The 64,409-nt window shown below is 43.1% G+C and overlaps 1 protein-coding gene across 1 annotated transcript; it reads left to right on the top strand.

Moving 5' to 3' along the window:
* Window positions 1-6,954: 6,954 nt before the first annotated feature.
* Window positions 6,955-39,639, top strand: GCLC (glutamate-cysteine ligase catalytic subunit). Its single transcript, XM_083832448.1, has 16 exons — window positions 6,955-7,242; window positions 19,580-19,692; window positions 21,031-21,213; window positions 23,316-23,429; window positions 24,205-24,263; window positions 24,358-24,494; window positions 27,145-27,219; window positions 28,117-28,233; window positions 29,018-29,156; window positions 29,684-29,796; window positions 30,497-30,589; window positions 31,320-31,424; window positions 33,910-33,991; window positions 34,087-34,190; window positions 34,286-34,406; window positions 37,888-39,639. Exons 1-16 carry the CDS (start codon window positions 7,093-7,095, stop codon window positions 38,091-38,093), a joined length of 1,911 nt encoding a protein of 636 aa, XP_083688574.1. The 5' UTR covers window positions 6,955-7,092; the 3' UTR covers window positions 38,094-39,639.
* The last annotated feature ends 24,770 nt before the right edge of the window (window positions 39,640-64,409 follow it).

The following is a 64,409-nucleotide window of genomic DNA, read 5'->3' as shown; positions in this document are numbered from 1 at the left end:
GTCCCCCCTCAGCCTCCTCTTCTCCAGGCTGAACAGGCCCAGTGACCTCAGCCGCTCCTCATACGTCTTCCCCTCTAGGCCCTTCACCATCTCCGTCGCCCTCCTCTGGACACTCTCCAACAGTTTCATGTCGTTTTTGTACTGTGGTGCCCAGAACTACACACAGGACTCGAGGTGAGGCCGCACCAGCGCAGAGCAGAGCGGGACAATTACTTCCCTCGACCGACTAGCAATGCCGTGCTTGATGCACCCCAGGATACGGTTGGCCCTCCTGGCTGCCAGGGCACACTGCTGGCTCATATTCAACTTGCTGTCTACCACAACCCCCAGATCCCTCTCTGCGGGGCTGCTCTCCAGCGTCTCGTCGCCCAGTCTGTATGTATAGCCAGGGTTGCCCCGTCCCAGGTGCAGGACCCAGCACTTGCTTTTGTTAAACTTCATGTGGTTGGTGATCGCCCAGCTCTCCAGTCTGTCCAAATCTCTCTGCAAAGCCTTTCCACCCTCATCCGAGCCCACAACTCCTCCAAGTTTGGTGTCGTTGGCAAATTTGCTCAAAACACCTTCTAGTCCTACATCCAAATCATTTATAAAAACATTGAAGAGGACTGGCCCTAAAATGGAGCCTTGAGGGACCCCACTAGTGACCACCCGCCAGCCAGATGTGGCCCCATTTACCACAACCCTTTGAGCCCTGCCCATCAGCCAATTGCTCACCCATCGTGTGATGTTTTTGTTAAGTTGTATGCTGGACTTTTGTCCAGTAGGATCCTATGGGAAACTGTGTCAAAAGCCTTGCTGAAGTCCAAAAAGATTACATCAGCTGGTTTCCCTTGATCGACTAGATGGGTGGTCTTATCATAAAAGGAAATCAAATTTGTTAGGCAGGACCTACCCCTCATGAACCCATGTTGGCTGGGACCAATGACTGCGTTGTCCCCCAGGTGCGCTTCAATAACTTCAAGGATCATCTTCTCCATAATTTTACCAGGCATTGACATGAGACTGACAGGCCTGTAATTGCTACGGTCTTCAGACAGTGGCAGGAGGAAAGGTGCAACAGGGCTAAAAGATGAACAAGACGCAACAGGCATCGCTAGACTAGAGTGTTCTGAGAGGTAGCATTTGAGCAGTTTGCACACAGAATAACTCACACACAATACAGTATCTGCTACAACCCCTACCAGCACTCACGACCAGATTAGATATGCCAGATTCAATAGACACCGTAATCATATTGTGCATAGTCACAGCAAAAGAACATGTGAGCTAGCAAGAAACTAGAAATTCAAGTTCTTTGCAAGAAGAACAAGCTTGCTATGAAAAAAAAATGATGATTTTCACATAAATGCATGAAACTTTACAGACTGAAAGGCACGATTAATTCCCATTGAAGTGTGTAAGTAAAAAACTCCAACCCTCAAAGCCAACTGTATGAATGAGAAATCCTACAAAAAAGTAGAAGCCCACCACTCAGGCTCATGACCGAATTTAATCCTAGTGCAATAGTTTCCTTACATCAAGCAAGGAACAACAGGCTGAGAGCAAGAAAAAAGAAGAGTTTTAAAGCAATACTTGAGAAGTCGCAACAGTGTCTTTCATACACTAATTGAGAAATTAGCTTGGAGAGGAATCAGCATTAAAATTTTGACTGGAATTGGTCTTTGTTAGTCGTCTTCCTCACTGCAGAACAGGAAGACCTTCATTTGAAGATCCTTCACTTGAAGCTTTTCAGTGTTGTGACTCTCCTCTTAACAGACACAGATTATTTAGTTCAAGTTACTAGTTGGAAGACTTTCTGCATTGAGAAATAATTGCTTGAGCACAGGTCTCTCCAGTGCCTTATGCCTGGAGGTCTTCTAGCTCAAAAGAAGGCAACTACCATATCTGCTGCTCACCTGAGTCAATGCTGGACACAGGTGCACATCATAAATTATAGACCTGAAAGCATAAATTTGGATCAAAAAAGACAATAATTTTTTTTCCCCTACCAAAGATACTATTCTAAAACTTTGAAAGTGGATTTTTCCTGCTGAACCCTTCAATGCATTCACAGAATAACACAAGATTCAGCAATGTCAACTCGATAATCGCTTTGAACAATGCTACTCTAAAAATTTTCTCTGAGGATTCATGAAGAAAACCATGTGTTTCTTTATTCCCTTCAATATCAGCCTCATCCCAAGACATCTACTTTCTTACTTGTTATGTCTAGTGACAGCTGGTAAAAGGAAGCATTCTGAGGGATGGTTCTTTGAGCAACGTGGTCCAGTGGGTGGCATCCCTGCCCATGGCAGGGGGTTGGAACTCGATGGTCTTTAAGGCTCCTTCCAGCCCAAACCAGTCTGTGATTCTATGACTGGTCTCACCCATGAGCATTTCACATCTCCCTGTAGGTATATTCTTGAAGCGCCAAGCTACTTTATTTAGATTACGTGGCAGCTGATTTAACAACTTAGCAGATACCCAAAAGATGAAATGGGTTGTACTCTAGGGAGTTTCTACGAAGACAGGAACATATAATCACTAAGGCCAACTCCTCGCCATTGCAGGTACCAGGCCATACATCCCCTTCCAACAACCTTATCATCTCCAACTTAAAAATTCATGGGCTGTTCTCCATAACTACTTTAACTGGAAAGCTCTTCCATATCTCTGTTGATCTTCATCTAAATTCTAGTAGAATTTAGACAGCTTTAGAATGCTTTTCTAATGGTTTTCAAGGCAAGGATAAGTAAGATCACCCATGATTTTGTAACTTCAGCATATCTTTATTTCTTAAAATATTTTTTTTTCCTAGCACAGGCCTTTCTGGGTGTTATGCTGCATCAATGTTATCATAAAAAAAAAAAAAAAACCAAAACAGCTGAATCTCACCTGGAAGTGAATTTTCCACCTCTGGAAAAAAGATAGATATTTCCTTTTTACAACTGTATGCAAACAATTTGTGTTCCTTTTCATACACAGCAAGGCTCCTCCATCAAGTTCCTGTTCTAAATCAGAGCAAGGAGAACAAAAAGAAAAAGCTGATATTTATTTAACTGGACACGTAATCTGATTAGAGCAATTCTAATTGCTTCATCTGAGCCCAAAGTAAAACAAACAAAAAATTAAATATAAATAAATAAATAAATAACATTGAAAATGCACTAAAGCCACACTCCCTGGTCACATTTGCCAAATAAATGGTAATTTGCTGTTTGATAAGTAGATACAGTTTCAGGAATTGGGAATAATCCCTAGCTGGGGCTGAAAAGCAGCTACTCAGGAGACAAGGAACTAATAAAGTGGTTTGGCCCAGTTATAAAACAGATCTTCTCGGAGCAAAGGGAAGGCTTAAGTGGAATTTGGACTGAGTCTGCCTTATAAAAATTCCATGTTGCTAAGTTTAGGTAAAGGATGTTTTTCAGGAGGAAGTATTTCTTCTCCATGAAATACTTTTCTAGTAAACAATTTGTTTCAAAGATGAATCCAGAAGATTTTCCTTTGGTCTGTCCAGAGTCATGTCTCAGAATATTGGTTCCGAGCTGAACTCATCACATCATCTACAGCCCTATACGGATGGCTGGAGAAGCTTTATTTTTTCATATTATGTGCTCTGAAAGCAATTATACATCACTCTAAGTGTACTGGAAATAATTATACAACATTATGCACATATGCAGATATTACACAATAATTGTGTGTCTTGAAGTCATATTTTATGCTATGCATAAATGAATACTTCTGCATGTGATGCTGTCAGCATTAGAATAGCTTATACTCCTCCTCCATGCCACAGTCCCCTACAAAGAAAAAAGGCTGCATACACCCCGGCACTGCCAGAACACATACTTTTAGAACTGAAGGAAAAAAATAGCTTCAGCTGAAGACAGTAAACACCTCATAAACAAAGCAGATTTGTCACACTGTTAGGCCAAAGATTACGATGTGAGAAAGCAGTTTACATTCTTATCAATTTTACTGGTGCAGAAGAAAAGTATCTTGGTTTTCTGTTATAAACAGTGTACTAGCTTGATAGTTGATAAGGCACACAAGAATGAGGGGGAAAAAGTGGATAATCACCCTGAAATAACTCAAGAATTAGCATAATATAAATAACTGTGAAGAGACAGCCACTGAAAATGTGCTCTTGAATTTCAGGACGCAGAGTAGCATTAGCGGCCAGCTGAAGAGATGAAGATACTGCTTAATAGCACCCTGTATTATCATAAGGCTGACTGTAGTTTGGAAAATTTGTGTATGTTGCTGGAAACGTACAGAACAATTACAGTCAATTATACACGGCGGCATACTCAAAGCACCTTGGGATCATAACAAAATACCCAATTCTTTCACAGACTTCTCTCTCAGCAGCACAGCCCGCAAACAGCAAAGTGAACTAACTGTGAGCATAAATCCTAAGTAATAAGGACAGGTTTGCCCAGATTCATAAGACAACAATCAGAGTTTGCTCTGATACAGTAATATTTGCTCCAAAACTGGGCCTGACTGCCCCAACAAAAGGAAAGTGGCCACTAGTAGACTCATTTCACACTACTTGGGTGCATTTGGGTGCATGGGGCTCCTCAGGTGCTCAGTTTGAACCTTAAAGTTATGGGAAAACTAAGATTAGGTGGCAGCGTGGTGGCACTGGTGTGTAAATCTTCATCCTTTGGTGGCCTCAAACACACAGGTCAGCACATAAAGTCTCTTTGTCCTCTCAGACCAAAAATAAAGTAGAAGTTGCCTTTCACATGAGGGATACACCTCACCAGACTTTTGCTGTCAATAGTAAGAATTTTCGACTTCCTAATTCTTCAGAAATGAGAAATTTGTGGGATTTTTTTAACTGAAGGAAAAGATTGTTTTCTTTTCCTTCAAACTCAACAGGCCTTCTCCAGATCTACAACTGTACCAGCAACAGAATTGTTTTCAAGTTAGAGATCCGCAATGAAAACCTTAGCCAAAACCATGAGTTTTAAAAAAGTCATAAAACCAGTGCATTAGAAATGAAACCTGTAATTGTAATTATAATGGTCACAGCTGTTCTTTTTGTAATGGTTTTGCCAATGCTGCCCTTTTTATGCAAACTTTAGTCATTAAAAAATAACCCAAGATACAAAACATTTTAAATTCAAATGGGTTTACTTTACTATTTTCTACTTTCCACTAACGCATTTTAGATTTATTATTTTAATGTGTTGGGAGCCTGTACTATCCTTGAGGTACCTCATATCCTGGAATAAAGACAATTAGGCAATTTTTGTCAATAGTCATTCAGTTAATGAAATATCTAATAATATAATTAATCCATTAGTAGACCGTACCACATTTTAAATATTCTACTAATCCTCAAACCCTTAACTATGCAATCCTATTGCATACCAGCCATGATTTTCCCTAACGCCTACGACGAAATAGCTGTGTATATAGAATGAAAAACTAGGGCTCAGGCAGAATGAATTTCCTTTTGCAGACTTGCTTATATCCCTCACTATTTAATGGTATCCATAAAGGACACTCTTCTCAGAAGCGAGTCTTTCTCTTCATGTAACATTCAGTTCCTTTTTTTTTCTGTCTCTTCATTTAGAAAACACTTCCAATAACACTGATATAGCATTTCTTCTATTTTGTATCAAATCTAAGATATCCAGCATGACATGTCCCTCCTTCCTCTTTTCTGAGATGAATATTGTTGAGGTTCCCTTTGAGGCAGCTTTCAGATAATGAATTTATTTTTAGCCTCTTCATAGTCGGGCCTCTTCTTGGCACAAGAGGGTGCAGTCACAGCTCACTTGGGCGCTGCAGCCCGCCCAGAAATGGCTTGGGAAGGCGAGGTATCTTTCTGAGTCTTATTCCATCCATTCAAAACATCTGTATGCACTTTTTTTTCTTTTCAGAGGTATGCTCTGATCTCTAAAAAACATGTAACAGCTGTCTGTACACCGTCCACGTTTTAGGAGCTCTTAGCTGGGACCCTTAGCTAGGACCGTTGGTAGGCCCTTTACCACAGAAGCATCCTTTTTCATCAGGAACATCAGCCTGGTCAAGGTGACACCCAGCAGATAGGGTGTCTCCTGCCTACACACGGATCTACATTCCTGGCTGACCCCTCTTGCTCACATACCCAGGTTCACGGCGCTGGCTGGATTTGGGACTGAGGAGGAAATTTTCCCCATGCCTAGCTGTGCCGAACCCGTTGCTTTGCAGCCTGAGAAAAGCCCGTTAACTGGAAGATCACCTGAGTACACCATTATTTAGCGTGTTCTCTGATACTGCAGGCAGTGGGAGCACAGAATATCCCGAGCTGGAAGGGACCCACAAGGATCATCGAGTCCAACTCCCAACTCCACACAGCACCACACAAAAATCAGACCCTGAGTCTGAGAGTGTTGAACATGTACCACGTTGGAATCCCATTCTAAATCTGAAATATGGATGTATGTATGTCTCAAGAGGACTGAAGTGCTCATCTCACTGAAGCCAGTTGGCTGTAGCGTTAGGGGTTATACTGATGAAGTGTGTCAGTGCAGAAGCTCATCCGTGCAGGAGGGGGTGACCGTTCACCCATTTCTTGTCTTTTCGGGTGCCATTCGTGCCAGGCCCAGCCCGGCTGCTCTCCTTTCCCTCTGTCCCCAGCCAGCCAGCCCCTTCATCCCCCTCACACCCCCGCCGGCCACCCTCCTAGCAGAGACCACACACACACAAGCTTCACTTCCAAACACCTTTATTCCCCCCTCCTTCAACACCAGACCAAACAACCGCGCTCACCCACCCCGCACCCCCCCGGTTCGCCCATCCCCGGTCCCCAACGGGACCCCCGCCCCTCCGGCGGCGGCGGCCGGGCCGGGGGAAGAAGCCGGGCCGGGGGAAGCCGGGCCGGGGGAAGCCGGGCCCAGGCCGCGGCTCTCGGGCACCACCACGGCGAGCGGCGGCGCGGCGCGGGGCGGAGCGTGCGGCGCAAAGTGCTGAGTCACGGCCCGACGCCGCCATCACGTGTGGCGCCGGGCACGGGCTGCAGGCGGCCGCTTGCGCCGCTGCTTCTGCCGCCGCTTCTGCCGCTGCCGGTCGCGGCTCGCCCCGCAGCCCCGCTCCCGTCCCCTCCGGCCCGGCATGGGGCTGCTGTCGCAGGGCTCGCCGCTGAGCTGGGAGGAGACGCGGCGGCACGCCGAGCACGTGCGGAAGCACGGCATCCTCCAGTTCCTGCACATCTACCGCGCCCTGCGCGACCGCCACAAGGACGTCCTCAAGTGGGGCGACGAGGTGAGCGGCACCCCGTCCTGCCTGCCTGCCTGCCCTCCTTCATCCCCTCCTTCCTCTTCCTCCCTTCCTCTTCCTCCGGCCCCCCGGCACGGCGCAGGTGCCGCGGGAGGGCCTCGGGGCTTTAAAACGCCGAAATAATTCGGGGGGGGAGGAAGGAGAGAGCCCCAAGTAACGTTGTTATTGTTATTATCGGCCCCGGGGGTGCCTGGCCTGTCGCGATACAGCCTCGGGGGGAAAGCTGAGGCCTCGCTCTGTCCCCGACATGCCCCGTCCCCGACGCTTTTTCCTTCCAAGCAGCCAGCGGCAGGCTCCGGGACATCCGCGAGGCAAGCATCCGAGCAAGGGAACCGCTTTCCAGGGGATAAGTCGGGTTTTGGGGGCTTTGTGCCATAAGAAGCTGCCCCGTGGAGGGAATTGTGTGGCAGGGTGGCCGCTCTGCGCTGTAGGGTTTCGCAGCCGGAGCGGCGTGGATTGGGATACTGCATCCACAGCTGTCTGTCCCTGCCTGCTGTCCGTGTTCCTGCATCTGGTGTGGCTGAGGTTGGGCTGACAGCCTCGCACACAGGCTCGGGCTCAGGAGTAAAACTGGGGCAGACGGTGTCCCTGTGGCTCAGACTCGAGGTTTTCCTCGTGAATCTTTAATGCGGGGCACTCGTTTTTCAGTGTGACTTACTAGTTGGCCTTGCTTTCCCAGGGTGAGGTTTCATCATGCAGCCCAGGTTGATCTGCAAGCGAGCTGGCTCAGCTCAGCTCCCCTCCCCTGGTGTTCCTGCTCCCAGGAGCCAAACCAGCAGAAAGCTGTTCCCCCATTCAGCTTTTTAGGCTGCCTTGTTTCCTTGGCACAGCTTCTTGCTGTTTCCCTGAGATCCAGCAAATTCTGGTTAACGTGGGGAAAGTAACAGGGACTTGTGGAGGAAAGGGGTGAGCAGAAGCGCCCCTTGCAGCAGCAGCTCGTTGTTGGTAAGCCTGGCTGTACGGCGGGACTGCACCCTGCGAACCTCGTCCCTGCTGTGGCAGAGTTTACTGAAGCATTTGTGCATGGTAAAGGGTGATGCTCTTTAATGAGACTCACATCTTGTCCTGTCCAGAGTGATAAGGCGAAATTTTAAGGGCAATATGATTTATTGCCGCGCTTCTGACGAGGAGCTTGGAGCCACGTTTGAAGTGCCTGTGAATACTCAGAAGTTCGAGTAACTGGGCTCATAATCTGCGTATTGCTTTAGCAAATGATACTAATCTTAGGTGTGGCAATTTATCTTTATTCTGCTGTATTGTGCAATTTTTTATGTAACAGCATTTAGGAGTGTATTAGCATGCCAGAGACTTGTTGCCAGTCTGCTGCTCTGTGAGCACAGAAACGTACCCGTCTCTACAACTTGCTCAGCTGTGCTGTAGGTAGTGGGGAAAACAGTAAACTCATTTTCCATTTTTCTTTCAAATATCTAGTTATTAGATAGCCACACATATGCAGCTTAGATGATTCAGCTGACTAGCTGGACAATTTTCATTAAAAAGCCTTTTGTGCCCTTCGACCTTCTTGTGTGAAGTCGTAGCCTGAGGGTTTGCTATTGTCTTAAAAACTCTTGAAGATAGAAATCAAGAATGAAGATGACAGGCCTCGCATAATGGTAGCGATGAAATCTGAGTAAAGAAAATTACTTTTGTATTCCCAAGATGTTACTGAGACCAGGTTTGGCAAAAGGTACCTTGTTTTACTTCATTTTTAATGACTGCTAGGAGGAAAACCCAACTTTCATCGTGCATGCCGAGTTTGTCTTCTACTGCAGACAATGTGGATATTTTAAAGATTGTCCCTATCTAGCCTTGTAATGCCTTGTAGTAGGAGAACCAAGGGATTTACCAAATCAATCTTATTTTTTAGGGGATCTGTTTTTTGGACTGTTTTCTACAACCACAAAGTTTTTGCAACAGTTTAAGAAAAAAAAAAGGCCACAAGTGTAGCACAGAAATAAGACTTTGCTTAAAAAGTCTTTCTAAAGGTCTCTTTGAACCTGCGTTTGCAGGTGAAGGTCCTTTGCCTCTTAATCATCCTTCTGCCTCATTTAGTTTCAGACTGATCGTTGGCCTCCCTGTTTATGCTTGGCTTCTCCCGGCTGTGGGAAATACGAAACACCGGACTATTTTATTATCCCTCGTCAAACCCCTCCTTGCTATCCTTGCCTTAATGTCCACAAAAGTTGGGCAGCAAATAGATCTGGTGAGGAAACCGTCACGCTAGCCAGAACTGTCTCACATTCTCCTTGTGTTTCCATCCTTCTCTCCCACCCAGGAGTGTATGCTTATCTGTGGGTTTCCAGAGTAAGGAGTCATTAGATTGTTTTTTAATACTTTTTTTTTTTTTTCCACGTGCAGCAAATGCAAAAAGCTGCACCTTTTCAGGGCTGTGTTTTACAACTCCAGCAGAGGTAGCAGGTACTACATGAAACAATTAGTTTGGGATGCTTGGCAGATGTTAGTGGTACCTCTTTTGGTACCAAACTCTTGTTCGGAGCTTTTGAGAGTAAGGCAAAGCCTATTCTGTTGCTTCCCGGCTTTTTTTTTCTGAAAAGCTGGCCTGTGTGCTAGTGCACAGCAAATCTCCTGCGCTGTGCAGCGCCTTGTGGCTGCCGATTGCATTCCTCTAGCTGACGGCTGTTGCTTAAATTTCCCTTTGCAGCTTAACATGGATGCTGGGATCAGACAAGTGGAATGGCAGGCTCTTGGCTAACCCAGCTCCATCCCTTTGTGCTGTGTGTGCGCGTCAGTGTGCAAGGACATCAACGTGCACACGTGCAGGCACATACACGAGTGCGTATATGGGATACTTTATGTTTTTCTACTGTGTTTTTCACTGCTAAAAGGGGCAGATGGACTGCTCTGCAGGCTGAATCCCTGTCTGGACTGGGAAGAAGAGTTGGAAAAGAGAATTTGAAGGGGGCAAGTACTGTAGAGAGGAAGGGAGAGCTGCTTCGGTGTGTGAAGGTGTTGAGAAAAGTATGCTAGAGGGAGATCCCCTCAGAAGGAAGGTTGTAGAAAGCAAGCATGGGCAGAACTTGACTTTATTTGAAAGTACATGTGAATTAAGCGGCAATCTGACTTGCCTGGCCTTGTTCAGTGCAATTGGACATAATGACCCTTCTGTTGCACGGGGGCCTGGCTACTGTCAGCACTGGGGCACAGAACTTAACAGGCATCTCCAGCTTGTAGAAAGCTGTTGTCTTCATGGAAACGTAATGTGAAATTTGGCCGTCTTTAGAATGGGTCTGATGCTGAATTCCGTGAGGCATCGTGAAAAATGTGCCACCACTGCTTGCAAGTTGAAATCTTCCTGACTTTTTTCTTTTTTTTTCTTTCTACATTTGTCTCTTTCTCAATCCTTTCATGTTCTTTTGATCTGTATTCTTTCCTTATCTTTCTTCTTACTTTTGATTTACTCTGCTCCTTGTTCATTAGTTTTTTTTAATTATACCGTGCCAATGGATTAGAAAAAAATGTACACTTGCTGCTCAGCACTTCCAGTTGCAAGCAGCAAAGCAGCCTTTCTCAGAGGCTGCAAGAAGAGAAACCAACGGGCTTCTTACCACAGTAAGCCACGGGTGTTACTCCTGGTGAGACAATCTTTAAGGTTTTCTCCTTTTTCCTAAGGAAAGCCTGGGCCGTGAGAAGAACTCCTTTTCCTTTTGAACGATTTTTTCCCAGGGACCTAGCTACAGTATTAACGTCTTGCTGTTGTTTGCAGCCTGTATGTTTTTTTTCAGGGCAGCAGCAGCAGCACGATGTTCAGTGACACTGCATCACAGCCCGTGGATTTTCAGACTGGTGAAATACTTGCTGCAACTGAAGGATAGGGTTTGGGGTTCAGACACGCACACACTGAGGCTCCTGTTTGATGTCTGATACTCCTGTAAATCCAGAAAGAGTCTAGGGTGTTTTTAACAGTGATGAATCTAGCTCACCTACTGCATGAAATAAGTACAGTTCCTGTCCCTAGAACGCACAGATGAAGTTTTGGTCACCACTCCTCTAAAAGCCAATAAAGAGGCCTAGTGAGAGAGACAAACACACGTGCACAAAAGTGAATGCAAAGAGGAATTCAGGTGGAAACAAGAAAAGACAGTGACTGTTCAAAGAAGCAGGTTCAGAGAGCATCGCGGTGTGCAGGAAGAACATTCAGCTTTTCTCATTTTACAAGAAATTTGGGTAAGATAATGGAGCAGAAAAGCAGCAGATGTCCTTTTAAGACAATTACTTCACAAAGTCTAGATGTCCTGTGGAATAGGGTGCCACATGATAGCTTTAAAGCTAAGATGGACACTTAGGTGGATGACAAGTATACAGTTTATTATGGTTTTTATTCAATATGTGTTTTTAAAATCCACACAGTGCAAGATATATGTCCATCTATCCAAGCCACTTAGATAATCTTCAAGTGGCTCATGGGGCTTCTTTAATGTTCTTCTGAAACTTTCCAACTAGGTTTTAACTGTGTATGTTACAAAGAAAACAGAAAAGCAATAAATATTTTTTGTATTTTCCTGGCTGTCAATAAGAGATGCTCTTTAAAAAAAAAAAAGTCATTATACAGACTCACCATCAATATTATACTCTGATCATGGGGAATTTATTTTAGGAGAGGTAGCTAGCTTTAGGAGCTGGAAGTTTTTTCTTCTCAATATGGAGAGTAAAGAGGAAAGATCTCAAGTTCTCGCTTTGTCCAAACTGCTGCTAAGTAGTGGTCTGCAGAAATTCCCTTTTTTTTTTTTTTTTGAAGAATTTTCATGGGAACCTTGTGCTTGTAATACCACTAATGTATCCTCATATCTCTTTAAAAAAAATTTTTTTATTTTTTTTTTTTTACATTTGAGCCCTTGTCACTTTAAGGCAATGGCTTCTGGCCTCCCCCTTCCCCCAGCAAAATTCCCCCCACAGAATGCATTTTTCAATTTCTTTCATGCAGAAATTCCCCGCGATGGCCCCCTGCCAGATGCAGCGTGTCTGGATGCCTCTGAATGGTGGCTGCCTTAATCGATGTGCCCGCCTGCCCGCCACGTGAGGAAGGGCAGCACTCGCGAGCGATTTGGTTATCCGTCACGTGTCTGCTTGATCATACTTTGAGCTTTGACTAGATAAGGGGACGGTGACGTTGTTTGTTTACAAATAACTTGTGCTTCCTTTATTTTAGAACAAACAGCAGGGGCGGCTGCAATGGATGCGTCGGCTGATAGTTGTTGAACTGCATCTCTGCCCTGCTTTAATCCTCCTGTGGGAAATGTAAGGGAATGCCTAAAGGGAACTGAACCTAAAGCCTCCAGCTATCAAAACATGCATGAAGTGATAACCTCCTTGATAGCCTCTATCTAGTGGTTGCATCTATGGAATTTCCGGATTTCTTAGCATGTGTTTCTATGAAGTTTCTTTATAGCCGGTATTGCTGCAGTGGCCTGTCCTGAGCTTAAAACTGCCCAGGCTGCAGAAGAGGGGTGAAAACAGGAAGAAAACTGCAAAATACTTAATATCCACAAGTCTACAGCCGTTATGCTGAAGAAAATGCTTAGATTTAGAGAGAAAACATCTGAGAAGTTTAGCTCCAGAGCACCAGGAAGGGGCTGGGATTTGGGAGGCTGTCCCTGACTACTGGAGGGGAAAAAAAAAAAAAAAAAAAGAGAGAGTTGTACATCATGGTATTTTCTTTACCCCAAAGTGATATAGGAAAGCAAAAGCAATTCTCAACTCTTCCAATCCTAGCAAGTGAAAATGCAGATATAGGTCCTTTGCCTTACCTCTTTTCCAGTCCTTGCTTCTGCTCACATTATGCTTCTACTTTTACTTTTCGTATATAAACTGCTCTCTATTTGTTTGGAATTGCTTTCATAAAGTTTATTAGTCTAATCCTACTGGTATTCGGCTGAACTAGACTGAGTGTTGCAGCAAATAGTTTATAGTGGGATGCTTTTTTTAAAAGCTAACTTTGCAATTCATGGAAAACGTTTTGGAAGGTTTTTTTAATTGCTTATTTTCCGTAAACAAGCTGTAATTTGTCATAAATAGTGACCAAGCCCCATGATATGCATTGATTTCCTCCTCTGCAATCGCAGATCTCAATAAGAGGAATTTCAATTATCTGCTGTTTGTATTTCAGATAGAGAAATATTCTGTTCACAGTGAACTTCCTGCCTTTTGTGGATGTCAAATGAGTTGTTATAATCTTGTCATGGAGTTACTGTCTATTGCTTCAGCATAATTCCTCTTTTGCCACGGGACTTCCTCTTCTTGCTGTGCAGATGCATTGTTTTAGTTAATAGTGTTAGAAAAGCTGAGTAGGAAGGATGAATACAGGAAGGATTTTTTAATTGCTCTTATTTTTTTCTCTCTTTGTGATGCAAGAGGCGACTTGGAAGCTTGCAACGTCTTGCTTCACAGTTGAAGAAATGGTCTGTTATTAGTCTGTTAAAACATCTAGCTTGTGTGGATTAGAAAATAGTTGTGCCAAAAACACTCGTGCCTTTTTGTCTTAAATCTAAAAATCCGTGAGTGCCATAAATTTGCTTTTGCTACAGAAATCTAAACGTTATCCTAATCTTTTACAGTCTTACCTCAGACGTGACGCAGTGCAGCGATCAAAGAGGAGGCACCTTGTTCCCTAATGTGCCACATCTTGTTCTGGAGAAGCATGCAAAGAGTTATGACCTCTAGATTTAGCTTTCAGTAACCCAGCTTCCTGGTTTGCGGTATGTGCAACACAGGACATCCTCTAGTCACGTCGTATCATGCAAAAGAAGAAAATCTGCAGCCCTGATGTCGGCAAGTGGGAGGGCAGCGGGCAGCAGCACTTCACGGGGGCTGGTTGGGTTGCCTGAAATGGGAAACGCTACATCCTCTTCTGTATCTATGATCATCTTAGCGTGGTATAAAAGTACTTCAGTTTTGTACAAACTGTCAATGTAATGAACATCAGTTAAGCTGCTTTTTTTTGTTATTGGTTTTTAGAGCACGATTTCTGTAGGTTAGTTTCATGCAGAGCTGCAGACTGCTTTGGTTATTGCATTAGCCACTTTGAGTCTGCTCGATCAAAATTAAGCGTTTTGGGAAATACATTTGAGTAGCAGATTTAAAAAAAAAAAATTTACAACAGAAAGTAGCCATTGTAATCCCATGAGCGTGGGAGTGCTTTGCGTTGTGCCAGTGAGCAGCTTGGAGGCTTGCTGATGAGAAATGGGGAAAAAGGCTTCTGCTGCGATTCCAGAGTTGTTTGCCTCCTAAGTTCACTCCCTCAGGGGTTAGGCTGTCCTTTGTGGGCCAGTAAACCTTTCATTAAAGGTGCATCATGATCTGGTTATTACTGTGGCTCCACATTTTATGACAGCGGTGGTGAGAAGATAGCTGTGTTTAAAAAACTCTACATATATTGCAAGTACACGTGCTTACAGAAGAATCTCCTTTCTGCATGTTAGCACTGAAGACTTGAGGTAGAGTTTTTTTGATGAGCAGTCAGATTATTAAAACTTTGTTCTTCTGTAGGCTGTTATTTTAATGATACGTGGCATGTTAATGATGCATTAACTGACCAATAAACGTATCGGGGAATTAAGTTTTTTGCTATGATGTAGCTTAATAACTAGTGAAATGAGTTTTTGTTTTGTTTGTTTTGTTTGAGGCTCTTGAGGAGAAAGGTTGCCTTGTTTTGTTATTTATTGTGTGCATAAACATATGAGGCGTACTACGTGGAAAGATATGTATTAAATGTTGTAGTGGCTTCTGGGAACAGTCAGCAAAAGCCATGTGTTAGGAAAAACCTCTGATTTTTCTTAAAGCTCCAGGCCAAGGGGAAAGCATGCATGAAGAGATTGCTGTGGAACTGGCATTATAAAGTGCCTCCAAAAATTGCTCCAAATACTTGTGGCAGTGGCTGCCCGGTGAAGGCACTGCTAGGGAAGAAAGCATCACAAAGATTGTCTTCTAGGGTCGTCTGTGAGTCATCCAGGACTCTTCTGTGTCTCCAGTGACTCAACTGTGATCAGGTTTAGCCTGAGGCAGACGATCAGAAGCCCAGGTAAAAGGCGAGTGCAGAGGGCTGATTTTCCGAGGAGGATGGACAAGGCAGAGAGCATGTAAACTTGCCTGCTTTCCTCTCAAAAGCAGCTCCTTTTCAGATAATTCTTTCTGACTTATTTTCCTCCCTTGTAGAATCTCAGCCTGCTCAGCACCGTATTTCTGACCTTACCGAGCTGCAAGACGAAATGCTTACTTGAGTATTTACGTACAGGCATGCCTCGTGGAAAATAGTTGGTATGTTAAAAGCACCTGGGTAACGCTCTGGAGCAAAGGCTTTCGCCCGAATGTTAGCCAGGCTTTGTTCCTAGTGTACTTAGCATAACGGTGGTAGTTGTGTGCTGGGAGGGGAGCTGATACTGGGAAGCTGGCCACTGCCAAGGTGCGTATTTGGACAATGATACCCTGTTGGGCTTGCATCAGCTTAAGTCCTCTTAAGCTGCTAGCATTGCCGCTGAAGAGTTGCTTGGCCGATTTTTCTTGTTTTAAGTAGCGTGTTCTCTGCAGGAAGAATACATGCAATTATGGTCAAATAAAACTCTGTGAACTCTAGCATTCAAACACAGTTTTAGACATGCTCGCCCAATTTCAGAGAACTATTAGCTTTCATGTTGCTGCCGGGCAAGTCCAGTAACAACTATTTGGCTTCGTGTGGAGTGAGTGGTTTGGCTCTTCCCCAGTTGAGGGTGATTCAAGGTCTTGTTTGCAGTTGTATTTACAGAAGCAACATTAAGAATTTTGAAAGCCTGACATTTCTCCAGTAGCCAGCTATGAGAAGTAATCCTGACAAATGAAGCAAGGCTATTCTAGGTACTGTCCTGACAGCAAGCTGATGGTGAAGGCCTCCCTCGTAGAAGACACGGCCGTGGAGTGAAACTGATGTGGAAATGCTCTGTAGTTGCAGTATGCTGCAGGTTAGTAGTTGAAGGAAGCTGGTAAAGAATAGGGTTTTTTTGGCTCAGAGGTAGATGTGTTGCACTTGAATATTATTTATTTTGTGTGGAGAATTTATTTGTCATTTGAATGCATTTAACTTCTGACCTTTTTCTAGATTTGCTGTACGCGTGGAGGGATTTACAGCTTTCACTTCACAACCTTTCTGGCCAAGTTCTTGTTCCCTCTCCTGGTGAGGTGTCCACCACATTTTTGCAAGCTGGACAAACCCTTGCTGGTCGGAGGGTTTAGTCCACTGAAACCGTGTTGTACACCCCTCTGTGTAGGGGGGAGCCGAGTGGCAGGCTTTTGTGCCTCCTCATACTGTGCACACTGGCTGGAGAAGAGAGACATCTAGGATTTGGTTTGGTTTGCTTTGGGACAAGAGCCCCAGGTGGACACACAGGTCTGTGGCGTCTGCCTTTCTTACAGTGGCAGGGTGCGCTTCCCTTACAGGTAGACTAGTTAAAAACGGGAAAAAGTGAACTATAAAGGAGTTTGGCAAAACAATGTATTACAAAGGCTGGGTGAAGCCCCACATGCTTCGCTTTCAGAGTCAAAGCTCTCATGGGCATACTGATGCTTTCAGCTAGGCCGCAACTCTCTGAACTTCACTGTGGATAAAAAACATGTGCAAAGTCTGTAAATGAAGAGCTGAAGTTAAATGTAAAAATGTGTGAACTGTGAATTTGTTTCCCTTTTTCTAGCTGTAGGCTAAATCTTTTGAAGAGCTTAAGTTAAATTCTTTAAGGATGCCCATTCAGTCGGTCCCTCTGTTGGCAAGATACTCTGTGGGTTACTTGGAATCGTTGGCAGCTGTCTGAAGCTTTCTTCTTTTCTCATTAAAATTAATGGCAGATCTTCTGTGTGTGAAGACAATTTTGAAGGTTTAGTCAATCTTTCCAGAGGCAAGAGTAGCAGAAGAGTAGCAGTTGTTTCTAAAGCTGTTTGCATAAATGTATTCACTACAGCACTCAGATCATGAAACGTTTCGGTTTCTTTCATGTTGCCTTCTTGGCTTAATGCTTCTTTACATTCTTTTGGCTAATTTTCTTTTGTGAAACTTTTAAGCTGTATATAATACGGCTTATAGAGAAGTACAGTGTACACACTACCAGCTTGTTGTAATTAGATTTGGAGAGGGATTACTAAGATAGGAGGCTAATCGCGGGAACATATAAATTAGAATAGTGGACAAATGTTGGTCTTTGGCGTCTCTCAAATGCAGCTGCAACTCCTCTGCCCTTTTTCTGCTTTCAGTCCCTGCTGAAGGCACCATGAGGACAGCGTGGTGGGAGGCCAGGAGCACAGCGGGCTCAATACCCCGTCACACGTCTGTCTTGGTAACTTGGAGAACTGCAGTTATGTACCTTCTCTAGTTTGGGCTGGGTCTGAGCAAGGATAAGTTGGCTGAAGCTTTCCCAAAGCAGGAGGAGATGGTGTTGGCTGTGGTAGGAAACCAGAAGGTGTGAAAGAAATCCTTTTATATCACCACTAATCACGGGTCAAGTGTCACTTGAGAGTGAGAGACTGACTGGTACTCGATAATAACTAAATCAGTTCTCGAGTGAGTTCTGGTTGACTGTTATGTGTAGTTATCTCGAGTAGATTGTTGTGGCATAATACACACAAACCACAAAACATGCTGCGCAAAGAAATAGCGTCTTGCACGGAAACTAGAAATCATTTTTCTTTAGGGGATTAAGATTTGATCTTAAAAAATATTGAGAACATGCATAATTGCTCAATGAGTCCCTGCAGGATTTGTCTAATCAGATTCTGTAGAATTACAAACATTCTCGGATAATGCTGTTTCAGATTTAATCACAAATCCCAACAGAGGATTACATTCATTGTCACTGCAGCTAGCAACAACTCTTCTGTGAATGCCAAAGTAACCAAAGACTGGGAAGCCCACAAATCCACTTAGAGTGTGCTGGAAAACACCGCACAAGCTTTCCTGTGCTTTGGCAGGCTGTTTTCCTATACTCACAGACTTCTGTACAGAAAGGGGTTGCTGCCAGCTTGGACCCAGCATCTCCAAAATCAGCGTCTTGGTGAGTCTGAGCCTCTGGCATCGAAGTAGCGGAGTTCAGTAAGTACTGCTGGATGCCGTCGTAGGCAAAGTGAGAAAACATAACTGAGTAGCACAGCACAAAGACTGATAAATTCTAGCAGTGGAATTACAGTTTACATTTACAACTTGAGCTTGATGTTTGCATTAGATTAGTGGTGAAAGTCGTGGAAGCAGGGGCTTGAGAGCCGCAAACAGAAAGCATTGTGTATCGCTGCTGGGCCAGCCAGGAGTTTTCACAGCCATTGCCCTTGTGATGCATTTCCATGTATGATTTCTGATTTTACTTGGCAGGCAAAGCATCCCCCTCCAAATATGTGTCAGGAAATAGTTATATCAGTAAGTATCGAAGGGTTATAATGTCCAGGCGGCTGTCAGGTGGTGCTCTAAAAGGCCTTAAGGGAGTTTTGATAGCACGTATGCGTCGAGATTAGGAGGTTTGAAATGGGGGTGTTCCCAGTCCGATGGCTTTCAGATAATCTCTGTTTGGCAAACCATTTCCTTCGGATCTGGGGCACAGCACTGGCACCGCTTTCTTTAGCGGCTGGTTGGGTTGAGTTCTCCACCGGTGTGGAGCCAGGAGCGGGTGGAGGTGACAGCCCCGGGGACATGGAGGAGCAGAGGCCTGGAGCAAGGTGCTGTGGGGACAGGAGGGCAGGCCGCGGGGCTGGGAGGCAAGGAGGGCTGTGGAAGCAAGGCTGAACCAAGAAGGGGTGGAAGCCCCTGTGCTGTACCAAGAGCTGGGGTGCATTAATAGCAGGGCCGGTGCCATTCGTTACGACCGTGGGCTTTCTGTGCTGTAAATGAGGCTCTGTCACAGCAGTCTTTATGGCTCCAACAAGTGGCTGGTATAAATGGATGTCCTGTTTGTAAGTGAGGGGTTTTCTGTTGTTTTTTGTCAGCTGCGGAGACCATAACCTGTGGAATGACAGAGGCACGCTTGTGGTTAAGAGTTTGCATGGTTTGTTTTTTTCAATAATGGAGGCAAATGCAAATTCGGAATCTGTGAAGTGACCACAGTTAAAAATGGAGAGAAGAATTTTCAAATCAGATTTCAAGGGATTTCAGTTCTTCATTCAAGATGAAATGAGCAAGCAGCTGTCTTCTCCAGTATAGTTCACTGCATTCATAGATAGCTATGGTTTTAAGCCTCTGTAGAGGTAAAGTTCAGTCTGACATCTGTCATCCCTTTATAGCTGATACTTAAATTCATGCGCCAGTGAATTTGTGTGTGAAGAAAATTTCATCCTGTAACTTTTTTTTTTTTTTTTTACTTACAAGGTGGAGTATATGTTAGTAAAATTTGACCATGAGAATAAGAAAGTACGCTTAGCACTACATGGCGAAGAAGTTCTTCAGACGCTGCAAGACAAGGGGGAGAAGATAAACCCCAAGTGAGTAGCTGTTTCCTGTTGCTTTTTTTTTCTTCCCATTACAATACCATACAGAATTTTGTACAACTACCTTAACTTTCAAGTCCGCTCTTTGTAAAACTGTAAACCACTGGTACCAATATTTGCAGATTAAACTGGGGTGCAGAAAGTGAAAGGCTTCGAGCGCACCTGCATGTGGTCCGTGCACCTTTCATGTTATGCCTTGTGAAAATGAAGGGTGTAATGGTGAGCCCACAGAAGTTTCAGTTTATGTATTTGTTTTGTCCTGCTCTAGTTTTGTGTCTGTGTGTACACAGTAATTGTATACCAGACCTTCCTTCCCTGGTAAAGTGCATGTGTGCACTGAGCCATGTATCCCTGGCTACAGGAGCGAATGAGGTCTGTGTAAGAGCTGCTATCTGTAGGAACACTGTCCCATTTTTGGCAGAATTAGGAAGGTTAGGCGTAAGATGGCAGGGCAGTTTTTCCCCATCCTCTCCTGTGGAGTTTGCAGTAATAAGATGGTCATATCCCTACTCCAGCTAGGCAGGGAACTGCAAACTGCCTTCTAATTAATGGCAACAGATCTATTTTTCCAGAGCAGAGGAATGAGACCAGAGATAGTGAAGTGTTTTGGCTGAGGAGAGCCAGAAGCTTACAGGAAGTTGGAGAAACTGCTGTGGTGATAAAAGGCCTTTGTGCCCTGGGCCTGTCTGCTCCTTGCTAGGTACCTTAACCCCTGGCATCCAGTAAGGCTTTCCTGTTTTTCTTCCTTGGTAGAGGGACTGTTGAAAGCCTACAAGAAGCAGTTTCTCTTCTTTTAAGACTTTGTGCTTGAAACTGTTCCTGTATGGAGGAGTGTAGGGACAATGCTGCTCTGCCTTTGTGCTCCATGGAGGTGCGGTGGCTTGTCAGGAAAGAAGGCTGCTTTTCAGGGGTTAATAGTGTGCTTAAACTTCATTTCATTTCTTAGCCCGATACATCTGTGAAATCTGACCAGGTTTCCACAGGCAGTAGAAATAAGAAATGGAGAATAATTTGTTAGGCTTTGTGCTATAGCGTGTTACAACCCCAAGAAACAAAGTTTGAGACAGACGCTGAAGCTGTCGGCCCAGGCAATTTCTGCTTACTGCATTATACAACAACACTTCTAGTGCAAAACTGTTCCTTAATTTCTCTTAACTGTCTCCAAGTGATGACATCCATTTGAAGGAATGTTGTGGTACTCTACTCCACCAAATAATTAGCTTTAGGAGGTTTTTCTTACAAGTTGCCTTTGTCTGAAATTTATGCTAATAACTTATCTTGTTTTGAAGTTGCATAAATACTTAAATAAATAATGATATTTATTTACTAAAGCCACCCAACACTCTGGCGACCAGAATATGGAAGCTATATGATTGAAGGGACACCTGGGCAGCCGTATGGGGGAACCATGTCTGAATTCAACACCGTACAAGACAACATGAGGAAAAGGAGGCAAGAGGCTGCCTCTGTGCTGAAAGAAAATGAGGCTGTTTGCACTGTGACATCTTTTCCAAGGTGAGATTGTTGTTTGAGAAGTGTAACACTGTTTCCTTTTCTCTTTATTCTCCATATATGCTTTTTTCTTTTTTACTATATAGCTAAACTGTACAATGAAACTGAGCAAAATACGATTCCACTAAAGTAGTTTGACTTAATGTTCCAGCCACGTTTTCTAAATTTTTTTATTGCTGTGAGACAGAAACAAATCTGCATCTTTTATATTTTTAAGCTGCTTCTAATCTATGATGGTTTTACAGTTGAAGAGAAAACCTGGTTATTCGTAATAAAGTATAGTATACGGAGTAGCCTGCAATCTTGAATTGATATGGTAAAGGTTTCCATTTACCTATTTTCCAAGCTTTGATCCTTATAAATAGCAGTCTTATAAAATTTGGCTAACCTGATCTATTTTTTAATACTGCGTATTCACTGAAGCACATGCATACTTCCTTTTATTACTTAGAGCACAGTAGAAAAGGAATGTGATTACCTTTACAAAATGGAGATGTAAAGCTTCTATAGTCTTGTATTTATTGAATCTAGAAAGGAGTGCACCTCTCCTGAGGTCATAGCATCCTTACAAAGGGTAGATTTCGTCTTATCATTGTAAGGAGACTCTTGGAAAAGTACATTCAGGATGTTCTTCATTGCCTAGGAGAAACTGAACTTTGTGACTTTCCTTTCAAACAGTTCTAAGGGGAGTTTAATGTTCATTTGAACTAGCCTGGTCCGTCAAATGAATGAAGATAATTATGCTTAAAATAGTTCAGAAAAAAATAAATAAAATCTGCAGTAGAACAGAAGCATTTGGCCTTACTGGCTGGTTTCTTGTGTAGTACAGAATGCCCTGAATTCTTGCCAAGAGCATGAACAGTACAAAATGTGATTTAGCAACGAAAATCAGGTACCAAAACACCTCATGTCTTCTACCCTAAGATCCCTCTATTGATTAAACTATGCTTCTTCTTTGTGGGAACTATACCAGATATTTCTATAGTAATGAGCCCTTATTTAAACTCCGATAGTAAGCAGTTTTCAGTGTGTTACAGAATTGCATTTTGCCCTGCAACCTTACAAAAAGATTATTTCAATAAATTTTGTATACAAAGATTTCAGAGCCAATCTCACAAGGACTAAATAGATCCAGATAAATAGTTTTTACATGACTGTGGGAACAATACATTAGACTTCATTCAGTTAAAGCTAGTAAATAATATGTACAGTCTGCATGTGACTTATCTTTGGAATGATTCATAGTTGAATCCTTTAGAGATTGATCTCCCTAGGCTGTGTAGGGAGAACAATGTTTCTGATTTCTGCCTTTCACTGATTTGCCATTCAAGTCCCTGTTTGTTTGAGTGGAGTCTTGCTAACTTACTTTTTCCTGGATTTTTTTTCCTGTTTTTACATCCTCCAAGGCTCCAAAAAGGAGGGTTTTATTTTGATTTTCTTGTTCATATCTCGGCATTTTATGCCTTATAGGTGTAACTTTTTGTTACTTCCTACTTTTCTCCCATTAGGGAGTTCTTCAAAGTTTGAAAATCACAAGTTGCTATGACATATGCCTGTGTGAAACACATGAAACTACCTCTAATTATTACAGAGTTAGGTACGTCCTTTTAACAGAGGTAGTTTGCTGGGGGCAGAACTGGGTAAATTACGTATGTCAGAAATTGACTGTTAACCAGCAGCCTGTAGAGAAAAACCGAGGCACCGAATGCCAGTGCATGTCAGTATTAATGACAGGTGCTAATGCCCTAAAATGTGTGAGCTTACTCTGTATAATGCTGTGAAGTTTCCTGCTTCGGCCACTGAAAAGGTCTGTGTTTAGTGTTCAGAGGTAAAGTAATGCTTTAAGAAAAGAGTCTGTTTTAACTACCACAGAAGCCAGCTGTTGACAAGTACTGACCTTTTTATGGCAACCCTTTCAGGCAATTCCAGATGGGTAGGTAACAGTCTTGAAAAGCACTTTAGAAGTAATCCGAGTTAGATGCAAGTTTTTAAAAAATCTTTTTATTCCTTTGTATTCTGAGATCTTAATCTTAGGTCATCTGACCCTTTTAAAAATCACAGTCTGTATTCATTACAACTTGGACTCTCATTGTTGTGTTATATAGGTTAGGGTGTCCTGGATTTACAGTGCCAGAATATACGCCAACGCCAGTAGAAGGAGGAGCTTCAAAATCCCTCTTCTTTCCAGATGAAGCCATCAATAAACATCCTAGGTTTAGGTAAGAGCATTTCATGATTGTGAATGAGGAGCTGATTTTTTTTTCTGTGCTATAGAATCATAGGCATACCTGCAATAGAGAACTACATGGCTAGCTGCTGCACATATCCCAAGGAGTTGGACAGAGGTGGTTGTGATGATGTATTTTCTGTCAAAGTGACTTAAACTGTTAAGCTCAAGTAACTTTATATAGTAGTTCATTATGGGACATAAGGTGTTGATTATGCTACTGCAAAATTGTTTCCAGTTTGAAATCCCATGATTAAACGCTTTGTTCGCAGTTAATCTAGTTCTTATTCAGGTATGTCACAGTCCATTTTATTCCAGCAACATCTCAGTGTTCTGAACTTACCCAAGTTACTCTGGAATGGAGCATGGTGTCATACTACTTGTATGCTACTTGTATACTACTATACTACTACTTGTGTAGTTCAAGAGGAGTTTTGATTATAAGGATAAGACTTAGGAGAAACAAAATCATTCTATTTAAAAACTAAGCAGTGCATTTTTGCTCACCCTTGTATTTTTCAGGTCAGTTGCCTATTGCTTCTGCCTGCTAGGTTCCTCTGAGTGGGGCTGGCTTCACTGAAGAAAAATTCAGTGCTGTCTGTTATGGTCTGTTGTAAACCAGGGAAAGAAGGGTCCTGAAGGAAAATGTGTAAAACAAATAGGAAGCTGATATTCTGAAATCATGAAAATTAATGAGGAATTAACTCTGAAACTATTTTCATAAAGATAAACCTTTGGATATTTCACTGAACTCTTCTTTTTTTTAGTACACTGACAAGAAATATCCGGCACCGAAGAGGAGAGAAGGTTGTCATAAATGTACCAAGTGAGTAAATCCAATGCATCTTTTATTCTTTTTCCAAAAAAAAAATGTTCAGTCTGTTACTCTGAGTTACTGAGTAACTGTATTTTCCACCCAGTATTTAAAGATAAGAACACGCCGTCCCCATTTATTGAAACATTTCCCAACGATGATGGAGAAGCAGCAAAAGCAGCTAAACCAGACTATATATATATGGACGCTATGGGTTTTGGAATGGGCAACTGCTGTCTTCAGGTAAAATGCATCTGCCTTTGAGATGTAACTGAATGTCGTCTTCCCTAAACTGTTCCCTTTTTAAAAAAAAGTTTTGCCTTCTGTTAAGCTAGAGAGATTACACATAGTTTATGCGTTTTCAGAGTGGCAAAAGGGGGAATTAGGTTTATTTTCTGCTAATTTTCAAATGTAATTGGATGCTTTACTGCAAGGATTTGCTTAAACTAGTCACATCTCTTTCATTTGATCAAGTACCTTCTGTTGGAACTCCAGCATTTTTCAAGCGTGAAAGATCTTCCACTGACTTCTTTCTTCAGGCATAACCACAGGATACAGTGGGAATGAAAACAAACTGTCTAGTAGAAATGTATGGGTTTTTTGGTTATTCATTTTGATTTTTTTTGCCTTTCCCAATTCTTAGAACAATAAAAACAAAGTGACAAGAAGTTATTGGAACATCTTTAAGAAATAAGTAGCTCTCTTCTGTGTGGTTTCATTTTCTTTACAAACTATGTTAGCTCCTGTATACACATTCCTCATTCATATATATTTTAGCTACCTACTGAGAGGCCTTCTTCTTACTGCTTGTACCATGAACGTATCAAATCCACGTGGGTAGCTGTTTTCTCTTGCAGTGTACTGGGAGACATTCTGGTTCTTTTCTCCTGTTAATGCATGCCTTTTTATTGTTTTCATTCATGTGCCTAAGTTCAGGTACCTTTAGTTTAAATCCAGGTGTTGTATATTGGGAGTGCGTTAATTCTTTCAGTATCTTTTGTTGTTGTGTTTTATATTTTTTAATTATTATTATAATTTCTCTATCCCAGTAACCCAGTGCTAGGCGATGATGGCTTAGGTAGTAGCGCTGTATGTGACTGTCAATAAAATGGGCCTGTTGCCACCACTGACTTCAAAGCAGAGCGAGGTAGAGGCTAGTGTTAAGTCCCTAAAGGATTAAAGGAAATTTTCCAAGCACCTCTTGTTCCACAACACTGGCAAAAATAGCCACATTCCAAACAATTCTATTTGAGATTAAGAAAGTTTAAAAGGTGAATAGATAAAATGTTTTTGACTGCAGCTAAGTAAGATTTCTTGTCCATTTGGGTAAACCAGGGAGAATCTGAAGTAGTAAAGTGTAAAAACAGGCAATATTATATACATTTTTATTAAGCTTGATACAGCCTGTTTTATACCATCTCTTTTTATTATTTAAGACCAACAAAAGCCATCCAGCCTTAACTTGGTCATTGTATGAACTTGTTTAAAAACATATTAAATTCCTATTTTTAGAATCCTGTTTTACTATTCACCATCCTTAAAATCAATGGTCGAATAAAATTCAGATTCAGTACTCTTGTTACCATCAAAGGGAGACTGAAAATAAAGCTGGTAGGTGCTGTAAGCAGCTGCTTACATATTAACTGTTAATTCTTAATTGCCAACTAGAAGAAAAACATGTGTTCCCCACCTATTTTCTGGAGTTTGTACTATACAAACTTCCTGTTGTGTTTTCCTCACTACAAACCTAGACTGTGACTTGGCTGGAGGGGTTTTCAAGGTCAGAAATAATATCCTGAGCGGTTCAGTTGGGATCATCTGCAGTGATGGTGCAGTTCTTGCCAGATGGGGAGAAAGACGCTGTCCTCTGCGAGTGTCTAGGCAAAGTGCTGTGCTTCTGCCCTTATTCAGGCTTCATGTGCCAAGCTCAGGAGGTTTTGGGTATGGGTTTGGGTTTTTTTGAAGCTTACTTGCAGATGAGGAGGACTTCAGTTGTCAGATTAAGAATAATGTGTATGGTTTTGGGGACTGTAGACTTGTAATCTGTGGATGAGGAAAATCTGTGTTGAGCTCTCATTCTTCAGGACAGTAAGCAAGAATGGTGATTTCAGAGCTGAAGCTGGTTGCATAATGTCATGATAGTGGTACCAAGGGTCTGTAACAACCTAGATTATCCCATGATCTGTGGATACGTAAACTGAGAAGAAGGAAAGAGGCCTTTAGACCATTTAGTATCTTTTGACAGTTTTGAGGGCCCTCTCTGCATTTTTCAAGCGCATAAAGTAGTGGTTTGGCAAGTCTGGTGAGTAAGATCTGCTACTGGAAACACATCTTGTGTTTGCTGCCCTGAGCAAATTTCACCAAAAGTTGCTAAGAAATTAATAGCTTCCAAGGGTTTATGTGTGGTGGAGCTTCCATATCATTAATAGTTTCTTCAAATAATGCTTATTTTTGTTGTACCCTGGTCTCTAATACAGGCAAAACTGTATTCTTTAAAAACTGTAACATATATATTATAGTAGACATAAAAATACTTATTTTTCTCAGTTGCAGTATCAAACAAAGGCATGTTGAAATTAAGACAGCTCTTAAAAAGAGGACTAGCTGTCACATAAAATAAATGTTGCATCTGTAACAGTTCGGCTGTTGTTTTAAATGAGCATGTTCCTGGCTTGTTTCCTGGATGCACGTTATCAGCCCATGTGTATTGTAGATGTTAACTCAGTTTTCTTTGGTTCTGGCAAGTATTTATGTATCTGGTGTCACAGCCTAAGTGCTGTGGTATAAAATGCTTTAGTACACATGGGAAGTGTGGGGAAAGAACCTTGTAACATAAATGCTGCTGGTAGATTATAAAAATTGTAATAGCGACTGTCCTTCCTCTCTCTGTCAGGTAACATTCCAGGCTTGCAGCATTTCTGAAGCGAGGTATCTCTATGATCAGCTAGCCACAATCTGCCCCATTGTGGTGAGTAATGCACTTGTGTCACATCAGATACTCGTTATGTGCAAGCCACTACATGTGAAAAATAAAATCGGAATTAAGAGCTTAAATACTAGCAACAAATTTAATACTTTGGGGAAAGCATTGGTGTCTCTTACTATGTTGTCACATTAAGTGTGGTTTATTTAACGACAAAATATGTTTAATGTATCTGAGCTATCACTTTGGATTGCATGTGTATTTGTGTTTTACAGTCTTCCTTAAAGAAAAGTGTGTGATACCACAAAGCAGAAGACTTCATGCACAAGACTTTAGTTGAATTACTTTACAAACAAAGTTTGTAGAGTTTTTCATGGAAACTAGTTAAAATCGCTCATTAATCTTCAGAATTTTTAGCTTTGGTCTCATATAATAGATTCACCTTCTGTCCCTTTTGTAAGCTTGTGGAAACGGGTGTTAAAATAAAGTTTTGCCCTGTTTTAGGTGGTGAAGAGCTCCTGCTCTCAGTGAGGTATATTCCAGCTCTGTTGCTAAGATGCCTGGCCAATAAGCTAAACAAAAATAAAATGTTTGCCAGGTGAACTTCTGGAGCTCAGAGGTGTGCAAGCACAATCCTTGCTGATTTTTGTTATGCAATTGCTTCTACCTGTATCAACTTTCTGTTCTTTAAATGCTCATCTGTAGAGGTAATACATTTGGAGAGCATAAGCTGTCGTGTCAGCAATACTAACCTTTTGTCTAGGCATTTTGTGGAGATAGCAATTGAGAGACTTTGTGGCATGGGCTTCATCTATATGCTAAACTGAAGTATGTACTTCAGTTACTTCTGGGCCAGCAAATTTCTCTTCCCTATAGGATTAAGACAGTGTGTTTGGTTCCTTGGCTCGTCCTTTGTTTTCACATCAGGCTATTCTCTTTTAGATGGCATTGAGTGCTGCATCTCCATTCTACAGAGGCTATGTGTCCGATATTGATTGTCGCTGGGGAGTAATCTCTGCATCTGTGGATGATCGAACACGAGAAGAGAGGGGGCTGGAGGTAAGTGATTTAGGTAGTAGGTGTCCATTTTTTTTGTTGCGTGTTGGCTTTGTGTTTTTTTTTTCCAGGCAAAATTTTTTAACTTCCTTTAGTATTTCAAATTCTTTCAAATTCTGCCTGTGGTCATCAGAATCCCTAATGAGGGAATGTGGCAGTCGTTGTGGTAAAGGCACGAGAGATGGTGCAAACAGTCATCTTGGTTGTACAGCGTATGTTAGCATATATGTTTTCAGTTAGGTATGGAATTCTAGTAAAACTCCACTTTCACTCCTCCACAGCTTGCTAAAAATTGTCCTCTGTTTAAAATTTCCATTTTGTGCTTAAGCCCGAAAGGTAAAAATTGCTTTGAGTTAAATAGCGGGTGATGCTGAGTAATCTAGTAGTGTAAACTGGAGCTACGTGAAGAGAGCCAGTTGCTAGAACTTCAGGAATTGGCACCCAAGACGCTTAGGGAAGTTAAAAATAACGACAAAAAAATACTAGAAATACTTCTTGAACTACATGGTTTAAGAACATCTCTAACAATGTGTTTGAATGAAACTGCATCGGTATGTGTTGCAATAGGTATAATAGGTATAATAATGCTTTCCAGACAGTCGGGGTGATAATGTTCTGTTACATCAGGAAAATGTTTCCATTTAAGATTCATACTTTGAATAATTTTAATTGAGGCTGTAGGATATTTTAAACAGGATAATAACTCTCACATAAGTGTCATTAGTGAGCAAAACTTAGGTAACATTGTTAACAAGCTGTTAAAATATTGTATTCTTAAATTATATAGCCACTGAAGAACAACCATTATAGAATCAGTAAATCCAGATATGATTCCATAGACAGTTATCTATCTGAATGTGGTGAGAAATACAATGACATTGATTTGACAATAGACAAAGATATCTACGAGCACCTGATAAAGGAAGGTAAGTGTTTGCTTCATTATGAGCAGGTTTAGAATTATGCTTGCACTGTGTGGGGATATTTTTACATTTTGCTTTTTGTTTTGATCATGCTTCCCTGATAGTGACTCTACTCAGAAAGTATCTGTGCATTGTGGTCTTGAGAAATTAAAGATAAAAAAAAAATAAAATAAAATTATAAACTGTCCCTAATTCCAATTTAGGAAGTTTAGTGTTTCATGTACTAATGTTTATCTTTGTGGAGAGAGCAGAACTGCATTAGGAAACATGGCACAGAGTTGCATCAGAAAACGGAAAGAATGGCAGCCGCACCAATATCCAGTTGCCACTTCCAAAGGAGAACTTGTTCATTTTTCTCTTTAATCATTTCCTTCTTTCCCAAAGTAATCATTTAAACTTTAACAGGATGTGGTGGGTTGAGGTAGTATTGCGGAATTGGAATTTTTCATTTTTGGTTCTTATAAATCAAGTTGTTTCCTAGAGCCTGCTTTGCAACGTCTGAAATGTTTCTCTGAATTTTCATTTTGTAGGTATTGACCACCTTTTGGCACAGCATATTGCACACTTGTTCATTCGAGACCCACTGACTTTGTTTGAGGAGAAAATACATCTAGATGATGCAAATGAATCTGATCATTTTGAGGTTGTATCTGATTTAGAGGAATTTAGTAGATATGTATATATGTGTGTAAAATGTTTTTTCTTTATAGTACTGCTTAATTGGAGGATGACTGTATTACCTAAGAATATTTTTTCCTGATTTTTCACTTAAGCTAGTTGTTTAGCATGTGACTTTGTAGCTGTAAGCACCTATTTTTGTTTCACTATTTACTTAGAAAAAGATGATAGCTTATTTTATATCCAACAAAATACAAAGGGCCCAAAGTAGTTATATAATTGTTATGGGGAATTGCATTTTTTGTGACTTCCTGAAAACTGTTGTGTGTGATGTCTCTTATGCATGTGTGTGTCTTATATAGATTTGTTAAAATCTGTATAATCATATAAAAATTATAGCTATAAATATATATATATAGTAATACTGTGTATTTTTACATTTGGATGAATCAATCTCTTATGCAAAGGCCAGCTTAATCTCAACACATCCTAGTATCTTTTATGTAATCCTCAAACAAAATAGCATGAGAAGTATAGCATATCTGCTTCTAGGATGAGTAGTTACATTATAGTTTTTAGGAAGTTGAGCAACTCAGTTTGGAAGCATTTCTCTGTTAAGCTGTTCTTGGAAAACGCCTAAGACAGTAGTTACTTGTTCACTTTGCTTTGATCTTATAGATTGATGCGTATCTAGACTGTGACAGATTATTTCATGTGCTTTGCAGAACATTCAGTCTACAAACTGGCAGACAATGAGATTTAAGCCACCTCCTCCAAATTCAGATATAGGATGGAGAGTGGAATTCAGGCCTATGGAGGTAAGGAAAGAGTCAGTACGCACAAAAACACGTTCACTTTTAAGTGGAAGAGTATGGGGCCTGCTGTCATCAAGTATCAGACCCTTATTACTTATGCTGTGTTTTCTCCCCTCTGAATTGCCAGACACAAATGAACTGGACAGCAGTGTTTAATCAGACAGGGACTGTGGGAATGCAACTGACAGGAGAATCCACTGTAGCACAGCAAAGCATGCTAATGGATTTGGGGTGATGGGCAAAGGAATTAGGCTTGTACTAAAGCTATTGCAAACAAAGAGCCATTTAGTTTCCAGGGACCTTATTTATCCAGTACTTCTGCTGGTACTGAACAATTCCACAGTCACCATTTTGTGTTTCATAAGTGCTTTTATTTTATAGCTGTCTATTTCAGAGCTGTCTGAACTGAATCCCCTAAGTAGAAATTTAAAAGCTATTCTGCATTTGTAATTACACAGAGAGCCCAAAGATGCAAGTTATTAGCCTTTTGAAACACAAGTGTGCTTTGGCATTGGATTAAAGGGTTGAGCTTGTTGAAGTGTGTGCGCTGCGTTGTGCATTTGAAGGCCTTGATTCCAGCATGTACATCACCATCTCTGCTAGTAGAGTGTGTGTGAATACAAGTATCAACATGAATGCTTGAGTCACACTTATAAACTCTCCCAGATAGCCATCTATTTGTATGAGCGTGTTCCCAGTAGAGTAATTAAATCTCTAATCCTTTCATGTCTAGGTCCAGTTAACAGACTTCGAAAACTCTGCTTATGTTGTATTTGTGGTACTGCTAACCAGAGTGATTCTGTCATATAAACTGGATTTTCTCATTCCTTTGTCCAAGGTAGGTGTGAAAGGTCAGATGTATTATTGCTAATTGCACAATATTTTCACCGCAGTTGATTGTTATCCTCTGCAAGCTAGGAATTAACATTTGTACACTTACAGAACAGTCATTTCTATCTTTCAGTCAGTTTAAATCTGGACAAATAATTGGCATCATCTTCACTTCTACAGTATATTAAAAAATACTGCTATCTAATAGAGTTAAGCTTTATAGACAAATGGTTAGCTTTCTTCCATTTGCATTTTATGGCTCTCTTAAAAATGTCTGATGGACCCTTATTTATAAACTTTTCACAGAAATTCTTAAACTATCAAAAGCAAGGATGTCTTACTTCTTCTTAGAAGAAATAATCTGAATTTAGCCTTCAGCTTTTAGCAGTAAGAAAATAGCTACATCTTATCTTTGTTCCTCTTACACAAAGCCAAAATATGTCTGCCAAAGGTACTTCAACATAAATTACAAAATTAGCTTTTTCTCGGTGCCAAACTTGATTTTTCCACGTCTGCTTTCCCACCAAGATCCACATTTCAGCAGCTTATACAAAATCATGCTGACTTGTTCTTTCTCCACTTATTCCTTTTGACTTATATATTTAAAAATACAGATTTGACATTGTATTAAATTTATTCTCCCAGTAATAATTTTCAGTTGTTTATGCCATTCAGTGCTGGTGGCCAGGTACTTTAGCTCTCCTCATAGGTTTATCTTGCTGTCTCACATTCAGGGAAAGAATAAAAGTTAAACTTCAGGCATCTGTTCTAGTGCAAGTTCTGTAAAAGGAGGAAGGAATAAATAGTGTATAAGCTTTGCTGGAGAAATGTTATTACAGTTGCTAAATGAAACAGGTCTGTGGAGACTTTGTCGTTCTCTTTTTCACAGAAGTATAAAGCCATTGCCTCCATTTCAACTGCAAACTCTTTCTACAGACCTTCTGCTGCATTTCAGTGAGCAGTAGCCATGAAGTACTGTACTTTGCGTATTTGGTTGCTGTGTGGCTTCATGCTTGTTTAGTGAAAGCTGAACAAAATACTTCCCTGACTCCCCGCTTGCTGCTGGAGGTGGAATTTCTGTGGTGCCTAACAATGTCAGACTGCTACAGAAATGTTGATAAAGACCATTGTCACAAATCTGCTTTAAGAATGGGAAAGGACTTATTTCCACCATTTTATGGGTCGGAAAAGTAATCTGTGGAGGTTAAAATAAGCTTCTTTAGTTATTTATTTTAGTATGACTATGGCCTATATCTCACATTGTTTATATTTTGCTTTTGTTTGGGGGAGAGGGAAGGAAACTGAGCTCACTCATCGTTATTCAGTATTGAAAGCAGATACTCTGGATTCTGGTCACAACTGCAACTGGCCATGCAAAATTTGCTTTTTCCTTAATATCGGCCTCACAATTGCTGAACTGTTTTGAATGAAACCGTCTTTGTACATCTTCCTGAGGCACCTGACCAGAAAATCCCTTTCTAAAGGGATAGTCCTGCAATGTTATAGGTGACTTTAAAGAAGATCTTGTACTGCAGAAGGTTTTTGACAGGCTGTGTAATAGAAAACACTGCCAATGCTGGCTACGGCATAGCAATAGTCCCGATGCTTTTCTTATGGTTTTTAATTAAAATGGATAAAAATACTGAAGTTGCAAATGAGCAGTAATCGTACCATATAGTTATGATCTGTTACTATATGAAATATACTAACCCCACAAAGAGAAATCCTCTTCCTTATGTTGGGGAGTTCAGATTTCATATTTAATAAAGTAGATTAGCACTTGCAGTTCACAGTTATGTTATATGGAATGTCTCAAAAGTGCAAAAATCATTAACAAATGAACACCAGTTAAGACCAAAAAAGAGCTTGGGTGCAGGAAGAATATGAAGAGAGTTTTTGATGGGGAAACCAAATTGAGCCTGCCAGGCAATTTAGCAGGTAATGCAACACCTAATTGCACAACCTTTGGTAAACCTGCCTCTTATAATTAAAAGAATAAAGGCTTACGGAGCTAATCTCACGCTGATCTTTTCTGTCTGAGTACTGTTGTATTTCAATTAGCTAGTTGTGTAAACAAATTTCATAATAACTTTTCTAAAGATTTCATTGACTTTGTTTATAAAAGCAACAAAGTATTGCTAGGAAAATGACAATTTTCTTCATCTGTACTCATTTATGTTGCATCTGAATATGCAAAGAAGTTTCAGACAGGATGCAACCTGTTGCCTATTTTCAATCCAACTTAAAAGCTTAGCATGGCATGTTCTTACATTATACTATGAAGACCTAGTTTTATAGAATGTGATCTCCTCATGGTTTTGCACGGGACCATTCAAGAAGGAAATAAAAATTTTATCTCTAGAGCTTAGCCTTGTGGGGTAAGATAATAAAAAACATAGGGGATATTTCAATTAATGAGACCAAAATGTGAGGGTTTGGAGAATCCTAATTTTCAAAAATATCACAAATCTCTGCAATATTTCGTTTTCCAGGTGGATGAAAATATGAAGGTGGCCCAGAAAAGAGATGCTGTCCGGCAGGGAATGTTTTACTTCAGAAAGGATATTTGCAAAGGTATCCCAGCAAGTGATCTGGCAGCACAGTTGTTGATGATGAGTGTATCTCTTGCCTTCTAACTGCTGCTTCCTTTCCCTTTGTCACTTACGAAGGTGGAAATGTCGTTGTGGATGGATGTGGCTCTGCGCAGAATGGGACAGGCACAGACACAGAAGAGTACATCTTAATGAGCATCGATACAATTATCAATGGGAAGGTCATAACCTCTTCTACCTGGAACACGCCCCTCCTCTCCATCCTCTCAGAAATCTGATCAACCATGTTTCATGTTAACTGTGCTCTCTTATACAGGAGGGAGTCTTTCCTGGTTTGATCCCAATTTTGAATTCTTACCTTGAAAACATGGAAGTGGACGTGGACACAAGATGCACCATCCTGAACTACCTGAAGTTAATAAAAAAGAGAGCATCTGGTATGTGTGACACTTTCAGACACTGATTTTCCTGGCACTTTTCTACTTAGAAAGTAATTGGGATGTTCTCTAATTATCAGTTGGTAAAACTGGTGGCAAATGTGGCTGTCTGGGTAGGTGCTGAATCATAGGAGCAAAGGACTGAAATGTGTTCTCTGGCTTATAATTTGGTCCTGTTTAATTCTGATCAGAAATGTTTCATGATCTATTTAGAACTTAAATCAGGAGTAATTGTTACGCTACCCCCTAAGCTGCAGTTATATCTCCAAGATTTTTTTCAGCACTGCTGCTTTTGCCAGTGTATTGTCTACATTGTGGTAGTTTGTACATCAATCCCTTTTTCCTGTAACTCGAATGGTTTAAGGGTATATGAGACTGGGTCTGATAGCCAGGTAATTGGTGCAATTCCTAAGCGTGCTGGCATTAAGTTGGATTAAGCTCTGATATGCTAGAGCACAGGGCCTTGTCTTTAGCTCCCTGGTAAGAGAGCCCTTCTGGAAGTAGTGAAACTCCTTCAAGTCAAAGTAAACCAGGCTCTTCCCTTCCTTTCTCTTGCTACAGTGTCTTCTAAGATAGGTGGTATAATGACTTTTTATGCTGCTCCTTAAAATGCAACAGTATCCCGAGTAGAAAATTCGGGCTAAATGCTTTCATTCAGAACCGGGCACATAGCAGTCCGTGGCAGCTTTATGCTGATGTGTAAATCTCTCATGTGCCTTTCTTGCTGTAAGTTTAGCTAGAGAGTTAAGTTTAGTCTTAAAAGTCGAGACACAGATTTTTATTTATATATGATGCATTCATTGATTTTTAAATTTAAATGTTGTATTCCTTTTCAATTCTTGGTAATTGCTGTAGAGCCTTCTAGCTAAAGGCATTTTTAAAGGTGAGGTGAAAATCAGCAATCTTCTTTGCCTGGTAATTTAATACTTTAGTAGCACTTCAGAATACTAACAAGTTGTAATTAATTACTGCTTTCACTGAAAATGTTCTGTCCTAAGGCTGCTTGTTTGTAGGAGGCTTCTGTCCCTCAGCTAACATAGACCGGGGATTTGATGCCTGGCTTAACAGAGAGAAAGAAACTGGCAGGTAGAAAACACCTGAGGCACATCAATGCTCAAAGCAGCAATGCTTCAAAAGTACTCTTTTTTTTTTTTCTTAACATTTTTCATTCAGAAAAGTGCTGCTGAAAAAAAAAAAGAAAAGGACTGCAAGAGTCTTGAAGTTTTTTTTTCTTTTTTTGTTTCTGAAGAGCTAATAGTGACACAGGGCTGAGCCCGGACAGGTATTCCCATTCCAGAGAACTTCTTTGCTTTGTGATGTGAAGCTGTGGACACTGCAGAAGTCACCTCTTGGATTTACACAGATGTAGAAGGTGTGAGGACAGATAGTCTAGGGTGTATATCTTAACTCTAAGCTTGAAATGATTGTTAAATGAAGCTTCATGAGAACAACAGTTCACAGAATAGGAAGCATTAGACGTCATGTTACTGTGCCGTATTTCTCAGTCACGAGCGCTGGATTTTTCTGGTGTACTGTTGATCTGAAATCAAATGTTTGGGAATTGCAGGCTGTCTAGCGTGGGACATGTCCACAGAACAGCCACGTGTCACGTTTCTCTCCTCAAACAGTGAGCACAGCACTTGCGAGAGTTTAATACTGGTACCTTAGCTGCTGCGAGTTCAGCCTTGCCCTGGCATAGTTTGTTGGTCACTTCCCTCACAGCACGGTTGGGAATTGCCCTCGCTGGTCTCAGCGTGGCTGCTCTGTGACTGTCACCACGCGCAGTGAGACTGCAGATATGCTAGGCAAGCGGCAGCTGCTGACCACCACCAAGTGGTACAGGAAAGTAGTGTTAGGATGAGCTGCAGCAAGTTATCCTTGTGCTGGCTCGCTCTCCCAGCTCTGGCTGTCTGCAGCGCGGGCATTTTCGCAGCCGTAGGTAGCACAGTTGGCATGGTGCCTGAGAACAGCTCGCAAACGTGGTTTCCATGATCTCTGTCAGATCCATCTTGAAGCAACTATATGTTTGTTCCCACAAAGTCATAGAACGAGCGCCACAATTTTGTTACACGTTCTTTGAAAAAAATTTGCTTCCTTTATTTTTTATGTTTAAATGTGCTTCCCAATAACTTCATTATAAGCCTTCTGGTTCCTGCACTGTGGGATGATAACGTTTTTCTATTCGCTTCTCATCAGCATTCATGATTGTGCAAACTTCTCAAAATCTCTTCCGCTCTTGAGATACTCTTCATCCTTCCTTTTTTCACTTGAAGTTGTCTTATACATTCGTCGGTGCGTGGTGCTGTTTTCCTGATTCTAGTGTACTCTTTCTGAGAACTGCATGCCGTGTTCAAGGTGAAGGTTTATACCGTTCTATACAGATGTACACAGTTAGAAACGATCATTTTTCAGTGGAGTGCTGGGGCTGTGTGACCACCAGGTGTCGGTGTTGCACGAGCTGCACAGCGCTGGGAGTGCTGTGGGTGTTCAGGATTGTGTCTCCTGTTACGCTCTGCTCATCTCCTGGCCTTGCTTCTGGCCCCCTGATTCTGATTTGTTTGAGAGTTTTCTCTCAAGTTTTTAGTGCCTTCAGCAAATGTTTCTTGAGTATTTTTCTTCTGTCCCTTTTTCACATAGAAGCGTATAACACTGGCCTCGTTTGTTTAAAAACATGACGGGTTTTTTGAGGAACATTTTTATTTCTAATAACTTTGCATATTACACTTTCCTTTCTTGTACTTTTCATAATTTTTCTGATTTGTGTTAGTATACCTCTGTTCAAAACAACTCATAGAATATCTTCAAACAGTGTTGATGACACATTGGATGCTTTTTACTTTTTGTTTGTTCGTCCTTGCTTTCCCTAACCTGATTCCTCTTGTTTTTTAATAATATTCTTAAGAAAAAAAAAAAGTGTAGAGCCTTTGGCTCTTTCCTCTCTCTAATAAGGGAGCAGTAAAAGTTTAGCTAGGCTCTTCAAGCATCCTGTCAGCCTGCCGTAGGGTTTTACTTGCAGAGTTACCTTAAACTCGTACTGATGGAGGTTTCCTTACGTATGCTGTGTGCAGGAGCAAGGTTCGGCTCCCTAAGCACTGGCATCCAGCTGGCTTCCAGCTGCTGCTTGTCGGGAAAGCAGGTCCCCAGCAAGTGGTGCGTGTCACTTGGTGACCCTGAATAGAAGTTGGTGACACTTGTTCCAGCAGCTGGATGTGATACTTCTCTCTGCTCTGGCTCATTAAAAGATCTGGTACGATCTTCAAACCAAACTTTCAGCTATGTGGGTTTGGGGCTATCAGTGATATGTCAGCTGAATTGTACTTGAAGTTTAGTAACAGTATAACCAAAAAAAAAAAAACACACGTAGGAGCATGCTTTTCCTGAAAACATGGACTGTTCACTAATTGTGTATGTAATGCACACAACGTTTTTACTGCTAAATCAGATGTATAAACAGTGAAATTTGACTTGATCTTGCCCACAGGAGAGCTGATGACAGTCGCCCGATGGATGAGGGAATTTATCGCACAGCATCCGGACTACAAGCAAGACAGCGTGATAACGGATGAGATGAATTACAGCCTCATTTGGAAGTGCAACCAAATCGCACAAGGCCAGGCAGAGTGCCCTGAACTATTGGGGGTAGGATTTAACAAGAAACAAAGCGGAAACAAAACTGGCTCTTTGTAATGAATGTTTCTCAAATATTAGAAAGTTCAAGCCTTTTAGCAAAGCACTAGCTAAGATACTGTGAATCTGATACAGCTTCATGGTGTGAAGACCAAAACAGGGATACTGCACTATAAAATGGGCCAATCTGCCTAAATATTCATTTAAGGCATTCTAAATAGGGCATATTCTTATTGTTAAGGTTTATACAATGTACATGTAAATAGTAAAATATTTTTATGATTAACATCAATGTATTTTAATAAGCATTGTATCTAAAGTTATTGTGAATTAGCTTGTAACTTTTTTATGCTTATTCTAGAAAGAAAAATTGTCCTGGACAGCTTTGTAAATGTAATGGTACTTGTATATTATATGCATTCCAGTTACTGAATGTTTACTGTAATTTTTTTAATCTGGAATGTGCTGAGTAATCTACCTTATTGTGTAAGAAAAAAAAATCTTCTGGACCTACCTGCTTCACAGAGACTTCTTCCTTCCGTTTTGGTTTTGAAAGTATGTAAGAACAGATAAACGCATGTGCATCCAATTTGTTAATCTCTACAACAGTTTCTCAGTTGCCACAAGACCTGCATCCAGTCATAGGGCGTAAAATTTGGAGGAAGAGAGCTATCTTTATTCAGATAACACAAGTCTGCCTGTCTCCTGATAACTAGTCTTAGGTAAGGGCTGCCCTGTGGCTTAGTAACCTGCGTTTCCCGCAGCAAAGAACTAACGTGAATACATCTTTTCCCTGTAGCAGCATCGTTTTTTCCCCTCCCAAGTATGTTGCTATGGTTCAGAACTTGCCTGAGTATCTCTCAATGATTTAACAAAAAAGCAGTAAGTGGGGAGAGGCAGTGAAAGAGAGGAAGAATGGGGAAGTGAACATAAAGATCTCTACAAAGGTAGCAGAGACAACTGCTCTGGACTGTGGCACTGCTTAACTTCTGTTTCTCCCACACTACTGCAGTTGACAGCAACTGCTGCGCAAAACCAAGGACCTTTTGGCTCTTCCTAAAGGTTGAGTTTCTCATTGGTCTCTTTATTAAAAATATTTGTCAGCAAGTTTATTTCTGATAAGGAACTTCATGTAGATAGCTGAGGTACCTACGGACCTGTAGGTATGGGCAACTTAATCCCCTCTATAAAACAGATAAAGGAAATCATGGAGTGTACTAATCCTTCGAATTGGGAGCCAGTGCTGGGAGTGACTGTAGCATATTTAAAATTTAGCCATTGCAACTGTAAATAAAGCAAATTAATGGGCCCTTTTTAATTTAGCTTCTTAACTGACTCCTAAAAGTGAATTGCAAAGCTTAACGCAAGCATATATAATTACCTAAGGTGTAATAATTTTTACAAACGACTAATGGAGAAACTGCAATGAAGAGGTGCACTAAGAAGAAGCTTTTATGTACTGACATTAGACTTTGTTCTGTGTTCACAGGTGTGCTTTAGAGAATAAAAAGTGCGCTTTTTTTCTGCAGTGTGAATTTGTTTTAATCAAGATGTAGGCATATGCTAATCTAGTTTCTGTAATAAGGAAATAAAAATAAAATTTGCAGTACGTGTTGGTCACTTGCATCAGTTGAACCCCTGTTCTCAGATTCAAAGAAGCAAGAGCTGCGTGTGTAGCAAGCACAGCTCGTGTAACCCAGACTCTGGTTTTACACGGTGAAACTTCTCAGGACTGATAGCAAAAGTTTTATTAGCTGTTGTCCTGGCACTTAAAAGCCCTGAGTTCTGGTGTCCGCTGTGTTGCATACAGTTTCAGAAAGGATGGGAAAGGCTGGACACGAGGCTACTGCTCCTTTGTGAAGGTGTCCGTGGTTGCTGGATGAGGAGTTCAGGTACGTGCCCCAGCCTGTTCTGGGCGTGCGGCGTGGTGAAGGCCCTGGGGCAGTGCAGAGTTGCTGCAGGAAGGGCAGGCTTTGAATAAGCCCTTAGAGACAAGCCTGTGGTGTCTGCACCCACTCGGAGGTGGAGAAGCAAGCCCTAGGCCAAGCTCGTGCTGGCAGGCTCTGGCTGACCTTGAGCAGAAAGCACAAGACGCTGCCTCGAGTTACGGATTCGGGATTTTGGGTCCTGCGGTCACCAGGTGCTCTCATGGAAATACTAACTCCTCCGCAAAGGGAGGGGAAGAAGCACCGAGCGCCTGAGGTGAAAGGTAGTTTGTTCCTTACCCCAAAACCCTATTAACGTGGTGATTTTGGCATTTCGCATAAACACTATGATGTTTTGGCCCCAGTTCAACCACAGTGATTTGACTCTTGCCTTCCACTTGGCTTTCAGCTGGAAGATGTTTTTCTGATTTCCTGAGGTCTCATCACTAAACAATTCACCAATAACCAGTTTTCTCTTGACAGTAACCTATGTTGGTGCAAGTACCTTTTTTTTCCTGAATTATTTTTGCTACGCTTGTATCGTGGCCTAAATCTTCAAAACGTGGCTCCCTGTGTGTGCACGCACAGAGCGGTGCAAGCACTTTCTGGGAGTGGATGGGGTTGGTTCGTGCAGCCAGCTCCAGAGCTGCTTTCCCACATGGTTTCCCCAATAAACATTTCACTTGCGCAGGAGAAATATGTTTCCTTTGGAAACCTAAATGCAGCTTCCAGAAGAAAGTTCAACCGCCCATAAATGCTGTCTATGAACTGAACAATTGGGTGAAAATCTACGTCTTCTGTTAAACAAGAAATGGCTCTCTAGTCTTCTCTAAGTCCATGTGTATTTACCTATTAATTTAGCCCTTCAATTTAATCACAGTTCTTCCAAAATCTACCCGTTACATACACCTAGAGGGAAATCTGTAATCATCCTGACAGTGAGAAGGTAAAAATGACTACAGTGCAGCAAAGGGAGAGTAATGCCCAGAGACAAGCTGCTAACAGGCATGCTCAAAATCACAAATGGATGTGTTGGTGCGTGATGGCTCCTCATCGCTGGCTTCCAAGAGTTTGTCTTTTGGCTAGAAAAATGTTAGTTTGTAAATATTGAAGCAACAGCAACTGCTCTTTCTCTGGAGGAAGTCCAAGCTCCTATTAACTGCAATTAGATTAAAAAGAAAGCAGGTTTTTTATGCGGATGACAGCACAGATTTTGATGAAGGCGCCCCAAATAGTGCCTTGTCCATGTGGATAGCAAGGGGTTGTGTTGTGTATGTTGCTCTTGCCTTGGGAGGGTGCAAATTTTAGTTTCCTTTGTCCTGCACAAAAAGTAAAATTTGTGTACTTGTTGATAAATTAAGGGTTCGTTATTTGTATGTTTCCTGCAATGGTCAGACACTTCTGAGAGCTCTTGTATTCTTAGAGGCCAGTAATGAACTGATTAAATAAAGACGCTGCCAGGCTCGCAGCTCTGCCAGCCCCACTTTCTGCTGCTAAGAGGTGCAAAGTGAACGGAAAGCAGCAGGACAATCATGGCCAAGCTCTCCCTTTTTCGCAGGGGAAGCCCGTGATGACACAGAGCTGCCTGAAGAGGCTCTGGGAATTTATTTAAGGAGGAGGAGAGGTCATGTGCGGAAAAAGAGGCTGGGCGTGGTAGGGAACGAAGTGGGAAGGAGTGAAGCCGATGAGCACCGGGTGTCTGAAACCGCCTGCTCCTTCCCATGCTTTCGTCCCCCAGGCAGCAGCTGTGCCAAGATGACCTCTGGCCCTCCGACATTTTTCAGCTCAGTTTATTCCTTCCCCTAAACCACTTACTAGGCTGGGCTCTACGCTTTCCAGTCCTTTCCCATAGAAGCACGCGCGGGCAGGGCCGGACAGCTAACCCCCTCAGTTTACTCACAACATGGGCATTCAGAGGCCGAGAGCGCCGAGTGTTTCTCTTGGCCGTGTAAGGCACTGCGACTCCTTGCCCGGAGCCCGTCGTGCAGCTGCCTGATGGAAACCGGGGAAGCGTGCCAGCAAAACCTCCGCATCGCCAGCAGCTCGCCGCACCCCGCGGCCTGCCCGGATCTTACTCAGCCCCCTGGCACCAGCTCGAGCGCCTCCGGCTCGAAGCAGCACGGAAAGGGATGTTACTGGTGGGAGGCCAGGCCTGGTTGGGGCGGCTGGGAGATGTGGCTTCGTGTCTCAGATGTAAACCAAGCTACCAACCTCCCCCGCCTGTAATTTGTGAATGACGGAGATGCACTTTCAACTCTGATGGGGTCCTTGAGCTACAACGGTGTTAAAAGTGCTGGCAAAGCAAAAAATCCCCAGCACGGAGAGCGCAAAGCAAGCCACGGTCCTCGCTGGGATCTGCTCACGACACGGCGAGGGATGAGGTTAGTGAAGGCTCACTGCTAAGCCCAGGGCCGGCCCTAGGTGGCCTCCTAAATTCAGAGGCAACGCAGTGAGCTGGGGAGAGAAAATAACTGTCCTGGGAGGAATAAGGAGAAAAACTAAAGAGCCGCAGGTTCAGGATTTCAGCTCCAAATCCTCTCTGGATTTTGTCCCCAGGTGTCTGCCTCTGGTCTGAGCCTCGGTCCAGGCCACCCGTGCAAATCCCATCACGTCCCAGTGTGACGGCTCGGGGAGCTCAGCGAGCACCCCTTATTTACGACGCAGCCCGACTGGCACAAGTCCTGCTGCTTTTGCTGGGTGAAGGCTGGGGCTGGTTTCGGGGTAGCCACAGGGGAACCCGTGGTGGTTTCTGAGGCAGCTCTGAGGGGAAAAGCAAGTGCTGGGCTCCCCCTCTGCCCCCACCCCGGGCACAACCCCACCAGGCTGCTGCTCGCGCCGTGAGCATCTCAGCGATGTGAAAGGCAGAGCCCGGGCAAGGCAAGGCAGGGCAGGAGGGATTTTTCCGAAGCATCCACACGATCCTGGGAACTTGTTCTGACTTCCCACTTCCCTGTTGTCCAGGCACGCGTGGTATCATCAGTATGTGCCTGTTTCCACTCACGCTGTGAGGATATGAAGGTGTGGCACGACCAGAAGGAGGGATGGCAGTCCTGCTGCATCCCTCGGGCTGTGACTCCGGCTTCCAACAGCACGGCGTGTTTGGCCTTGCCATGAGCTGATGCAACGCCGTGCTTGCCCTGAAACCAAACCCAGGACTAGAATAAGACGTTATTCCTCATCCTGCCTTGGAAAAGCAAAATCCGTGCTACAGAAAGGAAACTCGGAGGATTCAAACTGTGTACCAGAGTATCCAGCGGAAGGCTCTGCAGGGCCGCCGTGTTTGTCGCTGGCTGCCTTCTGTGCTTGTGTTTTTATAAAGCTTTGTAACTCTTTGCGAGGTGGACCAGGGTGAGCTGCTCTTCGGGGGGAGAGAACACTTCCTCCAGGGCCCTGCTGTCCAGAGGAGGGGACAATCCGCCAGGCACGTCACTGTTTGGGATGCCACCAGATCTGGCGTCTGTTTCCAGCCTTACATCCATCCTGAAAGGGAGTTTTTAATCTTCCTTTTTGTCCTAATGCAGCCAACGGCGTTCAGTAGTCTGAAAACTGTGTTGCCAAACGCATTTGCTGTTGCAGCAGCATGCCACCATGCACAGCTTGAGGCACGCATCGCTGCAGGCTGCGCCTCCCGTTGATGTGTGACAGCTGGAGGCACGGTACTGGTCCAGACGGACCCTAGAGATGATGTGGTGTGGTGAGTCTAATGCTCTAATTGCAATTAACATAATTGATTTTATCTAACGAGCTGCTCTGTCTTTACTGCGTTTCCTCAGCCATGCAAGGAGTTTGAGAGAGGTGACACAGCGACAGCTTCACACACCCATTTCCTACCTTTTATCGTGAGAAAATACAGAGTGTGTATAAATTTGGTCTGTACCAGCAACTTCCTTGTTGACATCTTTCACTGGCGGAGCCCACTGGCCGTTAGGACCTGTAATTTGCTAGATGTGTTTTTATCTGATACCTACCCTGAGAAGACATCTGTGAGTTGTGCTGGGGTACCACAGGCTATGTGTGCCTCCCAGGAGACATTAAAGACAGATTTAATTGTCATTAAATCCTAGTGCTGAGCCTTCATGGCATATCTCCAACGGGAGATAAGCTGCTGTGACAGGCCCTACAGCCAGTGATTTAGCAGCTACTTTCAAAAGCTCTTTTGATGGGAACTTCCTTAACACGAGGTTCCCAGTTCTGCGACCTGCGTGATGATTCCTCCCTGGGTAGGAGTGGGAGCAAACCTCAGCCGCTCCCCCAGAGCTCCCATCAGCTCCTGAACCTAGTTGAGAGGAAATGCAGAGATGGCTCTCAGGGAAGAAGGCTTAGTTTCATCATTACTTCCCACTTGCCCAGCCTTACCTTCTCCCCAGGTAGACTCTCCACCACTGAGTCTCCTGTCCAAGCGCTCCTTTCGCTCCAGCATCAGCTCTGCCTCCTGATTTTGCCCTGCCTGCCTGGGAAGAAGGAGGCTGTATGTTCTTCTGCAGCTGCACGCCAGCAACCCTGCACCAGGAGGAAGCAAACCAGGAGATGCTGACTTCTTCCCTCTGCTGAAGTGACGGAAGAGATAGGAAAAGCTGTGGAGTCAGACACAGGAGTGAGCCACCCCGTAGCCCTCTTTGAAACACCTCATTATCTTTTGTTGTTACTCAAGAGGACTCCACAAGGCTTAGGCAGTCTGGACGTGGGAACTGAGGGAGAGGGCAGAGTTTAAATGCCCAAGATGCAACAAGCCCCTTTGTGTGTGTCTTTTTTTTTGCCCATGGTTAACCGAAAAAAAAAAAAAAAAAAAGGGAAAAAAAAAAAAAAGGAAGAAGGAAAAGAGGGAAATGCTGAAGAGTCCTGGTTTGGCCAAGCTCAGCTTATCTGGCAGCTAATCTCAAAGGAACAAGCTGAGATTTCGTTGTGGGCAGAAGAAGAAGTCCAAAATAGCTGTAAATTGTCTGCCAGGAGACAGGCAAATGAAATTCTGCTTTTATCCAGAGACAGGAGAAGAGACGGCAGACATGGAGACCCTCAGGGCGTATAGGAGAGGTGAGAAGAGGAGGAGAACCCACCAAAGGCAACTTGTTGCAGTGGGAGGTAGCTGGGAGGGAACCCCAAGCTGGGCAGAACAAGAGAAAACCAGGGAAGACTACAAAACGGAGCAAGGGTGAGGGCGTCTGTGGAGCCTGATGGTCCACGGGACATAAAACTGGTGCTCTAGTTAGGGCTGAAGGAAGGCCTTTCTGGTTGCAAAATTTTATCTCGAAAAGAAAATTAAATACACTACTGAAAACAAACCAACCGCTCCAATTATGAGCCACTCCTTGCCACTTAGAGGTCCACAAATGATTGCCAAGGAATGTTTTTGCGTTCTTACTTCATTAGTTTTGGCATGTGGCGTGGCAGGCAGGGAACTTCTCTGTGTGGGGTTAATGTGGAACAGGTTTTTGATATGCAACCAGCAACACTTTTTCTGAAATTCCTAATGATTCCTCCTCATTGAAGACAGCTTGGTTTTCCGTCCTCCGCTTCTTCCTGTGTGACATACGTAAATCAAAAAGGACTTCAGCATTTCTGAGGTAAAATATTCATTTTAAGTGCCTCAGGACTTGCTGTTGAGGAAAGAGAGCTTTGTGAGGGTGAAGCGGGAGGATGGCTGGGTCCAATGCAACCAGCACAGCACCGTGACAATGGCTGTGTCACCCTGCCATGGGATGGCAGCTGAAGCTTTACGTCACACTCACAGTGGTGACCCTAACACAAAATTTGGTTTTGTATGCTTAGAGCAATGTTTTATCTAGATCAGGAGGGACAAAAGTCCATTTATGTTGACAGTTCTATCCACGATGGGCCAAGATGTCAGACACCTGCTCATTTGCTGTCTTCTACAGGGGCCTAAGCTCCAGATTCCTCTCACATTTCATCTCCAAGATTCCCAGGCACCTCCAGACAGTGGGGAGCATCACAAGACCTGGAGCAGCCCTGCGGAGAAGGACTTGGGGGTTCTGGTGGAAGAAAACCTCAACATGAGCCAGCAGTGCATGCTTGCGGCCCAGAAGGCCAACTGCATCCTGGGCTGCACCAACAGAGGAGCGGCCAGCAGGGGAGGGAGGTGATTGTCCCCCTCTGCTCTGCCCTTGTGAGGCCCCACCTGGAGTGCTGCGTCCACGTCTGGGGCCCCCAACACAAGAAGGACGTGGGGCTGTTGGAGCGGGTGATGGTCAGAGGGCTGGAGCACCTCTCCTATGAAGAAAGGCTGAGAGAGCTGGGGATGTTCAGCCTGGAGAAGAGAAGGCTCCAGGGAGGCCTTATTGTAACCTTCCAGTACTTAAGGGGGCTTATAAAAAAGATGAACAACTTTTTGCTTGGGCAGACAATGACAGGAAAAGAGGGAATGGTTTTAAACTAAAAGAGGGGAGGTTTTGATTAGAGGTGAGGCACTGGAACAGGTTGTCCTGAGGAGCTATGGATGCCCCATCCCTGGAGGTGTTCAAGACCAGGTTGGATGAAGCCCTGGGCAACCTCATCTAGTGGGTAGTGTCTCTGCCTATGGTTGGAACTAGGTGATCCCTTTAAGGTCCCTTCCAACCCAAGCCACTCTGTAATTCTATTATTCTAAGACCTCTGTAAATCCAGTCACTGTCCAAACCAGCAATGCCTGCATCCCAGAGGGACTCAGAAGGTAAGCAACGGGCAATGGCAGTCCACAAACTGCAATAGTGGCCTCTCTTTTTTCAACGAGGGCTTAGAAAAAATAAATAAATAAAAGGTGTTGTCTTAAAGTTCATAGGAGACCCTTGCAGTTAGGACTTCTCAGAAAGTGGAAGGCCAGATGCTTTGCTGTCTCAGAGAGTTCAAACACACTTTATCTCCACACAGAGCACCTAAACCAATTCATGAATGTATCTTCTAAGGGGTCTCTGGAACTGGTGCAAATTCTTGAACCTCCCCGTTGGACTTTGCTACCATAGAAAACAAAACATTCTTTTAAACCTCTGTATAATTCTGTAATGTACTGACATCTTCATTACCATGCAATGTTCTGCCTGCCTAACCAAAACCAAAACCAAACATAAAATAGAGCTAGAGATGGCTAAGGCCAAAGAGAACTCTCAGGGAGGGAAGGGAGAAAAAAATAAATAAAAAAAAATAAAGAAAGTGAGAGATTAAGTAAATTAGAGTTTGTACTCTTGCAAAACAGGCATCTGGGAGGTAAATATGGTAGGGGTACATAAAATTAAATCATCTGAGTAAATTGTGGAACTGATCACTGCAAGATGTTATGGGGGCAAAAATATAGACAGTTCAGCAAGTGATTAGCCAAACAAACAGAGAAGACGTAGCTACAGTAGCTAGATAGTGGCTCTTCATCATTATTATTGCTACTGTTGTTCTTTGTTTTAGTATTTAGTATTCTGGTTGCCGTGGTCTGGGTGCCATCTCTGTCCAAGGAAATCTTCAAACCACTGCTGGAAGATGGAAAATATGTCAGGGAAGGATCATTCTGTACAGGCTGTTTCTCATGTTCTTTTCTAAGCATCCACATCTGTAAGGGGGAAACTATTGCCTCTCTGGTCTGTCTGAGTTAAACAATTTCTGTGTTCTTACACAACTCAATGTTAACTGGGAAGAGGGCATAGGAGACAGAAAGGACTGCAGCCTAGCAGGCAGGTATTAGGTTAGGAGTCCTGGGTTTGGGGAGTGGGTTCATTATTAGCAGTCAGTAGTAGAGTACAGAAAAAGAGACTATGGACCACTCAGACCTCTCACCTAGCAGGTGAACATCCCAATCACCAGACCTACATGTGCTCTTCTCTGGTGGGAGCCTTGAACACAGCCTGAGGGCTCCTTCTGTGGGGTAGTTGTTAATGATTTGAACGTCGTTTGGCTGAGGTGCATCTAAATTCAAGTCTTTGGCTTTCTGGGGAGCCCTCCAAACCCAATGGTATTGTGCAGAAGACACTCAGACCAGCTGCAGCAACGTTGCCATGTTCCCTGACAGAAGGGTGAAGTCAGCCCAGCTCTTCCAGCAATCGCACAGAGCAGGTAGGCTCTTCTTCTCCAGAGGACTCAGAGCTCTCATAGTGCTAACCTTCTAACAACACTGACCAAGTGTTTTGTAAGAAAACCTCATGGTTTCCTGCTGACTTTGCTACAGAGCAGCATTTCCAGCAGTTTTGCTCCATGCTCCTGCTCTAGGTGAATTCATTCATTCTTGCCCCTCTCCCTCACTAATAATGTATTAATGTACTTACACTCTCATGCCCAACTACCTTCCCAGCCATCTCTTCTAAACTCCTTATCAGGTACAGTCCACATCTTGGGAAACCGTGCTCCAACAGCCTGTTAAAATTAACTAGCCCCTTCCATGGAAGTACAGGTTGCATTGAACCATAAAGATACCTAGCCCTCCCCATGAAGTGGACAAAGAGTCTGGGGCTCAGATATAGCCCTAGGAAAGCAAACAGTCCTGGGTGGCGATATATGCACAAAAAACATATGGTTAGCTTGCTCCCTGGCACAGTCCTGGCCTGATCTGACCAGCAGTCTGCTAGCCTATGCCCATGCATGGCCCAAGAGTTAGGCAGGCAGGCAGGATGCTCAGAGGGGGAGAGAGTCTGCCTGTATGGACATGAGCTGCACTGGCCTCAAGGTGAGTTGGCCTCCTTGGACTGTTTCATTTACTAGTACAGATGTAGCCTGCGTACCTCACAGCAACATCCACTGGAGAAAGCAGGCAATAGCCATAAGTTAGACATAATGACATTCAGCTTCTGTGTGCCCCCATCTTTTCTTGGTTTTGCCGCTAGACTCTCTAGAAAACTAGAATTTTATGCTGCTGTGGTTATATCCAGCAGTACCTGATGGCACATCGTGTACTATACAGGACCCAAAGAGCCCTTCACAGATGAGGAGGCTGGTCAGGTACTGCAGCTCCAGGCAATGGCACAGACTCAGAAATTTATGATTCAACCTTGTGAAAGTCAAGCAGCATTCGAGTCTCATATAATAATTGTTCTTGGTACACACTGTCTCCAAGTCCAATTTTTGGTAAAACATCTGAAAAGCTACATCCAGACTTTGTGCCTGAAATAACAAACAGATGTTCTCAGGCATGGAGAAGGTTTAACAGCATTGCCTGTTCCCTACAGCATGAGCAGGAACTGATTTGCTTTCCTGATAGAGAAAAGTGCAGTTCAAATGCACACCAATTTAGAAATTACAGAACAGAAGCACAGAACAGTTGAGGTTGGAAGAGACCTCTGGAGGTCATCTGCTCAAGGTGGGGTCAGACAGAGCAGGCCACTCAGGACCATGTCCAGCTGGGTTTTGAATGTCTCCAAGGATGGAGACTCTGCATCCTATCTGGGCAACCTGTGCCAGTGTTTGATCTCTCTCACAGTGAAAAAGGTTTTTTAAGTTTCAGATGGAGTTTCCAGGAGTTCCCTGGAGCACTCTGCCCCATCACGCAGGTTATTAACAAAGATGTTAAATAATATTGGCCTCAGTATCAATGTCTGGTTACACCACTAGGCACCGGTCGGGACTTTGTGCCACTGATTGCCACCCTTTGAGCCTGGTAAGTCAGCCCTCTTTCGGTCCACCTCACCGTCCACCTACCCAGCCCCATACTTTATAAGCTTGTCTACGAGGATGTTATGGGAGACAGGGCTGAGGGCCTGGCTAAAGGCAGGACAAACAACATCCACTGCTTCACCCTCATCCACCAAGCCACTCATCTCATTGTGGAAGGCTATCGGGTTGGTTAAGCATAATGTCTCCTTCATAAACACATAGTAACTACTCCCAACCACTTTCTTGTCCTTCACATGTCTGGAATTGGCTTCCAGGAGGATTTTCTCGATCACCTTTACAGGGTTTGAGGCAAGGTTAACCAGCCCCATCCCAGTTCCTCAGATCTTCCTTCTTGTACTTCTTGAAAATAGGAGTGACATTTGCTTTCTTCCCGTCCTCAGGAACCCCTCCTGAGTGCCAAGATCTTTCAAATATAATCAAGAGTGGCCTCACAATGACATTGGCCAGCTCCCTCAGCACTCATGGGTGCATCCTATAGGTCCCATGGACTTGTATATGTCCAATTTGTTTAAATTCTGAAGGCCAGTCTTAACAGTAGAGACCAAGGTGAAGAAGGCTTTGAGTACATCAGCTTTTTCAGTCTGTCACCACATCCTTTGCCCCACTCAAAAGCAGGACCAAATAGTCTTCACATAGTCTTCCTTTTGCTGTTTGACTTGTTACCATTCTTGATGTTACCCATATTCAAATCCCGTGCAGTTCCTCTATATTCTTCCTGGGTCACCTGTCCTTGCTTCTACCTCTTGTACATTTTTTATTTATTTTTTTTAATGTTAGAACCTGTTTCTGAGCGTACTCAGGACCTATGCAAAAACCCAGAACCTTTGGAAAACTGCAGGTCTGTGAGCAGTTCATGCCTTTTGCCTCCAGGACCAACCTGAGGCCAGAGGCTGGCAGCAGAAAAACAGATCTTTATTCCTCTGAAGGCCTGAGATGGAAAGAATGGTGGAAAGGATGAACAAAGAGAGAGGGAGGAGTGCAGAAGGGAGGAGAAAAGACAGAAGATAAAGTGTCATTTTAATGGGAGTTCCTATATTTCCTCAAATTCAACATGCCTGACTGTATCTATGAATGCTTTGCAGGGCCTTTACCTGTGTCAGATGACACACAGGTAGTCACATCAGCAATTTGGTTTTAACTGCTTCAGAACAGATCATATCTCCTCATTTGTCCATCTCATGATGAATGATGTCCTCATATCATTCCTCCTGAATATTCCCACCGATGCTTGCTTTCCACTTCCAACTCAGTGCCCGTTCTCTAGACCATTTGCTGTACCTGGAGAAACCTTCCTGCTCTTTCAAACACAAATGCCCATCCACGTTTCCTTCAGGCTTTTATTGTTCATACAGATTTCCAGTGCAAGGCACGTTTCCAGTGCCAAAGTTTCACCCCTCAACTTCTACCAGCTGCATGGCATTTATCTAAAAAAGATAGCACCTGAAAGCAGCTCATCTGTGAGGACCGTGCAGAGCCATGCAGATCTTTGATTCGTTGCCTGATGGTAACTGATGTCCAGAGCATTTTGTACCAAATGAGGCAGGCAGCCAAATTCCGATTCTCTCACCTGTGTTGCTACAAAAGCAGGGTTAGAGCTCCGAGGTTACCTCAGCGTTATGCCTACGCTAAGTGACAGCAGAATGTCATCCAGCAGGAGGGTTCTGCAATTGAAAGGGGTAAACAGATTATCTTCTGTTGATCTTATCTGCTTACCCATTCATTGGCACTGTTATGTAACCTACGCATGCAGTCAGGGTTTGTGTAAACATATAAAGGCAATGTCCTTAAAGACCCTTGCAAATACACCGGATTTATCTCAGGGAAAATGTTGTTTAAGATTTTTACAAGGGGAAGGCAGACCAGGAGTACGGCACACTTGTCTGCTGCCACGTCCTTTCCACTACAGCAGATATTAGCACCAAATGGGTAGAGAGATAAAGCTGTTTCTAAGGAACATTTTCCCCTCTTGAATGTTCAGTATTGTGCAGAACCGTACACATGAATTGTGCGTTTTACAGGAACAGGGAAAGTAAAAGACTTTTTTTGACAAAAGTCAAAAAGCTCAGTTTTGATAAAAGCTTGATCCTTCACAAAATTCAGAAGGTATGATATTTGACTTTGCTGAATTTAGACCTTGTCCTTAATTTCCCTTTCACAGCAGATGTAAGAAAATGCCGTACAATTTCAAATCACTGCAACACAAGACAGTGGTTATTGCCCTACTGACACATGTGCTTACACACATCTTTCTGACAATGTAAAATAGCCTGCAGTGTATCTACATTTTAAAGCTTTTTGTTGCTGCCAGAGGACACAAAAGCATAATTAGGTCACAAAATGCTCCAAGTGGTTTCCCTTAAATTATTGTCATCTTTTGGTAGTTAAGATTAGTGAACAATTTAAGATTTTTAAGGTGAAAACTATTCATTTGTGCTGTTTTCATAGCAAACCCAAAATTACCTCTTGCTGCAAGCTAAATTTCTCATGGATCCTGGAAGAAAGAGTAAGAAATCGAGCAAAAGGAGTGTGCATACATTATAGTTTATTGTTCTGCCTTCAGGAAAACCCTCCATGGACCACAAAAACACATTTGTAACTATCATATGTCTGGCTCCTTGCAGTTGCTGCCCAGAAAAAAAATATTGAGCTGGCATATCCTTTGTAGTATTATAAAAATTTTGTCACAAGGTCAGTTTAGGAATATTTCTGTGTTAACAATACCTTGAGCTCACCTAACAGGCTTGCTCGGTGACCTCAGAGCAAACACTGAACTTGACAGCTGGAAGTGGAGAGGGGGAACACGGCTTTCTTTCGGGAGAAATACAAGGGTATTCAGGCAGCGCAGCCCAGGGGCCTGCCTGTTTGCCAAGGCTGAGGAACGTTTCATTGACAAAGACAGGAAGTGCTGATGCATTTTCCCCAAACAAGGCATTAAAACTGTTTTTCCCTGCTATCGACTCCACCATTTTCAAAAATACATTGAAAACAAAGGGCATTTGTTCTTACGGGTTTGAAAAAAAGAAAAAGGAAAAAAAAAAAAAAGAGTTTGTTTTGTATATAGCAGGAATAAATATTTTTTATACTTTTTTTCTTTGTCAGAAGTCATTCTTTTGGGGCTTACAGCTTGTCAGGTTCAAAACCCCATTGTTTCCCGTTGCATTCTCAGAGGTTTTTTTAGTAGCTGTTCCTCCCTAGCTAGACAGCAGCAGAAGTAAATGTGTTTCCATGTGTTTAGAAACCAAGGAACAATGAAACATTCAGCCAAGCTTGCCTGAACAGATTTATTTATTTATTTATTTTTAATTTCAGAGCAATTGGGAACAGGAGAACTGCCTGAGAACCTGGAGGATTCATGAGGAGGAGCTCCGTGTAGCAACTGGGACTGCTGGGAGATTAAGGGTCAGATACTCCTCTCGCTAAGCTCCCAAAAGTAGTGCAATTATCCAAAACGAGCCGAGAGAATTTGATCCCTTTTCTTGCAATGGTATTCTGAGGGTAAATTACCATGATTAATGAGTTAATGTTTGTCAACCGGAGCGCAGCAACTGGGTGTGCGACAGCCGGCTCAAGGCTTCTCAGCAGCGTGAGCAAAATTCAAGCTTGCAGCAGTGGCAGAGCAGATTTTGCTCGTGGGTCTGGGGAGGTGGAGGCGCGAGGTGTGATCAGGGTGGGCGGCAGGTGCCTGCCATTTGGAAGTGAGCGCAGCCTGCGGCTCCCAGCAGCTTGTTCCTGCAGGCAGCTTCCTGCTCCGCGTGCAGCACCGGCGAGCTCTGCCTTGTCTTCTCAGCCCGTGGCAGTTGTGAAATAAGGCTCGGTTAGTTGAATCCCTGCAGCTAACAGGTTTTACATGATAATCCCGTGGGCTGACAGCAAACAGGTAGTGGAGGCCAACTGTCATCTGGGAACCTGCCTGATTGCCTGCGTGCACACTTCCTTAAGTACTAGATGGCACTTACAGCCTTCAAAGAAGGCATTTGCAGTGGAAGACATCAGCCCTTAATAAGGCTGGGGCTGCATTTTGTACTTTGAGAGCAATTTCCAGCCATGTGGAAACCACCGCAAAAATATTAACCAACTTGCTTTACTAACACATGGGAAAAAGAAAAAAAAAAAAAAAAGATAGAGGTACGAGGGCATTTCCTACCATCGAAGCACAACCATCCCATGGGTCAGGAGTCTTGTCTGCCATCTGCCACGCAGCACAAGCACTTCCACCTAGCAGTTCAGGCTGGGAAATGAAAAAGATGTCAAATTCAGTTTAAACTGCTGAAAGTAATTTCAGCAGGCAGAATGTAATCACGCACGCTGGAAAATAGCCAAGGTGCTGATTAGCACCCTACAAAAAGCCACAGGGGATCGCCAATGATCAGGGCTATTTGATTTGCTGCTGCTGTGTTCTGCATGCAGAGCACTGTATTCTCCATCGTGCTCGGTGGCTCTCCTGGTGCTTACCCTCGTGTGCCCTCTCCGTGGCATGCAGAGGGCTTTGAGGCATGTTAATACACCCTCTGTTTCCCAGGAAAGTAAAGCACTGCTGGTGCATAAAGGATTGCCCTTTGTACCATGGCCTGGCCTGAGTGCTGGCTGGAAGCAGTTACGGTCCTTGGTATTTTTTGTTTCTTCTCTTCTGTCTTTCTTTGGGAGCAGTGAAGTCTGAACTCATTGCCTTCAGTAGGCTATGTTGCTAGCGCAAGGGAGTATTTGCAAGAAAGCTGAGCTTATAGCTTCTATTGCTGGTTCAGAGTAAGATATTTGTGGTCTTATTTTTCACTGCTGGTATTTCAAAAAGAGAATATTAAAACAGATTTTATATGATTGCCTGTATCCTTATTGGTATTACAGTTCAGCCTGTTCAAAATTTCGTCCTCTTCTTCAGCCAGCATTTCCTTGTTACAATTTCTTCAAACCTTATCTAATTTCTTTCTGCTGCACAGCTACTGTTCTTCAGGTGTCTTTCCTTTGTTTTCTTCACTGTTTTCCCTTTCCAGCATTCTGCATCATTTCCTTAGGTTTTCAATTTTGCTTTCAGAGCTTCTTTTTTGATCCTTTTTTTCCCAGCTAACTAAAATGAACTGCCAACACCATAAATACGTGTGATTGTGGTGTTACTTTATAACGTAAAAAGAATGGAGGCACAGGAAGGAAGAACATATTTTAGAAGAAAAAAAGGATGCTCTGAAAGTACCTGCAGAGAGAGGCTAACAATGGGGGTGCTGGAAGAATTGTGTGTGCAACGGATGCTTTTATGACTTGGAGTTATCTGAGGGATGAATTCTGGCCTGATGGAGGAACTTATCTCCTGACCCCAGGGATCAGTCTGTTCTTAAGTTAAGACGACAACATGACCACACAGTTTTAGTGTGAAGGAAGAGAAGTCTGTGTTGCTCTGGTGAACTAGTCCCACAGACCGCAATGCTGGGCTGTAAGGCTGCAGTCAACAGCCTTGGTCAGAAGAGCATGGACTCAAACTGGAAGACACATTAGTCAGTAGGACAGTCTGCGGGGGCAGAAAATCCCAAGCAGCTGCTCATGTTACTAACAAAAAATTGGCCTGCAAATGGGTGAGACCGACAGAATAGATATTAGAGAAGGACGGAGGACTTCGCCCCTCCTGTTCACTGCAATAAATATGCGCTCGTCCTGCCTCCACCTCGCACCTCAGGGAAACAGTTGGTATTGCCTGCCCCGAGGCAGGGCAGGGCATGCTTGCACCTCAGGTAAGGCCAAAGCAGTGCAAAGAAGACAGGGCAGAAGCAATTAGTCCCTACAAATCTGCTGTAACATCTAGGTCCCCGCCGCGGATGTTATCGGCAGCTTGCGGTGCCCTTGGGCGCCTCAGAGCTGGGGAGAGGAGGCAAGCTTGAACCAGGCCGAACGGCTGCTTGTCTGTGGGTTTAACCCAAATCCCTCAGCCTCCCCAGGAAAACATGCCTCGCAGTACCTCAGGGAGCGGCCTGCCACTGCACATCCCGAGGCAGGAGGCCAAGAGGCAGCCCTGACTCACGGCCGGGAAAACAACCACGCGCTTCCTGGCCAGGGCCGGCCCGGCCCGCACCACAGGCACACCATCCCTGAGTGGAAACTGCAATGGAAACCCCACTCGTTTCATTCGTCTCCGGTGCCGTGCAAAGCCCGTCTGCCCTGGCAGGGGCTGCTTGCTTCAACGTTTCCTTCACACCCTCGGAAAAGGGGTATCACGTCCAGTCTCTTGGCGTGGAGCTCTGTGCAAACGGGAAGCGCTTCGGCTGGCACCAGTGGAGCAGTTTGCTCTTTATGTGTTTCTTCAAGTCCAGAAAGCAAAACAAAAATACCCAGGATTTCTCAGGGTAGGCAGCAGGGGACATTGTGACAACACTGAGCGTGCAGGGCACCAGAAACGGCGGTGGTCTGCTGAGATCTTCCCTTTGAGCCTCCGAGAAAAATACCCTAGGTCCAACACATGGGACAAGATGGCTGCAGGGTAGCAAGGCCCCAAATCACCCTAAATCACCACATTAAGGGGAATTTAATGGCTCTCCTTCCTTTCCCAAGGGATAATGCACTTGAATAAGCCTGCCGCCTCAAGCTCAGAGTTTATATACCGCCAACCACCAAGTAGCTTTTGCAAGGGAAGAGCCACGTGTCTTTATCATGCTCAGGGGCAGGAACTTGACAAGTGTCTTTCACAGTATTAATGGTCTGTTTAAATTTTTGTTGTCGAAACTGTCAGTTTAGTAACAAGACAGCTAAGAAACAAAAATGCTTGATTTAGAGGAGAGTGGTAAGGCAGTAATGGAAAGCAAAGGAAAGGGCAGCTGGGAAAGCCTAGATTTGAACCTAGGTGAGGCTACGAATACATCCAAAAAGGCATCAAAACGTATCCCCTGGCTTTAGTGGAATTTCTCTAGATTTAAAGCAGTCTGAACAAAATCAGAAGGACTGGTGGGTTGGCACCTGGCGTTTTACAACAGGGATTGCAAACAGCTAGGTGACTAGAGTTTGGCAAGCCACCATTTGTCATCTGAATTTAAAGAAGTGCCTGAGGCAACGTTCCCAGCCTTGTCTTTGAAGGAGTTTTAAAATGATGTGTTTTATTTGCACATTGGCATGTTCTGTGATTCAGCTGGTGAGCGCTGACTTCTTATAAAGGCAGGCTGACTGCTCTCCGATCATCGTCCGTGGTATCTGTAATTTCACTTCTCTATTTCTGTACAGAATGCAGAATTATTGTCCAGTAATTACAACTGAACTGAAGAACGAATTTGTGTTTTTGTTTTGTTTTTCTCCTTCATGAGAGATTATTTCAGATAAAATGGTATTTAAAAGAGGAACATACATAGCTTTTACCCAAAGTGATACAATTTGTCATGATCTAAGAAGAGTTTGCCAGATGAAATCTAATTTTTAGTTTTGTCTAAATCAATGTGAGGCTCATGCCTTCTGTTGTTAAAATCAATGGCAATTTAAGAAGAAGTTGGGACCTGTTTCTGTGAAAACCTAAACCAGATCATTCTCTCTTAGGTCTGTTCTTTCTTAAAAAAGAAAGTCAGCAAATCTACACCACGTTAAGTTTCACTCTGTTCGAAATAAAAGTTTCTAAAGATAATTCCAAAAACATTTTGCTCTTTTGACTCAAATATTTCCTTTATATCATATTACCCATATAGCTGGATCTGTGGATTTTCAACAATTCTATGTGAGTTTTCCAAAGTACACAGGACTGGACAGCTTTAGGGTACGTGACTGTTTTTTGTAGCTGTGTGACTTCGGGGGTCTTACCCTGCACATCCTAACAAGCTTCAGAGACATTCCTGAGACCCTGCAAAGCACAGCCATTGCTCCTACCACCTGCGGACATGCTGCGATTCTCTGCGGCTAGTCACAGCATTCATTTGCTCTAAGGCTTCCCTGACAAATAGAAAAACTGATTGAACTGAGAGAGGTCCAGTCAATACACGCTATTGTAGAGCTGCTTTCTTTCAGCTCTTGTTGTATGAGATCTGACAGCACGGTTTTCTTCCTCCTTGCAATTTCAGGCAATGAAAGAGGAGCTAGTGCAGGGGAATAAACCTTTCTGGGGAAGAAAAACAATAACAACAACAAAACATACTGAAGAACAAAATTAGAAAATGTATTAAGTGCCCGTTTTTGAGAGGCTGCAAGCAATTAAAGCAGAAAAAGAAGTCAATACCTGCAAAAGTCTGCTTGAAACAAGAAGTGGAGATGAGAGGTCTAATCTTAGATACCTTCTAGAAAAGGAGACCACCATCAGGAGCACGGTGCAGTAAGCACCACAGCACCCACATCTGTCTGCAGTGACAACTGATGCTGTAGTTCCTTGGTCTGTTAGCTCTGAATAAGTGCTCACTGGAGCAGGAAGGGGTGGTTATGCCCTGCTCCCAGCTCTCATTCCCATCCTCTCCCTTGCACTCATATCAGTGTTCATGAAGCCTGCCAGAGCCCATTACTCTCTGAACACGTTCTTTTTAAACATTCCACATGAGCAGGGTGTCGTGTTTTAATATCAAATTTACTTATTTGAAGATACTTGACATTACACAGGATTTTGAGTTACCAGAGTGATGCACCAATATACTGAACTCACAAGTACAATACAGCAATTGCAATATACAGTTGAATCACTATACAAACATGACTGCCAATACTGGTATCTACATGTACACAATCATGATGCCTTGCATTCCCAGTCGCCATGAAGGAAGAGGCGCGTTGAAGCCAGCTGAAGTCTGTTCTCTTCAAAGCTCGTTTTGATGGTTATTCATTTTTTATAGCCCATGTTGTGCTGAGCTACATATGCACTTCCCCCATGCTGGCCTGGCTGGCTCACGAAGATGATACTTTCTGTTGACCATTTTAGGGAATTTAGGCCATTTACATAACCAGTTGATCCACCCAACTGATAGAGCTGATTATCTGCAACAATGATCATCTTCCGGTCCACTTGGGTTGAGATAAGTTCGTTTTCCTTTACAGTTGTTGTGGTCACTTTCTACATTCCTTCCTGAGCTTCATAAGAACATCATCCTTGCCTACTTCCTCTGAGCCTTCCTTTGTCGTAGGAGTTCGCTGATCAGTCACACGGCCACATTAAGGACTACGCCTATTCATTTAATTAAGCTGTGCCAGAAACGGTAACCAGGCACAGGAGCTTGAGCATCTCTGCTTAAATAATAAAAGCGATGACTTCTGGCCATCTCCCAGACGAGTTCCTGGGCATGATCTGGAGTTTAGCACAAGGAGACACCACTCTCACCACATGGGTTGCGTGTGGACACCCTGCTGTGGGTGGTGACCAGACGGTAGGTCTGACAGCATGGACATGGGCAGCCACACGTTGGCTGGCCTCGGTGTCTGAGAACAACGCAGGAGGACGAGCTTAGCTCCCTAATTCTGGTGTAGCCTTTCTGCAACTCTTCCTTGCTTGCGCTAGGTTAGACTCCAGCCCGAGGTCAGCCCGAGATGAGGTGAATGGCAATGAGTCGTTTATTACAGCCTTTCTGTAGTCTTTCAGCTATCAGGATGTCTACACAAGTTGTTAGTTTTCAAGGGAAGGGACCTGTCCTACTGATCTGGGGCCTGCTTGATGTGTTCTGGAGTTTAAAAGGAACGAAAATTCCACACATACAGCCCACAAGGCAAAAAAAAAGGGTTTAAATAGCTAGGTTTCATTTTCCCAGAAACTTTTATTCCATGTTTAAACTAAAACAGGTTCAGCACAACAGATGAACGCCTTGACTGAGTGCTGCCCAGCAGGTTGCTGGCACAGTTCTGCACGAGTGCTATCAGGTATGGGATGTTGTACTGCAAGAATGAACTGGGGATGCATACTTTACAAAGTTATGTTGTGTACATGAATTCATTTTGGGACCATATGTTTCCCCTGCTGATTCAAAATCCACACTGCACATAGAGTGTATTGGCGTATCGAGAAACACTGAGTAAAGTAAGCATTAAACACAGGAACTAAGCTGTGGTGCTAACGTACAGACAGAGGAGTTCAAAGGCTTTCAGAGCCCGTGTGGCCCATCGTGTTGTCCCTGGGGACAGACGTCCTCCGAAGTGCTGGCGGTGGGAACGCTAAGCCTCCCTGTCAGAACCATCACCCCAGGTGGGAGCAAGTGACTGCGACTTTCCAGTCGGTCAGGCAGAGATTAGGGCTGAGGAAAGGGCAGAGGAAAGGCGAGTGCAGTATCTTGAAATAAACGCAAGATCTGAGTATAACAAAGCTATCTGCTGGAAGCAGCTGGGCGGTGAACAGCCCTGCCCTCAGGCCGTGGCCCAGGGGAGCTCCCCAGAGAGGGAGCAAGGCCTCAATCACTGCACCAAGCACGTTACAAACACAGCTGAAGAAGAGCCCTCTAACTCAGTGCTCAGGCACTCACAGGGCCACACACACTACTGCTCAAATGTCTGAAGCCAGCCCTACTATTATTAAACCAAAATGCACTTCCCTACTTTCCTTAAAGAAGACAAACCTCCATTATCAAAAGGGGGAGTTACGCTCAGTTAGCTTGTAATTCTGATCTTAATGGGTTTCGTGCTGTTGCCATTATTAGACAAGCCTTCACCATGTGGGCGGAAGCCGAAAACCTGCCAAGAGCTAAGAGACAAATAAGAAACTATTTGAGGAATGGGGATTTCTGATGAGAGCCCTTGATGATGAATTCACTGCAGTCATGAGAACTGGGCCAGAAGCTGAAACGCCGAGCTGCCTTTCCTGTAGGGTTGGTGCTCCAACAACAGAGCTGGAGCAAAAATGGGATGTTTATAGAGAGAGACACGATCAATGATCCATACAAGGGATGTAACAAGGCAGCTACCTTGTCAAGATGATACGAGGAGGAGCAGTTTATAGCAAAAAGCGAATAGGCTTTGGTGATGCTTTTTTTTTTTTTTTTTCTCATAAAAGTAGGTCGAAGAAAGCAAGATATATTGAAGCTGACAGTGTATTGAACTTGCCAGCAGTTCAAAGCTAGAACCTCTTGTTCATGCTGTGCAGAACATGCACCTGCTATGTGCAAGAGGTAAAGGACGAGGAGCACAGAGTCCTCGCACAGAATAAAGGGATGAACTGATTATTCCTCCCATGTTTCAGAGGATGCTCTATGCAGTGCCCAGCACAGAAGATAAACATATTCAGTGAGAGTGTGCGTGTGAAACTGCTGCAAAAATATAATAAAATCCTGACACTTAGGGCTGGTAGGTGCCTATACATAAAAGAATATATTTTTTTAAATACGCTCCATTGAGCTTGTAATGCTTCTCCTGGTATATAACAAAAAGATGACAAGAGCTGTTTACGGTGACCATTCATGCAGGTTAAGTCTGAACAAAAAGCTCCATTCAAGTGAAAGGTGACGAGGGTGTGAGGATACCATACCGCCTATGCTAAGCTAAAGCTTCAGAGTGGTTTTTCTCAGCAACAACTGCATCTGGAATTTAGCACACTTCACCAATACATAGGAGTTCAGGCAATTTTTAACTTGTCTAATTATAGCATGTCGGTAGTGATACTATAATTACAAGTATGGAGGCACTCTCATATATATGCCTAGAGGAGCTTCTGGTGCCAAGAAGAGCTGTTAGCAACCATAAGTGTCCTTGGTATACACAGTGCTAATTTACTTGTAGTTCAAATGTATGTAAGTGCTCAGACACCTAATTGAGTCCCGGCAGCTGAGCAAGTTCCTGTGCACGAGCAGTAGCTAAAAGCTTGCGCCACAGCAAGAGCAATGCATGCCAGCTTCAACCTGTGGGGATTTATGCTATATACTTTATTTCTCATTTCCAACAGGAAGTGAGAGTACAAACAATTTATTTCCGTGGTTGAAGTGACGCCTGGTAACTCATTAAATGTCAGTAACATGGAGTTTCTGAGTTCCAGCTGTTTCCCTCTGACACAGAGAAGCCCTCCTGGAGATGAAGGAGACTGGGGACATCCCAGAGCAGCAATTCCCATCCACACTGCAGCTAGAGCCACAGCGACTGCTCAGAAATGTTTGGTCCTTACCATGTTTTAATAAGTTAAATCAAGGCTGACTTAAGGCTGACAAGAGCTGAGGTCTCATGAAGTCCGGGATTGCAGAGCTGAAGAGAAGTAGACACAAAGATACTTAATTTCGTTCTTATTTTAATAAACAACATGAAACTTGAGAAAAATAAACTCCAGCAAGCCTACAACCTTGTTATTCTGCAGGAGTTACTTACACTTAATACAAGTTATTTTCCTTGCACTGCTGCAAAATTCAAATAGACCGCTGATTTCAATATATCTGGGCTTCTCTGGTCAATTTTTCAGAGCACTGAAAGCAACTTCTTGTTTCTGTTTCAAAACACAAACATAATCTGAGGTTGGATATATATCACTACAGCTTTCAATTTTAGAAAAAAAACAGTGCATAAAATTACTCCAATAATAATAATAAAAACAGATTAATAGAACAAACGTATTGAATCTCTTCCTTTTGAATGAGAAAAAGACAGTTACAGAAAAAAAGAATTGCTATTTAAAGTTAGCAAATAATAACAATACAGCTATTAGACATTGATAAAGGCAAACCAGAAAACGAGATCAAATTTAGAAACAGAATCTTTTACCACAGAAATCGCTGGAAACATTAGTGTCAAATGTAAGAGACAAAACTGTCTCAAAAAGAGGAACTTGACTCATTTAAATTAAAGTTATGCAAGAGAAATAAAGACAGACAAGAAAAAAAGATGGAAAGAAGGAAAGAAAGAAAACACAACAAGAACTGGGTCTCATAATCCCAATATTTTCTTAAAGCGGCTGCTCATATGTGTAGATCTACTAACCTTCCACTCTCGGAAGTGGTCAACAAAACCTACAGAATACACTCAGCACACTGGAACTTGGTAGGACAGATATTGATGTTACAGGCTGGTACATAGTGTCTGATAATAGTGCAATCATGTCATTCCCCTACAGTTCTGCTCCTGCTGCCCTTTAAAAAAATATATATATATGTCAAGAAACCCTAATAATTATGAGATTTGTGTCAGAGGACTGGAAATAAAATTTGAAGCAGACGAATAAACAGGTGTCAGCAGACAGCATCTTGGAAATTTTATAAATGCAAAAAAAAAAAAAATGTAAGCAGGAAATGGGAATTAAGATTATAGGCTAAATTCTGCACCTGAGGCCCAATTCCCCCTAGAACAACAGCCTCTTTTTGAAGGGAAAACTTCTTTCTGAGGACCCCACCGTCACCTCGTGTTGACTTTAGCACAGGCAGGGCCTTGGCTGGCAGTCTCAGTCTCAACCTGTAAACCTGGGACGTGCTAACATCTGTGACGAGGGACGTTCATTTTGGCTGCTAACCTGGCACAGCAGGAATAGTTTAGTGTCTTCTGCTGTACTCAGGAAAATCTCACTGTGCTTAAGGGTGAGGGAATGGATTAGATCAGCTTGAAGACCTTTGCTTACTTACGACCTTGTGATGAGTCTGTGAGGCCTCTCTGGAGAGCCTCCAGGACTATTCCCTTAATGCTCCTTGGGTCGTTAACCAAATGACTCCAGTGGGGGTGCAACGCCTTTATACCTTTCACCTATCTCCTGAAGAATCAGGGTCCTCTCTACGCACACATAGCAGGAGACCATCCCTACCCTGAGGAGTTTAGAGTCTAAAGCAGTCAAACAAGGCAAAGGGTGAGGGAGAAAGAGATGAATATCCACTCTTATTTATCTCAGTGGCTACTTATATCCATTATTGTTCACAGCTGGAAAAAAAAATGCAGCACTGATTCCTAGGAGAGAAAAGCAAACCACCCTTGCTTCTGCCCCTGCCCATGGCAGGGGGTTTGGACTAGATGACCTTTAAATGTCCTTTACAATCTAAGCTATCATGCTATCACCCACAAGGAAAACCAAACTACGTTTCATTTAACAAGAAGAAAACTTAGGCTAAAGTATCCCCTATACAAAAGCTGACATGGATTTGTGGCCTTATCTCTTACCAAGGATTATTCCCGACTGCTGGTAATTTGCTGTCAGGGAACACACTCAGGGGCCTTCCACAGTTCTCCACTGTTTTGGGTGACTGAGTTTTCAGTGTTTCAGAGTGGACTCTCTGAAGCCCACAATGATCAATGAGAACAAGAAAAAAAAATGTTATTTCATATGTTTAAGCTCTACCTTGGTGTTTTTCGGTAATTGCCTGTAAAATATATTCTCAGGCTTTCTCCTTCCCAGGCTGTGTGAGCGAAGGTCCCAAGAAGGCTGCAGAGACTGCAGGGCAAAGGCAGGTTCTGCTTCAGAACTGAAGCAATGCTTGGGAGTGGGAAAAGATACCTGAACACTTTATATTGGGGAAAACAGTTATCCTCGCCTTCATACGTAGGCTGAGCAAGCACCAGAAACAGCACATTGGATATGCAGTGAACTCAGCTCCTGGGGAGAAGATATGCAGGGGAGGGCTCAGCTTTGCGTACTGAAGCTTTACTATCCTGCAGGCAGGAAGGGAGGCTTCAAGCTGGGCTGTACAGACAGCGATCCTGGAATAAAGCAGACTATTAAAATCACATGCAGTAGGTTTCATTCGGGACAAACGTCCAGGTATAATGGTTTTCTTGAAAAGATCTTTTGTAAACAGAAAAAAAAAGGAGAAGAAGGAGAGGAGTTACAGCAGGACCTGAGCGCTCTGTTGGGAAACATCCTCCTCAGTAATATGACTGCAGTGATGACTTCGTAACTACACCGACTGTTCAGGCAAGAGTTGGTGGCACAAAGTGAAGCCACAAGGCAATGTGAATGGATTTAATACTTGCACGATTCCAGCAAGGAGTGACAACCATTCAGATTTATGGACATGTTTTTAGATAAATCAGGGCATTTACAAAAATCCTTTCCCCTGTT

This window comes from Anser anser (assembly GCF_964211835.1).
Source record: "Anser anser genome assembly, chromosome: 3".
NCBI lineage: Eukaryota > Metazoa > Chordata > Aves > Anseriformes > Anatidae > Anser > Anser anser.
The sequence above is the reverse complement of the archived record's forward strand: the minus strand, read 5'-3'. Positions and strand labels throughout refer to the sequence as shown.

What these genes read in the sequence shown, in the direction of transcription:
- GCLC (XM_083832448.1), top strand. Translation starts at nt 7,093, where the DNA reads ATGGGGCTGCTGTCGCAGGGCTCGCCGCTGAGCTGGGAGGAGACGCGG. An exon ending in GAGAAGAGAGGGGGCTGGAG is followed by an intron (nt 28,234 to 29,017) that starts GTAAGTGATTTA and finishes TAAATTATATAG; the next exon opens with CCACTGAAGAACAACCATTA. An exon ending in AATAAAAAAGAGAGCATCTG is followed by an intron (nt 34,407 to 37,887) that starts GTATGTGTGACA and finishes TCTTGCCCACAG; the next exon opens with GAGAGCTGATGACAGTCGCC.